This window comes from Pleurodeles waltl, chromosome 6 (assembly GCF_031143425.1).
Source record: "Pleurodeles waltl isolate 20211129_DDA chromosome 6, aPleWal1.hap1.20221129, whole genome shotgun sequence".
In the NCBI taxonomy this organism is placed as follows: domain Eukaryota; kingdom Metazoa; phylum Chordata; class Amphibia; order Caudata; family Salamandridae; genus Pleurodeles; species Pleurodeles waltl.
Window position 1 is genome coordinate 425,979,246 of NC_090445.1, and position 72,089 is coordinate 426,051,334.

Below are 72,089 nucleotides of genomic sequence, written 5' to 3' on the forward strand. Positions count from 1 at the left end.
TAAATGTGCTAAGAGGGAGGTGAGAGATAAGTTATTTTGAACAAAGGGAGGGGGAAAGATAAAGAAATAAGAGTGGCATTGGAAGCAAGAAGAGGATATGACAAGGATTGTTTGATAGCTGGAAAATGTAATGATGAAGAATGGAGTTACAGTAAAAGACACATAATGCAAGCAATAGTAAAATTAAAACTCCAATAATGGGTTTGGATAAACAAATTACATGTAGAGTAGTGTAAAAAAAGCGTAGCATAGGAACAAAAGTGCATAATAAAGCATTGTGAATTAGAGAAAAGTGAAGAAACACTTAAGAATGTGTGCATTAAAAATAAACAATAATGGATACACAATGAGTGTGGCAAAGGAATTAAAAAGCAGATAATGTCTTTGGAAACATCCAAAACCAAAGAGTAAAGCTTTTAATAAAAATGTGTGTCCAAATACAGAAAATAACTCAATAACATTAAATATTACCTTGGCAAAGTACTGAGAGAGCACAGTGAAGCTGACATAATGTGTTGTTACAAGCACAAAGGTGCGCAGTAAAGATATTACAATGCATGTTGAAAACTAACAAACTAGGAGCAAAGAAGTAAGTATGTAGGAACAGAGGAGGAACAGAAACAAAATGGAAAATGTGACTGAGGAATTGCTTGTAAAAATATGACATCACATTTCAAGAATGGAACAGAGGACCAAGGAGCACAAAAGGCAAAAAAGTTAATACATTAAAACCGGGAAGACAGAGGGTAAATAGTTTCAAAGAAAGGGTTGAGATAAGAAAAAGAAATGGGAAAAAGTGGAAACATTGAAAGGACACAAGTAGCTATGCTCCAGGAGAGGATCAAGCCAAAGAAGAGAAAGTAAAGCCCACACAAACTTAATGGATGAGAAGCAAGTAAATGAGTGACAAAAAGCCGCCCAATGGTCCGCAGCAGACGGTCTGTAATCCCACTGTATCTAACAATGTCTTTCAAAAACAGGCCACTTACACTGTCTAATAGGTGAGAACTAACATGTACACCAAAATAGTAGCCTGAGAACGACATTATTTTTCAGCAACATTAAAAGAAGAATACATAGCAAACATTTGTCTCATTTTCAGGAACCGAAGGCATGCAGGTTATGCTATTGTAATTATTACAAAAATATGTATTTGAGAAAGCTGTAAAACATATTCACAACCATACATACTGTATAACAGAGAAAATAACTGTTTTATGCAATAGTAAATATTGTAAAGAATGGCTCCTTTTTTCTCGTGACACATGTCAGAAAGTTTAAACATGGATTCTTTGTGTCTGCAGGCATGTTCTAATAATTAATTGTGCAATCTAGTACAAGACAATAACTGTGTTGTGTTAGGCAGAAAGGCTGTTACTGGTGTTTAAATGTATTTCCTTAATAGGTAGTTTGTGAATTAAAATTTGCAGAGATGGGTTTAAAGGAAAGCTATCCCTCATGGGGTATTCACATGTTACTTCTTTTCTCCTCCTTATAAACGTCATTTATATCAAGAAGGGAAGAATGCAAATGTGAAATAAACGTAAAGCCAACAATAAAGGTAAAATAATGCAAATATCAATGCATGGTCTGGGCAGTGGGCAAGAGATATGAAAGATTTATTTTTAAAAAAACTAGGATTGGATATTATGGCTCATTGTAAAAGTAATGTTTAAAAGCTGCAAAGAAATGGGGTTGGTGGGGGTGCACAAGCACATTTTTTGTAAAAAAAAAAAAAAAAAGGCAGGGAGGACAGAAAAAATGTGACTCGTGCATTGTGGAGCAAAGAGGGGGTATGAAATACAATTGGAAAGTTAGTGGCTGAGATATATTCCAAAAAGGAACATATAGGCTAGATAAAAATAAAGAAGTTGAACATTCCTACAGTAATAAATGAAGGCAGCCGAGATGGTGAGATGTAAAAAGGGAAGGAGGTCAAGATGGTCAAGAGTATGAAAAAGTGTAAGTTGCTGTTTTTTTGTTATTCTCACAGATTTAGGGGGTCATTCTGACCCTGGCGGTAAAAACCGCCAGGGCCAACGACCGCGGGAGCACCGCCAACAGGCTGGCGGTGCTCCCATGGGCATTCTGACTGCGGCGGTACAGCCGTGGTCAGAAACGGAAAACCGGCGGTGCACCGCCGGTTTCCCGCTGCCCTGGGGAATCCTCCATGGCGGCGCAGCTTGCTGCGCCGCCATGGGGATTCCGAGCCCCATACCGCCATCCTGTTCCTGGCGGTTTTGGCCGCCAGGAAGAGAATGGCGGTATGGGGTGTCGTGGGGCACTGCAGGGGCCCCCGTAACAGGGCCCCACCAAGATTTTCAGTGTCTGCCATGCAGACACTGAAAATCGCGACGGGTGCAACTGCACCCGTCGCACCCCTTCCACTCCGCCGGCTCCTTTCGGAGCCGGCATCCTCATGGAAGGGTGTTTCCCACTGGGCTGGCGGGCGGCCTTCTGGCGGTTGCCCGCCAGCCCAGCGGGAAACCCAGAATAACCGCGGCGGTCTTGTGACCGCGCAGCGGTATTCTGGCGGGCCCCGCCAGGCCGGCGGCTACTGCCGCCGGCCAGGGTCGGAATGAGGCCCTAAAATGTCAGCTTTGCACACAATGAAGGGGCAACCTATCTAATGAGGAGAGAGAAAGCAACACTCACTATTTGATTAGCTGTGAGGAAACTGTGTACACAAATTGGTGATTCTATTGGCTGCCAGAACTGAAGCTATTGTTTATTGTAGGCACACAGTCCCTTTATGTATAAGTGAGTCATGAAAAGTCATTTTTTTTCTTGTATATGTTTTTCGTCCTCTTAACTTCATCTTCATAGGAACAATACGTTATAAGACTAAATAGATGTTGCTTCTAAATAAGCTGTTAAGTGTTACCAAATAGAAATGAAGGAGAGGACAGTGTATGACATTTTAGATGGTGAATCTGGTGTCTAAAGATTTTAGCATAATCACAATGGTTAGCAAATGTGAGGTTTATAGTCATGTTACATGTAGTATTACATTGTTAGCTGTTGCTTTACAATGTATATTAGGAAACACTGTGAAACTGATATGCTTCTAAATGTGAGGAGTTTTTTTTAATGAAGGTGCTTAGTACACTAGTATATAATAATAGTTATTCACAAAAGGCTTGAAATTAAAATAAAAAATAAACAACTCAGAATGAATTTTTAAAGCAACCCTGTTGTTTACATTGCATTAAACCTACCAGTAAATTTTGTTTAATAACAATAGTTATGTGTACTGTAAAGAAGCATCACCTGCAAAATTATTATTACTACTTTAGTCAGTAGGTGGCAACATGTATCCCCAAAATTTTTCAAGTGCATCTAAGAGGAAAGGCTTGGTGCTGCCATACGTGTATCGTCAAATGCTTACATTTTATTGTATACAAGCCACCAACATCCCACTACAGAAGAGACATTTCCATAGCAAAGTCCTAAAGTGTAACAGTGAAAACACATTGGCGTTCACCAACACATAAAACCAGGTGTTACTGGTTGAGCTATTTTTCCCTATAGTTCGACCTTGTATGATGTAGGTTGTATTTCACAGCAAGGTAATTCCCTTCTGTTTAGAGTGAACTGTGATCAGAATTATTTTGAATTGTGTAAATACATATTTAAAAGTAATGTCAACATTTTTAACAGTTTTTCAACTCCTGTTTTACACATCCTTTACTTAATAAAATATTTACATCTCTTGGAAATATGTGGCACAAGAAGGGGAGATTAAAAGCATTGTATTGCTGATGGAAGATGCCTTGTGGACTGAAGAGCAACAGTAAAGGATGTGTACATGCACACTAATGCTTATATAATGCATTTTGCAACTGATCGAAAGTGTGCAGTGAATGTTAACCAATTTGTCTAGGATAGGCACAAAAGCATAGAATACAGCCTATGGTATCTTCTGTCATTTTAAGTAATATGTTATAGAACAAAATATCTTGCTATTTTGCATGTAGTAGCAAAAGATCACATTTAGATGCAGCCAATTTGGCAATGAATTACAATTATCCTTTAGCAAAGCACCAAAGGAAGATGTTTGAGACTAGTGGTACTCAGCAGCAGAGAAAAGCAACCTGAACAGTGTTAGTAGTTGTCACCTTTTTCCCACCTTTTTAGGTATAGCTTGCATTTGAAAGGCTAAGGGCCTGATTCTAACTTTGGAGGACGGTGTTAAACCGTCCCAAAAGTGGCGGATATACCACCTACCGTATTACGAGTTCCATAGGATATAATGGACTCGTAATACGGTCGGTGGTATATCCGCCACTTTTGGGACGGTTTAACACCGTCCTCCAAAGTTAGAATCAGGCCCTAAGTGTAAAAAGAAGGCAATTTCCTTACTTTTAAGTGAATTATTGGCACAATGGTACTGTAGCATGGAAGTCTCATATAAACTTGTTTATTTCATGCTGGGCTCGACTGTGTCTGAACCTTCAAACCTGAGTGCTGTACTGTTGTAAACTGCTGTAATTTAGTATATGAACTGCAGGTTTTGGACAACAAAATGCAAACGATTTGTGCTGTGTTTAAGACAGCCCTAAGTCCTTCCTGTAAAGTACACCATTCCTAAGGTTTTAATACATTGGAATGCAATCTCAAATGTTCTAGTAATGCTATTTATAGATCCATTTTAGAGTAAATAAACATGCTTTATGGAATAAAAAAAAATACATGTTAGTGTGGAGAGATTGTGGACCAGGAAAGAGAGATGAAAAGTAATATTTTTGCCGTATGAAAACAGAGTGGGAATGAAATGCTGCGAAACATGTTCTACACCCGCGAATGCCCGCGGAAGCTCAGAAGAGACCACAGTTAAGCTTTAAAAGTGTGTGGGTCAAAAACAGGAGGTCATGCAACAAAACATCTATAATGCACGAGCAAAGGAACAAAATACATTGTAAACCTGAAATAATCCCTTTTGAAAAGCACAAAGGCGCAAAGTAAATATATAATATCTCTTACAGAAAATCCACAAAGGAAAAATAAGCAGCCGGGGCAGATAAGAAAGTATGTGTAAGCCAATAGAGCAGCACGGAGATGTAGAAATTGTGAACTGTGTGTGGCATTGAATTTCAGTTACGCAATGGAGGAGAAGGGATCTCAAAATAAGCCAAAAATGTAAATAAAATGGTGTAATGGGAGGTGCTAGGCAACTGATTTTGAAGAAAGGGAGGAGAAAAGATAAACAATTAGGAACCAGAGAGTGAATTTGAAAAGTACTAATTGAGTGTGGAAAATATAATGGTGAAGCATGGAGTGTACATTAATAGAAAAAATTTGCCTAGAGAGGAAACAGGAGTGCACACAAAAGCTCGAATAGTGGATGTTAAAAAATACGTATGTTTAAAATAAGAAGGCACACAACTATGGAGTCATAAAGAGTGTAAAAAGCACAGATTAAAGTTGATGAAATGCCTTTGAAAACATCCAAATGCAAAAGGTAAAGCATTAATAATCATCAAAATGTGTATCCTATAGCTAGGAAGGCGAACAATAAAATGCAAATAACAGAAGCTCACAGTGAAAGTGAATTAATATATTGTGATAAGCACAAAGGTGCAAAGAATGGAAATGTGTGTACCAGAAAATAGAGGAGAAATGAAAATGTAATGGAAAGCGTAAACAGGAGAGTGGTTACAAAAATCTCATTGTTTATCAATAATGAAACTTGGGAGCAGGGAGCAAAAAATAAGCAACATAGTTAAGCAACAGTGGAGGCAAGGTGTAAATTATGTTGAAGAAAGGGAGGAGAAAAAAATGGCAACGCATGAACTGCAAAACCTGAACTTTCTGTTACTGAGCTATAAATATTTAAAGTCACATTTCTATCTAGTATATCAACACCCTTTATTTTGTACCCTATTTACATATAAATGGTAGGGAAGTGTGGACTGGGAATGCAAGATGATAAGCATCATATTCGTAGTCGAGAGCAGGGAATACTGAGCAGTGATAAGGAAAGAACCGACAATGTACAAGAACAAGGAAATGTGAAAAAAGGAAGAGCCATAAAGGTAAACATTGTGGACAGAGAAGCGTGGATCCAGTAACAGTGAGATGATGATAATTAATAATTTTCAAGTTGAGGATGGGAGGAGGGGGCACAGACAAACAGTATATGAAAACTAATGCTTGTCACAAAACAATAAATGTCCACGGTGAAACAAAAATGTATGGAAAAGATAGGAAGGCACACAGTGAAGCACAAACAATGTGTGTGGCAAAAGAAAAGTATTCACAGTAAAGCCGAAGTAAAGTGTGTGCCACAGCTATGTTTTTTGATTAAAGAAAAGAGTAAAAGAAAGGCAAACATCAAACAAGGACCAGGGAGGGGAATGGAAATTATTAGGTAGCACTCAAGAAAGGAATGGAGTAGTTGAAAGTAAATGCATGTTTTTAAAGCTATGCTGCAAACTTGTTATGCCCAAAGATGTTTATGAATGCAAAAATAACAGATGATAGATGGAATACTGAACAATGCAAACATTCACCCCAGTCTCAAAGATCTATGTTTAATCCATTGTTTTTTATTTGCCCACCACGCCACCCCAGTTTGGAACCAGCCATATGCAAATCAGTCTTGACCCTGCTGCCCAAGGATACAGTTGAGCCCGAACTGCCAGGCCAGGTCCTCCCTGGACTGAAATCAAGCATTCTGAGACCGGTTTCAGGGTATCAGCCCTCTTCAGCCAGGTTAGCTTGAAACCAGTGACACAGTGAGCATGGGAGCCACGTCTGGGTATACCCTTCCTAATTGGCTTGACAAATGCAAAAATAACAGATGATGGACGGAAAGCTGAACAATGCAAACATTCACCCTCAGTCACAAAGATCTGGGTTCAATTCATTGTTTTTTTTGTTCACCACACCACCCCAGTTTGCATCCAGCAACATGCAAATCAGTCTTGACCCTGCTCCCCAAGGGAACAGTCCAGCCCGAATTGCCAGGCCAGGTCCTCCCTGGACCGGAAATGAGCATCCTGGGACCGGTTCCGTGGTATCGCCACTCTTCAGCCAGGCTACCTTGAATCCAGTGGTGCAGTGAGCACAGGACCCACGTCTAGGTATAGCCATCCCACTTAGCTTTTTCTTGCCATTTGACAATAAAGCAGCCAACAAAATGCAACAAAAAGAAAATGCAAGTCCAAAATTGCCTTTGAAAATGCAAAAAAGTGTACATTAAAGCTTTAAAAAGTGCATGCGGCAAAGATAGGAAGACACACAACAAACATTCAATAAAGCACATGGCAAATTAAGAAAAAGCACATAGTAATGCTGAAGTAAGATTTCCTCAAAAGCACAAATGTGCCCAGTAATTCAATGCATGTAAAATAGTTAAGTGAAGAAACCAATTGGGGAGCAAGGAAGTAAGTTTGAGTAAGCATGTAGAGCAGGAACAAAAACTAAATTGAATGCGTCAACCGGAAATAAAAATATGATTTCCCTTTTCCAAAATGAAACGGAGGATTTTGGATCTCAACAAAAGTCACAAAGGTAAATAAATAAATGTGCTAAGAGGGAGGTGAGAGATAAGTTATTTTGAACAAAGGGAGGGGGAAAGATAAAGAAATAAGAGTGGCATTAGAAGCAAGAAGAGGATATGAAAAGGATTGTTTGATAGCTGGAAAATGTAATGATGAAGAATGGAGTTACAGTAAAAGACACATAATGCAAGCAATAGTAAAATTAAAACTCCAATAATGGGTTTGGATAAACAAATTACATGTAGAGTAGTGTAAAAAAAGCGTAGCATAGGAACAAAAGTGCATAATAAAGCATTGTGAATTAGAGAAAAGTGAAGAAACACTTAAGAATGTGTGCATTAAAAATAAACAATAATGGATACACAATGAGTGTGGCAAAGGAATTAAAAAGCAGATAATGTCTTTGGAAACATCCAAAACCAAAGAGTAAAGCTTTTAATAAAAATGTGTGTCCAAATACAGAAAATAACTCAATAACATTAAATATTACCTTGGCAAAGTACTGAGAGAGCACAGTGAAGCTGACATAATGTGTTGTCACAAGCACAAAGGTGCGCAGTAAAGATATTACAATGCATGTTGAAAACTAACAAACTAGGAGCAAAGAAGTAAGTATGTAGGAACAGAGGAGGAACAGAAACAAAATGGAAAATGTGACTGAGGAATTGCTTGTAAAAATATGACATCACATTTCAAGAATGGAACAGAGGACCAAGGAGCACAAAAGGCAAAAAAGTTAATACATTAAAACCGGGAAGACAGAGGGTAAATAGTTTCAAAGAAAGGGTTGAGATAAGAAAAAGAAATGGGAAAAAGTGGAAACATTGAAAGGACACAAGTAGCTATGCTCCAGGAGAGGATCAAGCCAAAGAAGAGAAAGTAAAGCCCACACAAACTTAATGGATGAGAAGCAAGTAAATGAGTGACAAAAAGCCGCCCAATGGTCCGCAGCAGACGGTCTGTAATCCCACTGTATCTAACAATGTCTTTCAAAAACAGGCCACTTACACTGTCTAATAGGTGAGAACTAACATGTACACCAAAATAGTAGCCTGAGAACCACATTATTTTTCAGCAACATTAAAAGAAGAATACATAGCAAACATTTGTCTCATTTTCAGGAACCGAAGGCATGCAGGTTATGCTATTGTAATTATTACAAAAATATGTATTTGAGAAAGCTGTAAAACATATTCACAACCATACATACTGTATAACAGAGAAAATAACTGTTTTATGCAATAGTAAATATTGTAAAGAATGGCTCCTTTTTTCTCGTTACACATGTCAGAAAGTTTAAACATGGATTCTTTGTGTCTGCAGGCATGTTCTAATAATTAATTGTGCAATCTAGTACAAGACAATAACTGTGTTGTGTTAGGCAGAAAGGCTGTTACTGGTGTTTAAATGTATTTCCTTAATAGGTAGTTTGTGAATTAAAATTTGCAGAGATGGGTTTAAAGGAAAGCTATCCCTCATGGGGTATTCACATGTTACTTCTTTTCTCCTCCTTATAAACGTCATTTATATTAAAATGATATTAGCAATGTGCTGTGATTAAACTTCATAAATTGTTAGTATGGAAACTATAGTGCCAGGGCATTTCTTCACAGTGGGCTTCTTGATGATGAGGTTGGTGTCCAGGGTGAATAAAAGTAATTTGGCATTCAGTGACAGCTGGTGTTTGAACTCTGTCATTGAACCAGGTTTGTACTATTTCATGATCGTTGTTCTTGGAAAATAAATGGAATTCTGTCTTGGTGGGGTTAAGCTTCAAGTCGCCCATATTTGGGTAAAGTGCAGGTAGCGTTGGAGATGTTGGGTGTCTGAAGTAGAGGAGACATTCAAATAGAGTTGATTATCTTCTTTATTTTGGTGAATTTTGATGCTGTTATCAGAGTAGAACCTCAACGGTCTCCATCTGGATGTTGAATATAACTGAACAGTATGTAACGCTGGGAGCCACAGCATGTGATAGGCATCTTTTGACAAATGGAGGTACTAATGTGAACAAACTGGATTTAGTTGGATGGTAGGAGGAGAACCAGACCAGTGAAGGACATTGAGATGAGGGTGAGGTGGTTGAGTTTGTTGAAGGCAGCTGGGAGAAGTCCAGAAAAATAAAGAGCCATGGATTATCTTCATCTGTAGTTGGGAGTGAGTGATCTACAATATGTAAGGTAGTCGTATTCCTCATGCTGCATGATGTGAAGCTAGTTTAGTAAGTGTTCAGGTGATGGGTAGCACTGATGTGATCTTAGAGTTCAGCATATACTGCTTTTTTTAATCTTGCCCAAAAAGGGTAGGCTAGTGATGGGCAGGTGGTTTGGGGAGGTCATCATGGTCTAGAGTCAATTTAGTTTACAATGGGAGAATGTACCCAGTCTTTGGAGCACCCTGGAATATGCATTCATAGTGAGATAGCTTCCCCGGATAGATCTTTGATGAAGGGCAGGAAAGACATCATCATAGAAAGAGGCTTTGGGGGAGTTGTGTACATTGGTGAGATCTGCAAGTGAAAGGGGTTCTCAGGAAGACCATTGTGAGATTCCTCAACAGGTCAGTGTCAAAGGAGACATTGGCTTGTATTGTTGATGTGCTGTTGAATCTTGTGTATTGTTCTCACTGCAGAAGCTTGATGACATTGCACTTGTCAGTGGAGAGTGTTGTATAGGATGGTCATGGAAAGAGCTGATGCAGTACATGTTTTGAAGAACCTTATGCTATTGTTGGTGACTTAATTGATGATACTGGTAGAATACTTTGCTTTGGCTGATGTGAGGAGCTGCCTGTGTTGCATGGAGGGAATCCAATTTCATTAGTGCATCAGAAGTTCCATTTTATTTCCATTTTCATTGTCTGCTGATGGAGCATTTATTGTTAATCAGAGTCTTTACAATACCACAGTGTGGAAGGTTTTGCCCTGCACTTGCATGTTTTGAAAACATTTAGGACCTTGAAAAAAGGACTACTGGGTGCTAAAAGGAGTTATTCAATCAAGTAGAGGGTTGGCAGTATTACATAAAGGGAGGAGATGATCCAGGTGGGATATAAAAATCATGAAAGGGAACAGTGTTGTGGCTCCAAAGCAATGTTTACTAAGTGCATTTTATGCCACGACGCACCATACGTTTGTTGTTAATTTTGAAAAAATCAGTACTATAACTTTAAAAACAAAAGACCAATATGAAGCAGTGTGAAACTTCTTCTGACACATTTTCCTTGATACCTTTACTGTCTGTGGAGCTCAGTTCAATTTATTGGTGTCTCATTAACCTTTGGGGAAATTACCTATTGTCAAATAACACAAAATAACAGAATGAAGAGTTCATCTTTCAAGGAGTTTAGGTAGGTACTACTAAAACTGCTATTCTAGTTAAGCGATTTGTAGCTTACATGACAGATCATTAAGCTGTCAGCACCATCTCTGTGCAGCCTTGTGCTCCAGTGTGCGCGATGCAGTACCTACACACAAATCTGAAAGAAATCCATGCAGATTCTTTATCACTTGGGTAGCCCTATTAAAACTGACATTAGGGTTTGAAATACGGTTGTTCAGTGTATATGGTAGATGACAATTCTGAGGCTCTCACTGTAGTTGGTGAATTCCTAAGCTGAACCACATTAATTAACTGTTGTTCCAGGCCCATCTCTCCCTGTGCTCCTACATTGCTCTTGTTCCTGTTTTCTCCTTGATTTTCCCCTGTTTTTCTGAGTGATTTTCCATCCTTCTCACTGCTTTCTCTTTGCTTTTGCTCCAGTTTCTTTTTGCCCCATCTTGTTGCTTTTCCCTCATTTTCACTACTTTCGTCTTGTTTTTCCCCTCTTTTTTGTGTTTCTGCTCATTACCTTTCCCTCAATTTCACTGCTTTCTCCTTGAACTTGCCCCATTTTTTGTGTGCCTTCTGCTTGCTTTTCCCTAGTTTGTACTGCTTTCTCCTTGCTTTTTAGCCTGTTTGTTGGGTGCCTTTTCCTTGCTTTTCCTTTGTTGCTTTGTCAGGGACTTTCAAGTGCATGGATGCCCTGTCTGGTGATTAGCCGTGCTTTACAAATCCTGATTGATTGATTGCTTTATTCAGAACAAATTGCCACTTAATTGTTCCTAGATTTCCAGTTTATTTTTCATTATATCTGTTCCTTCACAAAGTGGGTATCCTATTGGTTGGCAGAGTTGGGTACAAAGGTGAATATCGTACTAGTTCCCATGACATACCATTAAATTGCTCCTTATATTAAAAATAGGTTTTTGTTGAAGCATCAGTACTTAGCATGTTTGTCAAGGCAAAGCTAGTTAGCCCATATCTGTTTTTTTCTGAATTTACACTGTATGAGAAGGAAGAGTTTTTTACGAACTCTCCATCAATAGCTTTCATAGAATTATTACTTATGAAGAATAGTAACACTTTTGTAGGTGGTAGATGGTGCTTGTTCTCATTTGAGAAAGCAGATAAAAGTAAAAGTAAGAATTGACTAAAAGGTTATTTACTGCATACAGTCACTCATTCAATTATGAAAGACGTCTTTGCATTGAATCTCAGATTTCTCTTCCTCACAACAGAATGGAAAATACCTTGGCCAAGGTTTAAAAGATTAAGCAGCATGACTTGTGACTGCTATCAGGGCATAGTTTCAGACAAGAACAACCACAGAGGCTACCAAGACCTAAATTAAGTGGTATTTTAACCCCTACTTGACTTCTGCAGGTACCTGAACTGTGGAAACATGATAGCACTGTTTGTTGAACTCTGGAGCCTTTGTTCTGTTGCAAGTTCAATATTGATACTTCAGCTGAAGATAGGTAAAGCCACTTTCCCACAGTCTATAGTGTGATAACACTGGGATACATCTGGGGACTTGATGTATAAAAAGGTACCTGGGCACCGTCCTCAGTCTGTCCTCAGTACCAGCACAGTCGCCAACATGGGCAAGTTTCTTCTCCTCACTGGTGAGTACAGACTGCTGAGTAATTTGGGAATAGCTGTTTATGCCTCTGCCTTTCCCTTGGATATTATGTTATGTTATGTTATTGAAACTTTGTAGAACACACTTGCATCTCAGAATGGTGTCCTGGCTCTAAAAGCTGGTTGGACTGACAAACAATTACCCACTTACATACCCAATACCCACCCTACTCAAATAAAATATATTTTTTAAACATTCTGAACTGAAAGTGATTATACCCTTAAGGGAACAAAGAAGGATACTCCAGTTCTTTACTGCTAGTAAACTACAGGCACACCCACCACTAAACAAGAAATCACCAAATTAAGGTCAGACACAGAGCAAAGAGATCTATTGGGAATATATGTGCTCAATTTATCCTAAAGGCCAGATTTAGGTAATGCTCATTGAACTAGGAATAATGGGCCAGATGTACAAAAAAAGCAATTTGCGACTTGCAAATTGCGAGTCCCTGCGACTCGCAATTTGCAACTCGCAAATTGCTATGCAGTACGGTGTCTCAGACACCGACTGCAACTCGCAATGGGGTCGCAATGACCCACCTCATGAATATTCATGAGGTGGGTCGCAAATTGCGGCCCCATTGCGAGTATAGGCACTCGCTAACATGGAGGCCTGCTGACGTCAGCAGGCCTCCATGTTAGCGACCTGCTTGTCAATAAAGCAGGTTTTTTTTTTTTAAAGTGTAGCCCGTTTTCCCTAAGGGAAAACGAGCTGCACTTTAAAAAAATCCGAAACCTTTAGTTTCGGTTTTTCAGGGCAGGGAGTGGTCCCTTGGACCACTCCCTGCCCTGAAAAATTAATATCTGGTCCAGTCACAAAGGGGAAGGGGTCCCATGGGGACCCCTTCCCGTTTGCGACTGGGTTACCATCCACTTCAAGTGGATGGTAACTGCGAGTCCATTTGCGGCCGCTTTCGCGGCCGCAAATGGAATTGCATACCAGTGCGAGTCGCTAATAGGAAGGGAACACCCCTTCCTATTAGCGAGTCTGAAATGCATTTTGCGAGTCGGATCCGACTCGCAAAATGCATTTCTGCATAGCAAACCCACGTTTGCGAGTCGCAAACGGCGATTTTCGCCGTTTGCGACTCGCAAACGGGTTGCTACATCTGGCCCATAGTCTTGAATAACATTTTTTCCTCTAGGGCAGCCAGTGCAGCTGACACCTGTAAAGGGTGAGATGCGCTTATTAACAAAGACCACAGATCTTAAGCACAGGAACATTCTGATTAAGTTTTAGTTTAGCAGCAATCTTTTGGGGCACCAGTATAAAGACAATTGAAGTAGTCAAGTATTGAAATAATGTTGTAAAACCTGTTTGCTGTATTCTAAAGGAACAAAGAACGAGATTTTCTTTAACAGTTTCAAGAAAACTTGGATTGTCAGGGTGAGGTAATCATCAAGTTAAAAAAATATATATTTTTGACATTACAATGAATCCATTTAAGTCACTTCTGAAAGACAATTTTTAAAATCGAGTTGATTCAATTCCAATGGCACTAGCTAACAGAATGATTATGTAAGTAAAATCACCATACATCATAAAGAAATGTGGTCAAATGCTAGGATCATTTGAACTGAAAGCTCAATATAGATGTTTAATAGTATAGGGCTCAATAAGGAGCCTTGGGGGACCTAAAGTTTTAACATCAGAGTTTTAACGCATGAGAGTAAGGAGGCCCTTTGACCACTTGCATTCTATTCTGTGGATAGGTTTTCAGCCAATTGAAAGCTAAGCCTCTGACACCAGTCATATGGAGCCTTGTCTTTAGGCCTTCATGAGATGTGGTGTCAAAGGCTGTAGGGAAGTCCAAAAGAATCAGACTTACACCATCTCCTTAATCTAGATCCCAGCACAGTTCATCAACCGCTGCTACAAGTGCCAATGCTGTACTATTGTAAGATCGAAAACCAGATTGTGTCAGGTAAAGAATAGAATTCAACTCTATGAAAGTTGAGAGAATACAGTTTACTTGTTTCTCCAAAATCTTGATGGGTGTTAGTTTCTAGGAGTAGGAGAATCAGATGAGGGTTCCTTCAAAAGTGCACACATCTGTTGCTGCAAGAGTACTAGGAGTAGGAGAATCAGATGAGGGTTCCTTCAAAAGTGCTCACGTCTGCTGCTCTAAAATAAGCATTGCTTGGCATAGTGAGGGGAGAGGCACGTTTATCGGTCTCCACATGCAGGATCCTAACTGGGTTAGTGTAACACAAGAGGAACTGAATCTTATGGAAAGAGCAAGCACTTTCAAATGACCCAGGGTGAAGGGTGACAGTCAGTCAACAGGTAGATAAATGAATTAGTGGTACCTCACTAAGCTTTTTGCTTATAAACAAAGGGTCCAAGCTGGAGTTGACTAAAGCATATAAATATTCTTTCTACAGAAAGTAGTATGTTAGGTTGTTGCATGTATCTTAGGGGTTAGGAATATTATAACCATTACATTCCCACCAGACACATGAATTAATTATATTAAAAATATATTTAGTTGAGGTTGTTAAAATTGAATTTTATGAGTAAAATACTTGGATTTATCTAGTTTAATAATCTGTGGCACAGGGTGACTAGATATGACCCCTTGTTTTCTGTACTGTAGACCTGTTGCCATATACATCAAGCTTGTTACATTCTTTTTTTAAATGGAGTAAATCATCCAAACATAGAAGGGTATATTGCTGTCAAAGGGGATGATTCACTACCTCTCAGATCTACCACATGAATCCAAAAAGGCTGTTTACATTTTAAGTCAGAGACCTCAGCCTCTTAGTTCCCCACATGTATTGAAATGATAGTCATGAGTGGTGATAAATGTACTTTTAGGAATTAGGCATAGGCTTCCTCTTGTTGCTCATAGAGCAGTGGACTATAATCCCTTGAGGATGTGATGAAACAACAGAGTGCTTTTGATTATATGTTGGCTGGTGCACTACATACATGCAGTCATTCAGGTAGGTTACATACTATGTCCCTGTAATAGGCTGCTGACGGTGATAAGCATTGCTGTATGGCTGACCTTTGTAGGCAGAAGTTTGTTGGTGGCAAAAATGAATCAACAGCTATTGGTATATTATACACATTTGTAAAGCGAACTATCACCCGGGAGGTTGTCCTGGCGCCTAGTGGGTGTGATCCTAGCCAGATGTAGGGCCTAGTGGGACTACTCCTAAAACCAGGTTTACAGCTTCTTGCGGAATTCAAGAAATGAGGAAGAGGCTTTTATGTGTAGCGGCAGGTAGTTCCACACTTTAGGAGAGATGTGGGAGAAGGCTTGACCCTTGGATCTGGTTCTCTGTATGCATGGGATGTGTGCAAGTAGGAGTCCGGACAAGGAGAGGTGTCTGGACGGTTTGTGAAAGTAGATGCAAGCATTAAGCAATGCTGAGCCAGTGGTATGTAGTGCCTTGAAAGTGTGGGTGAGGATTTTGAGTTGTGTTCCTTTGTGAAATGGTGAGCCAGTGGAGGTCCTTCAGGTGTTGTGTGATGATAGTTCGTCATTGCAGTTTGAAAGTGATTCTGACCACAGAGTTTTGAGTGGCCTGCAGCCGTCTGGTGAGTTTGTTTTTGTTGATCCTTGCATAGAGGGTATTCCCGAAGTCCATCTTGCTAGTGACTTTTTCCTCAGTGCTGATTAGGAGCCATTTGAAAAGCTTCATCCGTATCTTCAGGGTATGGAAGCATGAGACTGTGACTACATTGGCTATTAGTAATGCAATTAAAATAAGCACTCCATTTTAAAGATCATAAAATAGTTCACATGCACCCATATACAGTTAATGTGGGAATAGCTAAATTAAATATATGCAGATCCTATTATTATATAAGGAAAGTCTGCTATTTAATGTATTGCTAGATTATGTCTAGTTAACTAATCCATAAATCCTCTTTCATGCAGGCACAGTTGCTACACAAGACTCAATTTTTTAACAGAATCATTTTTTAACAATACTAAAATACATTTCCTAAAGGGTGTTTAAATAAAGAATGGGTTACTCATATTAAAATCTTACAACTAAGTTACATACTGCTTGTGACAGTTATTTCCAGGCAATTATATTTTAGTGCTTATTGTGCAAACTAATGTTCATAGTGTTCTGTTTGTGATATACTTATTGACATCTTTAATCAGACAACTTCAGCATACTTTCATGAACACAAATTGTACTTGAGTTTTATGAAATGCAGGTTTCTCCACATGGCTAGTTCAGAGATATGCACTGTACAGCAAATAGAAAATGTTTAGAATCCAATCAAGTGTGAGGGAAGAACATTTGTCTGGTATTACATTGTCACCTATATGAATTGTAGAGTTTGTGGGAAGTTTTGCATATTTGCAGTAACATCAACAATATAGTTTCATTCATGATTATATCTGTCTGATTCATAATAAAGAAAATGTTGATTCTTCAGTGGAATCCTTGATTAGAGATGGGATACAAATTTGAGAATCAAAAATCCCCTTGTTTCTGGTGTTATTTGTGGAAAAATAGATCATATCAACAACATTTCATTAATACGACCTATATCTCCTGGATATACATAAATATTGTCAAATTGTCAAATTACAGCCATTTTAGACTATAATTATAAATATTTTGCAAGGATCTTTCATGTGGCATTGAGTCACTGTTAATTGAAGCCATACGCAGAACTATTCTTGATCCCTAAATGTATCCTTCTTAATATCCGAAATGCTTGTTATGTGGTGTTCATGAAATGTTAAAATTATCTTAGGCTCAGAATTCTAAATTGATGTGGCACCTGATCCCTGGTAACTGCTCAAACTGTCCACATAGCAATGGCTGGTCAGAGCATCAGTCATGGCTGACAGCCGAATGAATGAGGAAATGCCTTCTGTTCAGGTTTCTAATACTCAAGTAAAGATGACTTTTGTAGAAAGTGACTTTTCATGGTGACAGCTGAGAGAGCATCTAAAGTTACTGTAGAGAGTGATGTCCTTAAAACTTGAAGTTTCCTACATGAAGCAGATTATATTTCCTTTTGAACTCTGCTCCTATATCCTTGACTTGCTGTGACTGTTGCCCTTTTCCTATTGCTGCATTGTAACCACATGTTTTACCTCCGTGCAGGTCTGGTTCTGCTGCTCAATGCCCAGATAGGTAAGCAGCCTTCACTACTTGTTTCCTTTCCTTAGACAAATGTGTGTATAAGTGAGTTAAAAATAGCACACTCATATTAAATGTCAGTTTAGTTATGGCTGCATTCTACCCCTGCCACCTAGAGCAGTCTGAAGGTTATTGCATTAGCATGAGTATTTGTTTAATAAGGGGCCCTTAGATCAAAGCCTCTGATAAGTTCTAGTATGTGGGCCTCACCCTACAACTTTTACCTCCCTCATCAACAATCTTCCCATGTTCTCCAAAAAGCCTAATAAAGGAATTAGAATGCCATAATTGGGGACCCTTAAAGATTGTGTGGCAAGATGATGTCAATCTGCCTTGGCCATTAAGAACTGATAATAAACTAAACTAGACCTGTCTCCTGGCAGTGATAGTGTGTCAGCCCCAGTGATTGTACCTTGCAGGGTATTCCAGTAGCTGCATGCCTCCATTATATTATGTTTTCAACAGCTGGGAAGCTTGACCATGGAGTTTGGACTGGAGAAACACCGTAGGGAAAGATGTCTGTGAAAACATGGCATGCATGCAATCCACTTGATGGTGCCTGAAAGAAAATGTTAAGTGTGTGCAATAACTATCTTAACCCTGTTCACAATGCAGGTTTTGCCTACCAGCTGACATGCTACTTTACCAATTGGGCCCAGTACAGGCCAGGCCTGGGAAAATTCAAGCCAGACAACATTGACCCATGCCTGTGTACTCACCTGATCTATGCCTTTGCTGGAATGTCCAACAACCAGATCACAACAATTGAGTGGAATGACGTGACTCTCTACAGCTCCTTCCAGAACCTCAAGAACCAGTAAGTAATTGATCACAGTGGTAACTCTATACGAGTATGGACCTAAAGTGAAATTTGTGACTAAAGTGTTTCCAAGAATAAAGAAGAGGAGATAAGATGGTTATTCAAGGCCTTATCTGTTCTCTGGAGGACAACATTATGTAACACATCTATCTGATGAAGAATCAATAAATAGATATAAGTTAATCACCAGGCTAATCACATTGTTGATGCATGCATGATTTTCAGCAAGTAAATTACAGAACTAAAGCTAAGATACAAATGTGAAATCGGAGTGTCCTGGACAGGTGATGCTCAATTCTGACAGTATTATTCACTGAATGTCAGTATTTTAGTATAGTGCTAATATGTATTTCAATCATGGTTGTATTTCAGGAGCCGACTGATACAAAATATTGTACCCTCCTCTTGTTATATGTTCTAATGGGACATCATAATTTATTAAAAAGATTGCTCCCTCAAACCTTTTTTCTATCATTCTGTTCATAGGAATGGAGCACTGAAGACTCTTCTGGCGATTGGTGGCTGGAACTTCGGCACAGCACCGTGAGTTTTAAGTATTTGGTGCCTGCAATTGTATCCATTACACACTTTGCACAGTGCCAGTACTCTTCAAAATGACCCTGACCCTTTCATCTTTCTCCTTTTTAGATTCACCGCCATGGTCTCAACTCCACAGACCCGTCAGACCTTCATCACCTCTGTTATCAGCTTCTTGCGTCAGTATGGGTTTGATGGGTTGGACTTTGACTGGGAGTACCCTGGGTCCAGAGGAAGCCCACCACAGGACAAACAACTCTTCACTACTTTGGTCCAGGTAAGGAAGAAAAATCATACCCCAGGTTTACCAAAGGCATAACCTGTGGGGAAGAAAGGAACATCAGCTTGCTCAAGTAGATGGGTGCAAGCAAGAGCAGCAGTCAGCTGAATAAATAAGCATATCAGCCTGTAAGCAGGAGTATGGATACCGGAGGGATCCAGCTATCAGGGGCACATTTGGTTTGTGGACAATGGTGTAGGCCAGCCATTGAGAAGACCAGGGCAAAAAAGGAACAAACTAGCTAGTGAGGAGACAACTAAGTCATCCACACAGTCAGCCAGACATCTGCAGAGATAAGGGAGCCATGCAATGAGCAGAGGGATAAGGCAGCCAACTACCTAGCAGGTAGCAAGGTCACCAGGCAATGGTTGGGTGCACAAGGGTGTCAGATAGGTGTTGCTGTTACTAGTGCCACAGCCATCCAGCGGAGCAAAGGGTACCATTTAGCCACCCAGAGACAGTCGCACAAAGCTGCAAATAGAGACAAGGGTTCCACCTGCTATGTGAGAGACTAGGGTGCTAACTAGCAAGTAGAGTGATAGTGATCCCTATCAGACAGCTATTGGGAAGACAAACGTACTAGGCAGCCCCGACTGTAATGGTACTATTGGGACTCTAGGCCTCAGTTGTGAAGATAAGTTGGCGAGGAGACTAGGAAAGGATCCCATACAGCAGCTGCGGAGACTGGAAGAATGCCATGCAGCAGTTACGGAGAGTGAGACTCTGCCAGGCAGTCATCAAGGAGGCTGGGGGATGCCGTCTTGGGGGGTGGGGCACTAGGCAGCCAACTGGGGAAGGGTGCTCCAAGCATCTATTAAGATAACTGGGGTGAGGACAGGCTTCTTCAGGATGCTGCATAGGAGACTAGAAATGCTAACCAGCTGAGTTGTCAATAACACAAGTGATCATTGGGGCAAATAAGGGAGCCAATATGGAGATAATGGTGTCCAGAAGGCAATGGAAAGGCTAGAACATCTACCTCAGGGATAGAATGTCTTAACCTCAGGCTTGTCCATATTTGGTTAGTGGCTCTGTAGCCATTTTAAAAAATGGTGCTGTCTGCAGATAGCCTCTTAAACGTCATCTAAAAAAAAGATAGACTATTGTTTCACTCTTTATGACTTTCTACTCAACATTTTAAAAAGTCTGGAAAGAAGCTGAGTGCACATTGAAGAAAAATATATGCTCTCTAAAAATATAATTTACATTCTGACAAAAAGCTCCTACAACACTGCAAATATGAAGAAAAGTGTATTATTAATGTCTCCAAATTCATCAAAGATATATAGTTTGGCTCATCTAACTGCTGCAGGGCAAGAGTTCCTGCCTGTGGCTCTTTGAAGAACTGTGTCATCTTAATTATAGAGTTTGAAATGATTTGAAAGGTTTTTGAGTAGCTGCCACTACCCCTTCTTTGCATCTTGATTCCTCTAGTTGACTCTGTTTTCCACATTTATCGTGGGGTTCATTGTTTCCAAAGCAAAGTCCACTATATTGGTTTCTCCACTTGATCCTTGTTTAATGGCTACTGTACTGACACCATAGCCCTAATCCTCAAGGAACTTTGGACATTTTAAGGGACATGGCCCTGGTGTTTTGTTCCCTGCTTAGGTGTTGAAAGCAGGCATGAATCTACTGCTCTTGACCTATTTGGAGCTCTCTCCTCTTGCTGGAGAGGCTTGTACTCTGTAGAACAAGAAGCCCCTTCTGTGAGGGGGCTAGGAGCGATCTTTTAAATTATTAATTACCCAGGCATCTGGGGAGAGGTGTTTTTGATTAATTAACACATAAGTGCTAGAGTAGCCATTCCCTTCATTATAAACTGTTAACCATTTCTTCCTTTCTTTATAGGAAATGCGGGCAGCCTTTGAGCAGGAGGCAACTCAGAGCAACAAGCCCCGGCTCATGGTCACAGCTGCTGTGGCAGCAGGCATCTCGAACATTCAGTCCGGGTACCAGATCCCTCAGCTCTCGGCGTGAGTACAGTCTTCTTTCTGGGGATAGGTGTAGTGATGTTGTGTGCAGAGGACATCAATAATCATTACATGTTGAAATGTGAGATTTTAATGATTGGAAGGTTGGTCATAGTGCTCACAGAATGTGAGCATTCTAGCAGTAAATGAGGTGGGCAAGAAGAAGAGGCTGCCACATGGCAGGCATCTAATAGGAAAACCAAACACTTAATAAAAACTTGGTCTGCTACTGCATCAGGATGGTACAACCACAGGAAGTATAACTGTACCTGCTACTTGTCCTGTAAATTCAGTACAGTGCCCTTAAGCTATAGTACAGCAACGTATTTACGCATATGCCTTTTCCGGCAGGGCTCTGGACTACATCCATGTCATGACCTATGATTTGCACGGATCCTGGGAGGGATACACTGGGGAGAACAGCCCCCTGTATACCAACCCTGCTGCCACTGGGGCAAATGCTTACTTGAATGTCGTAAGTATAGTGACATTCCACAACTGATGAAGTTCTGTTTAGCTGCTGTCTGATATTTTCATTGAATCTTTGTCAAGTGCCAAGTTCAAGAGATTATCAAAGTATCTATGAAATTGTTATGAAACATTGTGCACCATTCGCAAAGATTTAAACAACTTTTGACTTTGTAGGATTACGTCATGAACTACTGGTTGACCAATGGTGCTCCAGCTTCTAAACTCATTGTTGGATTTCCCACGTATGGACACACTTTTATTCTGAGCAGTCCGTCCAACAATGGCATCGGGGCCCCAACATCTGGAGCTGGCCCTGCTGGCCCTTTCACCAGACAAGCTGGGTTCTGGGCCTACTATGAGGTACATATACTTTGAACCATTAATTGACTTTGGTGTTTTTCCTGGTCAGTATATTATTCCACTATAACAAAAATAAAATTAATTAACAAAACAAAACTAATCTTTGCAGATCTGCACCTTCCTGAAGAATGGAGCTACTGATAACTGGTCATCTGCTGAAGAGGTTCCCTACGCATACCAGGGCAACCAGTGGCTTGGATACGACAATGTGAAGAGTTTCACACTCAAGGTATTCAATACATATTGGTCTGTTCCATGATATTTTGCAAAGGCTGGAGGCGCCACAGGGTAACTGATGTTTAAAGCAGTACCTTAATCTGTATACATTCTATCTAATCCTTATAGGCTCAGTGGCTGATGAAGAACAACCTGGCTGGTGCAATGGTGTGGGCCATTGACCTCGACGACTTTACTGGCACATTCTGTAACCAGGGCAAGTTTCCTCTGATCACTGCGCTGAAAACTACTCTTGGAGTACAAGCTTCAGGTGAGGAATGATACATTTGAAATACATCTTCCTGTTTTCTTTCTTCTCAGTTTTCATCCATTATGAAACTAAGCGCTTAGCAAGGATTTCAGTTTATGCACATATTATATATAAAATGATAGGGCACAGTATTGTAAAAAGAATTTCCTATACGGTGGCAATAGCAGTACACGATGAAGTTGAATCTAGCCAGAGTTCACCACCAGTAGCCTTTCTCTGGTACCATGTCTCACACCCTCACCCAGTAAGGGGTGTATTCTGTTTTATTGATTTTTGGAAACCAGTGCACTTTGAACTGGACACGCCGCCACTGCCAGCAAAATGATTTTCATATTTAGGACAACTAATAGCAAATGTTGTGTTAGACAATGATATCATTGCAATAGATTTCTTTAACCAGTTAACTCACTATAGGGTTTAGAGTTTAATGAATGCAGGACTACCATCCTATTTACAATGTAGCACCACATGTACACTCTACAGCGGTGGCTCCTCCGTTATGGTGGAGGAGCGTGCCCCCCCTCCAGTAGCAGCAGCTGCAAAGCTTGAAAAATAAAACGATTATAAACCAAGCTTTATTATCGTTTCATTTTAGAGGGGGAGGGTTGTGCACTCCCTTTAGTGCACATGTTGGTTCGACCATCTCAGGATAGCCAAACCCACATGCGCACTGAGCTCTCTCCATCCTGAGCAGTGTTGCCAGGTTGGAGACAGCAGGCACAGACTCCCAGTCTGCCAGGGAGTGCAAATCGAGGGCGCACAGGCCAATCCTGACGCACCAGCACACTGACCCTACATAGCACCCTATGCATTTAGTAAAACTGAGATCATTAAAGTTTAAAGGAATAGAACCTGAACACCTATCCTAGCAGTGCCTATCATCTAGGTTCAGAACAACATGGTCACTTTACAGAACTGGGAGGATCCCTAGGTGTGTACAACCTTTTGTGCTAAAAACATTTTTGATTGGGGAATGAATGTGGTCTCAGCTTAGTTTGGACCAAGATTCCCCTTATTCCAAACAAACACGGTTTGTAAACCGTAGGTATGGTGTGAGGCAGGGACCATGGATAGTTGTCCCCTTGGGTGGTTGTTGACATTGAGACAGCAAGAGGTCACCTGACTCCTAAAGGCGCCATAAAGAAGGTCCATATGTTGTGTACGAAAGCTGGGGTTGTGAAAGTGTCTTTGGTAGCTTTATCAGTGACGAATGCATGTAACAGTTTGTCAACACTGTGGGTGGCAGCAATACAACAATTGGGTTTTAAAATGCAAGCTTGGTACGCCTGTAAGTAAAAACAAATCGAAAGGTGATGTAGCGGTAACGGCACTTCTGTCTGTGCTGCAGTAACAGGGGGCGGGGCAGACTAGATGGATATGAGGGTCCACATTGTTCGTAGTATTCTTTGTGTGTTTTAAAGTGTTTGTGTCTGGTCTCTTGGTCTGGCTGTTCTGCAGCCCCTTATTTCCTTGCCCCCCTGTGGATTCATATTGTGGCCTAATCATATATCTTTTCTCTGCCCTTTGTCGCCATTAAGACCACGTGTTCTCAAAACCTTGGAACTGTGCTGCCTCTTGCATTTCTCTGTCACAAGATGCCTGGGAATGGTCATGGCACTGGTTCACATTCTGGGCATACCATACAGAACCAATTAACTGTATTTAGAAACAAAATATTCATAATTAATGAAGGGAAAACTTAAAGAGGCAGTAACATTAGATTCTGGGGGCTAAGTAAGCAGACAATGTTTGCTAGAGTTCAATTGCAGATGATTTCCACTCATTGGCTCCTTTTGTCCACGCCCTTTTAGGTTGTACTGCCCCTGCAGTCCCAGTCACACCGGCTCCAGGCCCCAGTGGTGGAGGCAGCAGTGGAGGGAGCAGCGGTGGCAGCAGCGGGGGCAGTAGCTCTGGCGGCAGTGGATTCTGTGCTGGCAAAGCCAATGGCCTCTACCCAAACCCAGCACAGAAGAATGGCTTCTACAACTGCTTGAATGGAAATACCTATCAACAAGCTTGCCAGACTGGCCTGGTCTTTGACGCCAGCTGTTCCTGCTGTAACTGGCCATGATGCAAGTCCCACTACTGAGCCCTTCCTTCGCCGGATGGTCTTCTGTAACTGGGTGTTGCAAAAGAAACGATTTCTTATCACATCGAGAAACCTGTCTGTATGCCAAGGAAAGTGTTAATGCCTTCTGAGTACATTATTTGAATGCCCTTAATACATCATCTTCTATGAATGCCTTGTGCTTTTCTGAAGAGTTACACAATTCATCTCTGTATCAGCTACATGTTATGCGACTGAAATAAAGTATGTTCAAAATCTCTGCTTCATTTTGTGCATTGGGTTTTAAAAGCAATATTTTCGGTCTTTTCAGTATTACTACACCCATTTCCTCTTTAATAGGTGAGCCATACCACAACACTATTGCTAAAATGACCAAATATAAATAATGAATATGCAGATGAAAAACATTTTAGTGACTAACAGATTCACCCAAGGAGGATAGGCCTGGTTAAAACTTGAACAGCACCAAGTAGTGTGCCAGAGCGCGCTGCTTCTTCCCGCTGCTCGAGTAGATTTTCTAGTCAAGAGGCAGCTTTCACAGTGCAAGCGGCAGCTTTCTCAATGCGACCTGCAACCGCTGGTGTTTTAAATCACACTGGGAGACACTCTAGTGCCTGCAAAATGTGTTAGGGGATGCCAATTCCTGCTCACGCTTGCCAGCTTAACGTTGGCGAGCCACTCACAAGAAAAAACTCCGCCATGTGGCAGTTGGCGGAGTTTTGCCAGAACTCCATGCTCCAAGCAGAATGCAGAGTAGACAAAAATCCTCAAACTCCACCGGTGGAGCAGAATTGTTTTGCCCTTACCTAAAGGAGAGTTATGCCTAAAGTAAAAAACAAAATAGAAGATGGAACGCTGAGAAAACTGAGAGCTGCCTTTGTTTCCTCGTTTGCAAAGTCTAGGAGCCGCGCAAAACAAGTGAAACTCAGATATCATATAAACTTAGGATTTGTGTTCTAATCACCTTTGCAGCCAACTAATTTTGACTGATAAAGAAAGAAGGTCGAAAGAGTATATTACATTACATAGTCAGACATAGTGAGTGACTCATTCTTGAGCCAACTAGCCCATTTGATTGTTAATAATTATAGCACTATTTGACAAATGTCCACATTCTGTCCAAATAAGTCTTTTTCAACCTAAGATTGACTATAGAATATTTGGTAGATTTGCTCAAAGGGGGGGCTGGGAAAAGGGGAACTGCTATGCAAATTTGGGACACATTTGACATGTAGATAAAAGGAACTGACATGTTTGAATGAAGCAGATATTTTCACCCATAGGCATATACGTCATGAAGCAATTCCCTCAGTTTGTGAACCTGTAAGTGATACAGTTAGTCAGTTATCTCCTACCCATTTAACTTTGTCTGATTTTCAAAAATTGACATGCAAGTCTGACAATCCAACTTGTGAATCATAAAAATTACATGAAGAGTGCTCCCTGGTCCGGTGGTAGTGCCTGGAGCTAACGAACCCCTGCGGCTTTAGTCTCCTATATTTCCCCCTCAGTGGTCTTGAAATGCTGATGAGGTCAAGTAGGGGTGTTTCCCCGGGAGTGGTGGTCCGTATTGTTACTGGGAGACGGGTTTTGCAGCAGTGCTGCAACAGCACACACAATAACAAAATCAGCAGATCTACATAATCCACTGAGCGCTCACTTTCATTTCCAGCCTTCCTGTGTTTTCAAATATGTTATGGTTTTAAAAGCACCGCTGCAGAATTCCTTGCATATCCAGCACTTTTCAGCAGCAATAAAAGTGTCAAGATATCTCTGGTGCTTAACTCCTTGCTGGGTGGTTAGTCAGAGTTTTGTCTAGTGGTAGTTTTGACTGATCTAAGGTGGTGCAGAGGGTTAATATGTCTGCTGCAAAGAACGTGTCCCAGGCAGATCACAGAACTGTATTTTATGTGCATAACTCAGTGGGTCACTGCGTTTGTCACAGATATCCTTTTGTTCCTGTGCAGTTCATAATTTACAATAGTATTCTAGCACAGTTAGCTATGAATTGCCATCAAAGAACTGCGTGCAAACTGCATGGTACAGGTTAGAAAGTTATTTATTTTTTTCCAGTCTTTCATTATCCTAATTGTGATAAAAAGGATTTTTTTGGGTAGAAATAAATTCTTATAACTAAAGCCAACCCTAACCACTATGTTTTGAATCCTGAGCTTGTGCTTCTCCAGTCAAAGCACTGTTAAAAAATGCCTACCAGTATGAATGATGTGAATCATGGACCTTGTAGTCACCTTTGTCTTGTTTAACATTTTCTATACACTGATTTACACATTATTCATCGTCTCTATATGTGTGTGTGTGAGATATAAGGAGCTCCGACACCCTACACTGGAATATGAGAGGTGCAATACAACAAATTAAATTCACGGGAGTGCAGGGTTATGGAGAGATGAGGGGGACTTTTGGTGGGTGATAGTGAGGGAATCATTGAAGGGCACCAAGTCAGATGGTCGTATGGTGGTACACTGTAAGGTCATCATTTACTATGCTTTAAAAGTTAAAACAATTGAATATATAATGAACAATGTGTTGTCGAATGCACCATTTTTGCCATTTTTCCCAACATGTTCTTGGGGGGAGAATACTGCCAAGGCCCCTTTGTAGTGGTCAGGGTTGCTCACTGCACTAACTCTCTACAAAACTCACAGTGGCTGGTCTGACAACATTTTCCAGGGCGGCTTTGGATTGCCAAACTGGCCCTGCTAGAAAGGGTTGTATGCTGTTTCGTGGCATGGTCCTGGGCCAGGGTGTACAACTCCTTTAGTAGGAACCCCACTATTTTACAGCTAGACTGCCTTGCTCAAAAGTTGTGAAGAAAACTTTCTACCCTCCCTGATAACAGCTACTTCATTGCCCCCAACATTATTGGAAGGGCCCTGGGTAGGTCTGAACAGCTGACATCTTTATTTCTCTCCTCCTGCCACAAAGGAGACGAATGTAAATGCTCTAGAAGGCTCTTCTCACCCAGCAGCTAAATAGAAAGTATATTTTCAGTCCTAGCCCCTTTGTGAGATAAAGTTCTCGTGGACAGTGGGCACTGCCCAACCCACAAAGGACAGAAAGAAAAAGTGAGTGATTTTCCCTTCCCTTCCAACTTTGACAAACATGTAGGCTTATGTATTGCAGGAAAATATCTAAAATTGTATTGCAGTGTTCAGCCTTTCATTAGTGTGACTGACTAAAAACATCTCAAATCCTTGGAAAAATGTGTGGGTAACTGTGGAAACTATAATACATTTCAGGGAAACAGTTCAGATCTGTGAAAAAATGTAAGAAATTTGGACAACTGATAGTGAAAATGTATTTTAAGTTAATGACAAGACAAAATGAAACGAGCAGCTCTCAACAGTCTGTTGTTTAAAATACAAAGTAGTTGAAATGTGTCGCTCTTGAACATCTCTTTTCAACCATTCATAAAGTAATGTGCATTTGTAAAGCACACCGCCACCTCAAGTAGTTTATTGGCGCTATATAACAGATGTTTATTATACCTAGCCTAATGGTACTGGTTTGATTAACCTTGCGAAATGAAATTTGGAGTTGGACCTCCGAGATTCGAACATTTGACTAACAGGACAAACACATATTCCTGCAGTGTACACATGAACACATGAATGCAATGAGCCTCTGTATTCATCAGTGCACCTTTTCCCATTCCACACGATTTTCATCTCACCTCTGCATGTGTGCTCCTAATAGCACACATTTTACTGCCACCTCCAGTCATAATCTGTAGTGTAGAGCCGGGATCGGCTGAATAAAGCACACTCATGCTCAGCCCATCCTGCAACGCGGCTGAAGTGCCAGTACAATGGACCAGCACCTCTCTGGGCGCCAGTTGTCGCACTAACCTCTGTTGAAGTCAGCCATTGCAGTATGGCTCTGCAATTCCATCTTACTCTTTTGATGCTTCTGCACGCTTTGTCCGACCATGGAGTTCGAAGTGAGATAGGAAATACATAAGAAGGTGTTAAAACATTTAAAATCTGTAGGGAACTAAGAAATCTGTGTTTTCAGCAGTGAATGTTGCCTTGAACAGTTAGACTGTATGTGTGTATGTGTGTAGGAGGCTGGCCTGGCTTGTAGTGGGTACCCAGAGGTACTTACACTCTGTACCGGGTCCTGTTATCCCTTATTAGTGTAGAAGAGGTGTTTCTAGCAGCTTAGGCTGATAGAAGGTAGCTATAGCAGAGCAGCTTAGGCTGAACTAGGAGACATGCAAATCTCCTACTATACCACTGGTGTCATATGCACAATATCATAAGAAAACACAATACACAGATATACTAAAAATAAAGGTACTTTATTTTTATGACAATATGCCAAAAGAATCTCAGTGAGTACCCTCAGTATGAGGATGCCAAATATACACAAGATATATGTACACAATACCAAAAATATGCAGTAATAGCAAAAGGAAGTAATGCAAGCAATGTAAAGTTACAGTATATTGCAATAGGAGCACATAGGTATAGGGGCAACACAAACCATATACTCCAAAAGTGGAATGCGAACCACGAATTGACCCCAAACCTATGTGAGCTTGTAGAGGGTCGCTGGGACTGTAAGAAAACAGTGAGGGTTAGAAAAATAGCCCACCCCAAGACCATGTAAGGTAGGTGTAAAGTGCACCTACAACCCCAGAGAGCAGAGAAGTCGTGATAGGGGGATTCTGCAAGGAAGACCAACACCAGCAAAGCAACAACAGTGGATTTCCAGACCTGAGTACCTGTAAGACAAGGGGACCAAGTCCAAGAGTTTCGACAGTGTCGAGAGTGGGCAGATGCCCAGGAAATGCCAGATGAGGATGCAAAGAAGCTGCCACCGGATGGAAGAAGATTGGGGTTCTGCAAGAACGAAGAGGACTAGGAACTTCCCCTTTGGAGGCCAGTAAAAACCTTCAGGCCGGCCAAGAGCTCCAAAAGCAATGGCATGACTGGAAGGCTGTTCTGATTCAGTACCAACCAGGACAGAAGGTGTGGGTATTGGAGCCTGTGGCCCCAAGAGCACTCCAAGACAAATGGAGTGGACCCCATCTCATTGTTGAAAAGAAGGGCGAGGTCACCTACTTGGTTGACCTGGGCACTGCCAGGAGTCCCCTTACGGTGCTCCATGTCAATCGCCTGAAACCCTACTATGACAGAGCTGATCTCACCCTGCTCATGGCAACATATGAGGGACAGGAAGAAGAGAGTGGCCCTCTCCCTGATCTCTTCTCTTCCACAGAAGAGGATGCTCTAGTGGAAGGTGTAGTTTTGGCAGACTGTCTTACTGCTGAGCAAAAAGATAACTGCATAAATCTCCTAGGTCAGTTTTCTGAACTCTTTTCAACTGTGACAGGCACCACATCTTGGTGTGAGCACATAATAGATACTGGAGACAGCATGCCTGTCAAAAGTAAAATCTATAGGCAGCCTGACCATGTCAGGGACTGCATAAAACAAGAAGTTCAGAAAATGCTTGAACTAGGAGTGGTTGAACACTCTCAACCAGGTAACAAAAACTGATGCTCACCCTATATCCAGGGCAGATGAGCTCATAGATACACTGGCATCTGCCAAGTATCTAAGCACCTTTGATTTGACTGCACGGTATTGGCAGATCAAGTTATCAGAGGATGCTAAAGCAAAAACTGCATTTTCGACTATTGGAGGGCACTACCAATTCACAGTAATGCCCTTTTGTTTGAAAAATGCACCTGCCACATTTCAGAGGTTAGTGAATACAGTCCTGCAAGGGTTGGAGGCTTTTAGTGCAGCATATCTGGACGATATAGCTGTCTCTAGCTCCACCTGGGATGATCACCTGGTCCACCTGTGGAAAGTTTTGGAGGCCCTGCAAAAAGCAGGCCTCACTATCAAGGCTTCAAAGTGCCAGATAGGGCAGGGGAAAGTGGTTTATCTGGGACACCTGGTAGGTGGAGAACAGATTGCACCACTAAAGGGGAAAATCCAAACTATCATAGATTGGGTTCCCTCTACAACACAGACCCAGGTGAGAGCCTTCCTAGGCCTCACTGGGTATTACGGGAGATTTATTAAGACTTATGGCTCCATTGCAGCCCCACTTAATGATCTCACTTCCAAGAAAATGCCTAAAAAGGTATTGTGGACAGCTAGCTGTCAGAAAGCTTTTAAGGAGCTGAAACAGGCCATGCGCACTGAACCTGTCCTAAAAAGCCCATGTTACTCCAAGAAATTCATTGTTCAAACATATGCATATGAATTAGGGGTAGGAGCAGTCTTATCACAACTCAATTCGGAGGGCCAGGATCAACCTGTTGCTTTTATCAGCAGGAGGTAGACCCCAAGAGAAAAGTGTTGGTCTGCCATAAAGAGGGAGGCCTTTGCTGTGGTCTGGGCACTGAAGAAGTTGAGGCCATACCTGTTTGGCACTCACTTCATTGTTCAGACAGACCACAAACCTCTACTTTGGCTAAAACAAATGAAAGGTGAAAACCCTAAGTTGTTGAGGTGGTCCATATCTCTACAGGGGAGGGAGCCCTCACAGAAGCAGGCAGCACCCACAGAAGTACTGGAACAGGCACTTGGAAGAGGAGTGAACTGGGGACTACCTGAAGTCAGAAAAGGGAGTCCCACGACGCCGGAGGACAACTCAGAAGGTTGTGCACCACAGATTAGAGTGTCGGGGACCCAGGCTTGGCTGTGCACGAAGGAAATCCTGGAAGAGTGCACAGGAGCCCGAGCAGCTGCAAATCACGCGGTACCCAGCAATGCAGTCTAGCGTGGGGAAGCAAGGACTTACCTCCACCAAACTTGGACTGAAGAGTCACTGGACTGTGGGAGTCACTTGGACAGAGTTGCTGAGCTCCAGGGGCCACGCTTGTCATGCTGAGAGGGGACCCAGAGGACCGGTGATGCAGTCTTTTGTTGCCTGCGGTTGCAGGGGGAAGATTCCGTCGACCCACGGGAGATTTCTTTAGAGCTCCTGGTGCAAGAAGGAGGCAGGTTACCCCCAGAGCATGCACCACCAGGAAACAGGCGAGAAAGCCATCAGGATGAAGCGATACAAGGTTGCAGTAGTCGTCTTTGCTACTTTGTTGCGGTTTTACAGGCGTCCTGAGCAGTCAGCCGTCGATCCTTTGGCAGAAGGTGAAGAGGGAGATGCAGAGGAACTCTGGTGAGCTCTTGCATTCGGTATCGGAAGAAGTCCCCAAAGCAGAGACCCTAAATAGCCAGAAAAGGAGGTTTGGCTACCTAGGAAGGAGGATAGGCTAGTAAGAAAGGTAAGAGCCTATCAGAAGGAGTCTCTGACGTCACCTGCTTGCCCTGGCCACTCAGAGCAGTCCTGTGTGCCAGCACACCTCTGAATCCAAGATGGCAGAGGTCTAGGGCACGCTGGAGGAGCTCTGGTCACTCCCCTTTCCTTTGTCCAGTTTCGTGCCAGAGCAGGGCTGGGGGATCCCTGAACCGGTGTAGACTGGCTTATGCAGAGATGGGCACCATCTGTGCCCATGAAAGCATTTCCAGAGGCTGGGGGAGGCTACTCCTCCCCAGCCCTGACACCTATTTCCAAAGGGAGAGGGTGTAACACCCTCTCTCTGAGGAAGTCCTTTGTTCTGCCTTCCTGGGCCAGGCCTGGCTGGACCCCAGTAGGGCAGAAACCTGTCTGAGGGGTTGGCAGCAGCAGCAGCTGCAGTGAAACCCCGGGAAAGGCAGTTTGGCAGTACCCGGGATCTGTGCTAAGACCCGGGGAATCATGGAATTGTCACCCCAATGCCAGAATGGCATTGGGGTGACAATTCCATGATCCTAGACATATTACATGGCCATGTTCAGAGTTACCATTGTGACGCTGTACATAGGTAGAGACCTATTTACAGTGCACACGTGTAATGGTGTCCCCGCACTAACAAAGTCTGGGGAATTTGCTCTGAACGATGTGGGGGCACCTTGGCTAGTGCCAGGGTGCCCACACACTAAGTAACTTTGCACCCAACCTTCACCAGGTGAAGGTTAGACATATAGGTGACTTATAAGTTACTTAAGTGCAGTGGTAAATGGCTGTGAAATAACATGGACGTTATTTCACTCAGGCTGCACTGGCAGGCCTGTGTAAGAATTGTCAGATCTCCCTATGGGTGGCAAAAGAAATGCGGCAGCCCATAAGGATCTCCTGGAACCCCAATACCCTGGGTACCTCAGTACCATATACTAGGGAATTCTAAGGGTGTTCCAGTATACCAATGTGAATTGGTGAAATTGGTCACTAGCCTGTTAGTGACAATTTGGAAAGCAGAGAGAACATAATCACTGAGGTTCTGGTTAGCAGAGCCTCAGTGAGACAGTTACTCATCACACAGGGAACACATACAGGGCACACTTATGAGCACTGGAGCCCTGGCTGGCAGGGTCCCAGTGACACATACACTAAAACAACATATATACAGTGAAATATGGGGGTAACATGCCAGGCAAGATAGTACTTTCCTACAATGTGGATACGAATTTCTTGTGTCATTGCAGCAGCCTTTATTATTATCTAAATAGACAGTTAACACCAGAAATGATATGGATGACACAGCGGCGTAACAAAAGTTTAAGGGCCCCCCTGCAAAGTACCTGTAGGGGGCCCCTTTCCCCCTGGGCCCAGTCAAGGACCTGCCGCCCCTGCACAGTGTACAGTGCTGGGGGGGGGGGCCTGGAGCTGCGGGGGGGGGGTCTTTGTTACGCCCCTGGGATGATGTCATTAGTGAGGCATCATCCATATAATTCGGCCATTCCATGGCACTGAGGCAACTTTAGTGGCCGTCTCTGACCATATAAGATGCTCCTTATATGCTAATAGCTTCATCATGTTAGTACTCCTTGATTTGTCAGCAGCATTTGGCACTATATAGTGTTCTTACTTTCTTCAAAGACTAAGGGAATGTGGTGTTTTTGGCTCAGCCCTACAATGGTTTGAGAACTTCCTTACCAGTAGAATGCACACCACCTCCCTAGGCTCTTTCAGATCTTGTACTGTACTACTCAACAAAGGGGTCCCCCAAGGCTCTTTCCTTAGCCATACGTTATTTAATGTCTACCTGGCACCCCAGGCAAAGATAGTAAAATTACGTGGGTTGGCACTGTACTCCTATGGAGATGACACACAGCTACTGCTTTCCTTTGACTGTGAGTCGAAGATAGTGAAAGCAAGCTTTGGAACTGGCTTGACAGCCATCGTTGCTTGGATGACTGAGATCTGTCTCCAGCTTAATGCTAGCAAAACAGAGAACATGCTATTGGGAAGGGCCCCCAATATATGGGATCCCGATTAGTCAAGCTCCCCACCAAAAAATAATTGCCGAAAAACCTAGGGATGTATTTGTACCAATCCCTCACCATGAAAGAACAGGTTTGCCACACCACTGGGTTGTGCTTTCATTTATTACACTTGCAAAGTTTTTTTTTTTTTCTTATTTCGCTTTCAACAAGGAAAACCTTAGTCTAAGCCTTAGTTGTGAGTCACCTGGACTACACCAATGCTATACTCACCTCCATCAATGAGTCCTTGCTAACTAAATTACAGGTGTTGCAAAATACAGAAGTTCACCTCATTTGTAATGGCCCTGCTGGATCGTCATTGGCCCCCCTTTTAAGTTCTCTTCATTGGTTACCTGTCCGTCCATCTACCCCCCCTCGCAAGACCTCTGCGACTCCCTTGCCACCTTTTTTACCGCAAGACCATGGACATCCTCATCAGCTTTGCCTCCCCAATCCCCACGACTACCGCAGCCACCACTAAACCCAACGCACCCAGCCACACCAACCTCCTGAGCACCTGGACGCAAACCAATGAAGAGGACACCACCAAGACCATGAGCACCATCCACTCCGGATCACCCGCCGACCCCTGCCAAGAAGTTCATTGTTCAAACGTATGCATATGAATTAGGGGTAGGAGCAGTCTTATCACAACTCAATTCTAAGGGCCAGGATCAACCTGTTTCTTTTATCAGCAGGAGGTTGACCCCAAGAGAAAAGCGTTGGTCTGCCATAGAGAGGGAGGCCTTTGCTGTGGTCTGGGCACTGAAGAAGTTGTGGCCATACCTGTTTGGCACTCACTTCATTGTTCAGACAGACCACAAACCTCTACTTTGGCTAAAACAAATGAAAGGTAAAAACCCTAAATTGTTGAGGTGGTCCATATCTCTACAGGGGAGGGAGCCCTCACAGAAGCAGGCAGCACCCACAGAAGTACTGGAACAGGCACTTGGAAGAGGAGTGAACTGGAGACTACCCGAAGTCAGAAAAGGGAGTCCCACGACGCCGGAGGACAACTCAGAAGGTTGTGCACCACAGATCAGAGTGTCGGGGAAACAGGCTTGGCTGTGCACGAAGGAAATCCTGGAAGAGTGCACAGGAGCCGGAGCAGCTGCAAATCACGCGGTACCCAGCAATGCAGTCTAGCGTGGGGAAGCAAGGACTTACCTCCACCAAACTTGGACTGAAGAGTCACTGGACTGTGGGAGTCACTTGGACAGAGTTGCTGAGTTCCAGGGGCCACACTTGTCATGCTGAGAGAAGACCCAGAGGACCGGTGATGCAGTCTTTTGTTGCCTGCGGTTGCAGGGGGACGATTCCGTCGACCCACAGGAGATTTCTTTAGAGCTCCTGGTGCAAGTAGGAGGCAGGTTACCCCCAGAGCATGCACCACCAGGAAACAGGCGAGAAAGCCATCAGGATGAAGCGATACAAGGTTGCAGTAGTCGTCTTTGCTACTTTGTTGCGGTTTTGCAGGTGTCCTGAGCAGTCAGCCATCGATCCTTTGGCAGAAGGTGAAGAGGGAGATGCAGAGGAACTCTGGTGAGCTCTTGCATTCGGTATCGGAAGAAGTCCCCAAAGCAGAGACCCTAAATAGCCAGAAAAGGAGGTTTGGCTACCAAGGAAGGAGGATAGGCTAGTAAGAAAGGTAAGAGCCTATCAGAAGGAGTCTCTGATGTCACCTGCTTGCCCTGGCCACTCAGAGCAGTCCTGTGTGCCAGCACACCTCTGAATCCAAGATGGCAGAGGTCTAGGGCATGCTGGAGGAGCTCTGGGCACCTCCCCTGGGAGGTGCAGGTCAGGGGAGTGGTCACTCCCCTTTCCTTTGTCCAGTTTCATGCCAGAGCAGGGCTGGGGGATCCCTGAACCGGTGTAGACTGGCTTATGCAGAGATGGGCACCATCTGTGCCCGTGAAAGCATTTCCAGAGGCTGGGGGAGGCTACTCCTCCCCAGCCCTGACACCTATTTCCAAAGGGAGAGGGTGTAACACCCTCTCTCTGAGGAAGTCCTTTGTTCTGCCTTCCTGGGCCAGGCCTGGCTGGACCCCAGGAGGGCAGAAACCTGTCTGAGGGGTTGGCAGCAGCTGCAGTGAAACCCCGGGAAAGGCAGTTTGGCAGTACCCGGGATCTGTGCTAGAGACCCGGGGGATCATGGAATTGTCACCCCAATGCCAAAATGGCATTGGTGTGACAATTCCATGATCGTAGACATATTACATGGCCATGTTTAGAGTTACCATTGTGACCCTGTACATAGGTAGAGACCTATTTACAGTGCACACGTGTAATGGTGTCCCTGCACTAACAAAGTCTGGGGAATTTGCCCTGAACGATGTGGGGGCACCTTGGCTAGTGCCAGGGTGCCCACACACTAAGTAACTTTGCACCCAACCTTCACCAGCTGAAGGTTAGACATATAGGTGACTTATAAGTTACTTAAGTGCAGTGGTAAATGGCTGTGAAATAACATGGACGTTATTTCACTCAGGCTGCACTGGCAGGCCTGTGTAAGAATTGTCAGATCTCCCTATGGGTGGCAAAAGAAATGCAGCAGCCCATAAGGATCTCCTGGAACCCCAATACCCTGGGTACCTCAGTACCATATACTAGGGAATTCTAAGGGTGTTCCAGTATGCCAATGTGAATTGGTGAAATTGGTCACTAGCCTGTTAGTGACAATTTGGAAAGCAGAGAGAGCATAATCACTGAGGTTCTGGTTAGCAGAGCCTCAGTGAGACAGTTACTCATAACACAGGGAACACATACAGGGCACACTTATGAGCACTGGAGCCCTGGCTGGCAGGGTCCCAGTGACACATACACTAAAACAACATATATACAGTGAAATATGGGGGTAACGTGCCAGGCAAGATAGTACTTTCCTACAATGTGGATAAGAATTTCTTGTGTCATTGCAGCAGCCTTTATTATTATCTAAATAGACAGTTAACACCAGAAATGATATGGATGACACAGCGGCGTAACAAAAGTTTAAGGGCCCCCCTGCAAAGTACCTGTAGGGGGCCCCTTTCCACCTGGGCCCAGTCAAGGACCTGCCGCCCCTGCACAGTGTACAGTGCTGGGGGGGGGGGGCCTGGAGCTGCGGGGGGGTCTTTGTTACGCCCCTGGGATGATGTCATTAGTGAGGCATCATCCATATAATTCGGCCATTCCATGGCACTGAGGCAACTTTAGTGGCCGTCTCTGACCATATAAGATGCTCCTTATATGCTAATAGCTTCATCATGTTAGTACTCCTTGATTTGTCAGCAGCATTTGGCACTATATAGTGTTCTTACTTTCTTCAAAGACTAAGGGAAAGTGGTGTTTTTGGCTCAGCCCTACAATGGTTTGAGGACTTCCTTACCAGTAGAATGCACACCACCTCCCTAGGCTCTTTCAGATCTTGTACTGTACTACTCAACAAAGGGGTCCCCCAAGGCTCTTCCCTTAGCCATACGTTATTTAATGTCTACCTGGCACCCCAGGCAAAGATAGTAAAATTACGTGGGTTGGAACTGTACTCCTATGGAGATGACACACAGCTACTGCTTTCCTTTGACTGTGAGTCGAAGATAGTGAAAGCAAGCTTTGGAACTGGCTTGACAGCCATCGTTGCTTGGATGACTGAGATCTGTCTCCAGCTTAATGCTAGCAAAACAGAGAACATGCTATTGGGAAGGGCCCCCAATATATGGGATCCCGATTGGTCAAGCTCCCCACCAAAAAATAATTGCCGAAAAACCTAGGGATGTATTTGTACCAATTCCTCACTATGAAAGAATAGGTTTGCCACACCACTGGGTTGTGCTTTCATTTATTACACTTGCTAAGTTTTTTTTTTTTTTCTTATTTCGCTTTCAACAAGGAAAACCTTAGTCTAAGCCTTAGTTGTGAGTCACCTGGACTACACCAATGCTATACTCACCTCCATCAATGAGTCCTTGCTAACTAAATTACAGGTGTTGCAAAATACAGAAGTTCACCTCATTTGTAATGGCCCTGCTGGATCGTCATTGGCCCCCCTTTTAAGTTCTCTTCATTGGTTACCTGTCCGTCCATCTACCCCCCTCGCAAGACCTCTGCGACTCCCTTGCCACCTTTTTTACCGCAAGACCATGGACATCCTCAGCAGCTTTGCCTCCACAATCCCCACGACTACCGCAGCCAACACTAAACTCAACGCACCCAGCCACACCAACCTCCTGAGCACCTGGATGCAAACCAATGAAGAGGACACCACCAAGACCATGAACACCATCCACTCCGGATCACCCGCCGACCCCTGCCAAGAAGTTCATTGTTCAAACGTATGCATATGAATTAGGGGTAGGAGCAGTCTTATCACAACTCAATTCTAAGGGCCAGGATCAACCTGTTTCTTTTATCAGCAGGAGGTTAACCCCAAGAGAAAAGCGTTGGTCTGCCATAGAGAGGGAGGCCTTTGCTGTGGTCTGGGCACTGAAGAAGTTGTGGCCATACCTGTTTGGCACTCACTTCATTGTTCAGACAGACCACAAACCTCTACTTTGGCTAAAACAAATGAAAGGTAAAAACCCTAAATTGTTGAGGTGGTCCATATCTCTACAGGGGAGGGAGCCCTCACAGAAGCAGGCAGCACCCACAGAAGTACTGGAACAGGCACTTGGAAGAGGAGTCAACTGGAGACTACCCGAAGTCAGAAAAGGGAGTCCCACGACGCCGGAGGACAACTCAGAAGGTTGTGCACCACAGATTAGAGTGTCGGGGACCCAGGCTTGGCTGTGCACGAAGGAAATCCTGGAAGAGTGCACAGGAGCCGGAGCAGCTGCAAATCACGCGGTACCCAGCAATGCAGTCTAGCGTGGGGAAGCAAGGACTTACCTCCACCAAACTTGGACTGAAGAGTCACTGGACTGTGGGAGTCACTTGGACAGAGTTGCTGAGTTCCAGGTGCCACACTTGTCATGCTGAGAGAAGACCCAGAGGACCGGTGATGCAGTCTTTTGTTGCCTGCGGTTGCAGGGGGACGATTCCGTCGACCCACAGGAGATTTCTTTAGAGCTCCTGGTGCAAGTAGGAGGCAGGTTACCCCCAGAGCATGCACCACCAGGAAACAGGCGAGAAAGCCATCAGGATGAAGCGATACAAGGTTGCAGTAGTCGTCTTTGCTACTTTGTTGAGGTTTTGCAGGCGTCCTGAGCAGTCAGCCATTGATCCTTTGGCAGAAGGTGAAGAGGGAGATGCAGAGGAACTCTGGTGAGCTCTTGCATTCGGTATCGGAAGAAGTCCCCAAAGCAGAGACCCTAAATAGCCAGAAAAGGAGGTTTGGCTACCTAGGAAGGAGGATAGGCTAGTAAGAAAGGTAAGAGCCTATCAGAAGGAGTCTCTGATGTCACCTGCTTGCCCTGGCCACTCAGAGCAGTCCTGTGTGCCAGCACACCTCTGAATCCAAGATGGCAGAGGTCTAGGGCATGCTGGAGGAGCTCTGGGCACCTCCCCTGGGAGGTGTAGGTCAGGGGAGTCAGGGGAGTGGTCACTCCCCTTTCCTTTGTCCAGTTTCGTGCCAGAGCAGGGCTGGGGGATCCCTGAACCGGTGTAGACTGGCTTATGCAGAGATGGGCACCATCTGTGCCCGTGAAAGCATTTCCAGAGGTTGAGGGAGGCTACTCCTCCCCAGCCCTGACACCTATTTCCAAAGGGAGAGGGTGTAACACCCTCTCTCTGAGGAAGTCCTTTGTTCTGCCTTCCTGGGCCAGGCCTGGCTGGACCCCAGGAGGGCTGAAACCTGTCTGAGGGGTTGGCAGCAGCAGCAGCTGCAGTGAAACCCCGGGAAAGGCAGTTTGGCAGTACCCGGGATCTGTGCTAGAGACCCGGGGGATCATGGAATTGTCACCCCAATGCCAGAATGGCATTGGGGTGACAATTCCATGATCCTAGACATATTACATGGCCATGTTTAGAGTTACCATTGTGACGCTGTACATAGGTAGAGACCTATTTACAGTGCACACGTGTAATGGTGTCCCCGCACTAACAAAGTCTGGGGAATTTGCTCTGAACGATGTGGGGGCACCTTGGCTAGTGCCAGGGTGCCCACACACTAAGTAACTTTGCACCCAACCTTCACCAGGTGAAGGTTAGACATATAGGTGACTTATAAGTTACTTAAGTGCAGTGGTAAATGGCTGTGAAATAACATGGACGTTATTTCACTCAGGCTGCACTGGCAGGCCTGTGTAAGAATTGTCAGATCTCCCTATGGGTGGCAAAAGAAATGCGGCAGCCCATAAGGATCTCCTGGAACCCCAATACCCTGGGTACCTCAGTACCATATACTAGGGAATTCTAAGGGTGTTCCAGTATACCAATGTGAATTGGTGAAATTGGTCACTAGCCTGTTAGTGACAATTTGGAAAGCAGAGAGAGCATAATCACTGAGGTTCTGGTTAGCAGAGCCTCAGTGAGACAGTTACTCATCACACAGGGAACACATACAGGGCACACTTATGAGCACTGGGGCCCTGGCTGGCAGGGTCCCAGTGACACATACACTAAAACAACATATATACAGTGAAATATGGGGGTAACATGCCAGGCAAGATAGTACTTTCCTACAATGTGGATACAAATTTCTTGTGTCATTGCAGCAGCCTTTATTATTATCTAAATAGACAGTTAACACCAGAAATGATATGGATGACACAGCGGCGTAACAAAAGTTTAAGGGCCCCCCTGCAAAGTACCTGTAGGGGGCCCCTTTCCCCCTGGGCCCAGTCAAGGACCTGCCGCCCCTGCATAGTGTACAGTGCTGGGGGGGGCCTGGAGCTGCGGGGGGGGCCTTTGTTACGCCCCTGGGATGATGTCATTAGTGAGGCATCATCCATATAATTCGGCCATTCCATGGCACTGAGGCAACTTTAGTGGCCGTCTCTGACCATATAAGATGCTCCTTATATGCTAATAGCTTCATCATGTTAGTACTCCTTGATTTGTCAGCAGCATTTGGCACTATATAGTGTTCTTACTTTCTTCAAAGACTAAGGGAATGTGGTGTTTTTGGCTCAGCCCTACAATGGTTTGAGGACTTCCTTACCAGTAGAATGCACACCACCTCCCTAGGCTCTTTCAGATCTTGTACTGTACTACTCAACAAAGGGGTCCCCCAAGGCTCTTCCCTTAGCCATACGTTATTTAATGTCTACCTGGCACCCCAGGCAAAGATAGTAAAATTACATGGGTTGGATCTGTACTCCTATGGAGATGACACACAGCTACTGCTTTCCTTTGACTGTGAGTCGAAGATAGTGAAAGCAAGCTTTGGAACTGGTTTGAAAGCCATCGTTGGTTGGATGACTGAGATCTGTCTCCAGCTTAATGCTAGCAAAACAGAGAACATGCTATTGGGAAGGGCCCCCAATATATGGGATCCCGATTGGTCAAGCTCCCCACCAAAAAATAATTGCCGAAAAACCTAGGGATGTATTTGTACCAATCCCTCACTATGAAAGAACAGGTTTGCCACACCACTGGGTTGTGCTTTCATTTATTACACTTGCTAAGTTTTTTTTTTTTTTCTTATTTCGCTTTCAACAAGGAAAACCTTAGTCTAAGCCTTAGTTGTGAGTCACCTGGACTACACCAATGCTATACTCACCTCCATCAATGAGTCCTTGCTAACTAAATTACAGGTGTTGCAAAATACAGAAGTTCACCTCATTTGTAATGGCCCTGCTGGATCGTCATTGGCCCCCCCTTTTAAGTTCTCTTCATTGGTTACCTGTCAGTCCATCTACCCCCCCTCGCAAGACCTCTGCGACTCCCTTGCCACCTTTTTTACCGCAAGACCATGGACATCCTCAGCAGCTTTGCCTCCCCAATCCCCACGACTACCGCAGCCACCACTAAACCCAACGCACCCAGCCACACCAACCTCCTGAGCACCTGGATGCAAACCAATGAAGAGGACACCACCAAGACCATGAGCACCATCCACTCCGGATCACCCGCCGACCCCTGCCAAGAAGTTCATTGTTCAAACGTATGCATATGAATTAGGGGTAGGAGCAGTCTTATCACAACTCAATTCTAAGGGCCAGGATCAACCTGTTTCTTTTATCACCAGGAGGTTGACCCCAAGAGAAAAGCGTTGGTCTGCCATAGAGAGGGAGGCCTTTGCTGTGGTCTGGGCACTGAAGAAGTTGTGGCCATACCTGTTTGGCACTCACTTCATTGTTCAGACAGACCACAAACCTCTACTTTGGCTAAAACAAATGAAAGGTAAAAACCCTAAATTGTTGAGGTGGTCCATATCTCTACAGGGGAGGGAGCCCTCACAGAAGCAGGCAGCACCCACAGAAGTACTGGAACAGGCACTTGGAAGAGGAGTGAACTGGAGACTACCCGAAGTCAGAAAAGGGAGTCCCACGACGCCGGAGGACAACTCAGAAGGTTGTGCACCACAGATTAGAGTGTCGGGGACCCAGGCTTGGCTGTGCACGAAGGAAATCCTGGAAGAGTGCACAGGAGCCGGAGCAGCTGCAAATCACGCGGTACCCAGCAATGCAGTCTAGCGTGGGGAAGCAAGGACTTACCTCCACCAAACTTGGACTGAAGAGTCACTGGACTGTGGGAGTCACTTGGACAGAGTTGCTGAGTTCCAGGTGCCACACTTGTCATGCTGAGAGAAGACCCAGAGGACCGGTGATGCAGTCTTTTGTTGCCTGCGGTTGCAGGGGGACGATTCCGTCGACCCACAGGAGATTTCTTTAGAGCTCCTGGTGCAAGTAGGAGGCAGGTTACCCCCAGAGCATGCACCACCAGGAAACAGGCGAGAAAGCCATCAGGATGAAGCGATACAAGGTTGCAGTAGTCGTCTTTGCTACTTTGTTGCGGTTTTGCAGGCGTCCTGAGCAGTCAGCCATCGATCCTTTGGCAGAAGGTGAAGAGGGAGATGCAGAGGAACTCTGGTGAGCTCTTGCATTCGGTATCGGAAGAAGTCCCCAAAGCAGAGACCCTAAAAAGCCAGAAAAGGAGGTTTGGCTACCTAGGAAGGAGGATAGGCTAGTAAGAAAGGTAAGAGCCTATCAGAAGGAGTCTCTGATGTCACCTGCTTGCCCTGGCCACTCAGAGCAGTCCTGTGTGCCAGCACACCTCTGAATCCAAGATAGCAGAGGTCTAGGGCATGCTGGAGGAGCTCTGGGCACCTCCCCTGGGAGGTGCAGGTCAGGGGAGTGGTCACTCCCCTTTCCTTTGTCCAGTTTCGTGCCAGAGCAGGGCTGGGGGATCCCTGAACCGGTGTAGACTGGCTTATGCAGAGATGGGCACCATCTGTGCCCGTGAAAGCATTTCCAGAGGCTGAGGGAGGCTACTCCTCCCCAGCCCTGACACCTATTTCCAAAGGGAGAGGGTGTAACACCCTCTCTCTGAGGAAGTCCTTTGTTGTGCCTTCCTGGGCCAGGCCTGGCTGGACCCCAGGAGGGCTGAAACCTGTCTGAGGGGTTGGCAGCAGCAGCAGCTGCAGTGAAACCCCGGGAAAGGCAGTTTGGCAGTACCCGGGATCTGTGCTAGAGACCCGGGGGATCATGGAATTGTCACCCCAATGCCAGAATGGCATTGGGGTGACAATTCCATGATCCTAGACATATTACATGGCCATGTTTAGAGTTACCATTGTGACGCTGTACATAGGTAGAGACCTATTTACAGTGCACACGTGTAATGGTGTCCCCGCACTAACAAAGTCTGGGGAATTTGCCCTGAACGATGTGGGGGCACCTTGGCTAGTGCCAGGGTGCCCACACACTAAGTAACTTTGCACCCAACCTTCACCAGGTGAAGGTTAGACATATAGGTGACTTATAAGTTACTTAAGTGCAGTGGTAAATGGCTGTGAAATAACATGGACGTTATTTCACTCAGGCTGCACTGGCAGGCCTGTGTAAGAATTGTCAGATCTCCCTATGGGTGGCAAAAGAAATGCGGCAGCCCATAAGGATCTCCTGGAACCCCAATACCCTGGGTACCTCAGTACCATATACTAGGGAATTCTAAGGGTGTTCTAGTATGCCAATGTGAATTGGTGAAATTGGTCACTAGCCTGTTAGTGACAATTTGGAAAGCAGAGAGAACATAATCACTGAGGTTCTGGTTAGCAGAGCCTCAGTGAGACAGTTACTCATCACACAGGGAACACATACAGGGCACACTTATGAGCACTGGAGCCCTGGCTGGCAGGGTCCCAGTGACACATACACTAAAACAACATATATACAGTGAAATATGGGGGTAACATGCCAGGCAAGATAGTACTTTCCTACAATGTGGATACGAATTTCTTGTGTCATTGCAGCAGCCTTTATTATTATCTAAATAGACAGTTAACACCAGAAATGATATGGATGACACAGCGGCGTAACAAAAGTTTAAGGGCCCCCCTGCAAAGTACCTGTAGGGGGCCCCTTTCCCCCTGGGCCCAGTCAAGGACCTGCCGCCCCTGCATAGTGTACAGTGCTGGGGGGGGCCTGGAGCTGCGGGGGGCCTTTGTTACGCCCCTGGGATGATGTCATTAGTGAGGCATCATCCATATAATTCGGCCATTCCATGGCACTGAGGCAACTTTAGTGGCCGTCTCTGACCATATAAGATGCTCCTTATATGCTAATAGCTTCATCATGTTAGTACTCCTTGATTTGTCAGCAGCATTTTGCACTATATAGTGTTCTTACTTTCTTCAAAGACTAAGGGAATGTGGTGTTTTTGGCTCAGCCCTACAATGGTTTGAGGACTTCCTTACCAGTAGAATGCACACCACCTCCCTAGGCTCTTTCAGATCTTGTACTGTACTACTCAACAAAGGGGTCCCCCAAGGCTCTTCCCTTAGCCATACGTTATTTAATGTCTACCTGGCACCCCAGGCAAAGATAGTAAAATTACATGGGTTGGATCTGTACTCCTATGGAGATGACACACAGCTACTGCTTTCCTTTGACTGTGAGTCGAAGATAGTGAAAGAAAGCTTTGGAACTGGCTTGACAGCCATCGTTGCTTGGATGACTGAGATCTGTCTCCAGCTTAATGCTAGCAAAACAGAGAACATGCTATTGGGAAGGGCCCCCAATATATGGGATCCCGATTGGTCAAGCTCCCCACCAAAAAATAATTGCCGAAAAACCTAGGGATGTATTTGTACCAATCCCTCACTATGAAAGAACAGGTTTGCCACACCACTGGGTTGTGCTTTCATTTATTACACTTGCTAAGTTTTTTTTATTTTCTTATTTCGCTTTCAACAAGGGAAACCTTAGTCTAAGCCTTAGTTGTGAGTCACCTGGACTACACCAATGCTATACTCACCTCCATCAATGAGTCCTTGCTAACTAAATTACAGGTGTTGCAAAATACAGAAGTTCACTTCATTTGTAATGGCCCTGCTGGATCGTCATTGGCCCCCCTTTTAAGTTCTCTTCATTGGTTACCTGTCCGTCCATCTACCCCCCCTCGCAAGACCTCTGCGACTCCCTTGCCACCTTTTTTACCACAAGACCATGGACATCCTCAGCAGCTTTGCCTCCCCAATCCCCACGACTACCGCAGCCACCACTAAACCCAACGCACCCAGCCACACCAACCTCCTGAGCACCTGGATGCAAACCAATGAAGAGGACACCACCAAGACCATGAGCACCATCCACTCCGGATCACCCGCCGACCCCTCCCCTCACTATGTCTTCAACAAAACAAGCCAAATCATCGCCCCCACAACTCTAGGCTTTCATCAACAGCTCCTTCGAGACTGCCACCTTCCAGGAGAGCTGGAAACATGCCGAAGTCAACACCCTGCTCAAAAAACCCAAGGCAGACCACGAAGACCTCAAGAACTACCGGCCCATCTCCCTCCTTCCCTTTCCAGCGAAGGTCATCGAGAAGATAGTCAACAGCCAACCGACCCACTTCCTGGAGGACAATAGCACGCTAGACATCTCCCAATCCGGCTTCCGCAAGAACCACAGCACCGAGACCCCTCTCTTCACCGCAACTGATGACATCAGGATCATGCTCGACAAAGGTGAAACCGCGGCCCTCATCCTCCTTGATCTATCGGCAGCCTTCGACACCATCTGTCACCACACCCTCCGTGCACGCCTACACGACGCTGGGACCTGCCACAAGGTCCTGGACTGGATCACATCCTTCCTCTCTGGTAGAACTCAGAGAGTCTGCCTCACTCCGCTCCTGTCGAAAGCCACCAAGACCATCTGCACCCTTTTTAACATCTACATGGTGCTGCTGGCCAACATCGTCCGATCTCACAGCCTCAACATTGTCTCCTATGCAGACAACACCCAACTGATCCTCTCACTCACCAAGGACCCCGCCACCGCTAAGATCAATCTCCACAATGGACTGCATGCCATAGCCAACTGGATGGAGATGAGCCGCCTCAAACAGAACTCGGATAAGACTGAGATCCTCATCCTCGGCTCCAACTGCTCTGCATGGGACGATTCCTGGTGGCCAGCCAACCTAGGAACCGCACCAACTCCCACCACCCATGCACTTAACCTTGGCTTCTTCCTAGACTCATCGCTCACCATGACCCAGCAAGTCAACGCCGTCTCATCCTCATGTTTCAACACCCTCTGTATGCCTCGCAAGACCTTCAGATGGATCCCCATTGAAACCAGAAGAATGGTCACCCATGCCCTGCTGGACTATGGCAACGCACTCTACGCGGGAACAACGGCCAAGCTCCAGAGGAAACTTCAACGTATTCAGAACGCCTCAGCATGCCTCATCCTCAACATCCCACGCCACAAACACATCTCAGCCCACGTCAGAGACCTACACTGGCTCCCGTCAACAAGAGGATCACCTTCAAACTCCTCATCCATGCTCACACGGCTTTCCACGACGCAGACCCTGCCTACCTCAACGAGCGTCTCAGCTACCACATACCCACCTGCCAGCTCCGCCAACCTCGCCCTCGCCACCGTCTCCGGCATCCATTGTACCACAGCCCGCGGCAGATCCTTCTCCCACCTCGCAACCAAAAAAACCTGGAACTCCCTCCCCGTTGACCTACGCCTGACCCAGGACCTCCTGAACTTCAGGAAACGACTCAAGACCTGGCCATTCGAGCAATAGCAACCCTCCGCCCACCCCCACCCCAGCGCCTTGAGACCCTAACGGGTGAGTAGCACGCTTAACAAATGATTGATTACAAAATCTATTGTATCACTCAAAAAGCACTCCTGATAAAATGTTATTCACAGTTCCTCAGATTAAAAAGTGTTGATCGGGGTAGGTTTTTCTCCTGCCTGGTCCCCACTTTTTCAATGCCCTTCCTCTTCATATGAGCCACTGCCTTGATCATTTTAAATTCAGGAAGTTACTTACAGCTGAGCTATTTTGGTGGATTTAGTGGATTGTTTGTGACTGCTGCCTAATTGTTTATATGCACTTGCACCAAGATAACCCTCTCGGGATGACTTGAGCACAATTCAAATATTAGTAACATAACATTACATATCTGATGACCATTAGCTATCTCAGTGATGGCAAGCAATCCAGAAATCACTGCTTTCATCCATCCATGTTTGCTAAAATTGGAAATCTAGCCATGGTTTCAAGGTACACTGGGAACAGCTGCATACAATTACCAAGTGGGGTTTAGCATTAGGAGACTTATTGCAGGACATGCTAAAGGTCATGCCCTATACCCAGAGGCAGCTGGGTATTTCAAGTGAGCTCCGAAGGCCGCAGGGCTAGGTGCAGTGCACTTTTGCCAACAACGCATTGGGCATAGCTGAAAGCTGTGCCATGCGGCCTCTGAACTTGAGGGAGGGTGAGGGTGAGGGAAGTTCCTATTTTGAGGCCTGGCTTTTTAGGCCTGTTGACCTCTTTCTCTACCATCTGATGGATTCTTCAGTATCGTGTGATAACTGCATACTACCATATGGCGTGAGGGAAGGTTTCTCAAGTGTTTTTATAATGTAGTTAATAGGTTTCTGCCCCTTGCCCATCTGTCTTAGACTTGCTGGTTATAGTAAATCCAGCTGAAATACTTGAACCATATAAGCCTGAGTAATGAGGGAATACCCAGTGTGCATGTGGCCATCTTTTCTTCCGGCCACTCTTCTACTTCCATTTGTCCAATTCCCTTTCCATCTATCCTATAAATCTTTCCGGGGATATGGCGTGTTTATTACGAGAGATCTGTAAATTCCCTTTTTTCTACAGGTATGCTATTGTCAAATTGCGTTCTAAAGTGTTAAATTCGGGAACTGCTTCTTATTTTCCCTGCGAGTATTGAAAAAAATGTTTTTCAGGAAATGAAAATTTTGCAGTCAACTGTTTGAAATATTGATAGGACTGAATACCAATATATCGCCTAGCTTCTATACGCCTATAACGTTCCTCAATCTAAATCATTTCAATTTTGAGTGAGAGAGGTATGTACCCTGCAACAGGGCAGTTTTATTTTTTAGTGTTCCTCGCCATGCAATGCACATTAGGGCACTGTGCAACACAGAAGAGGTGTCCTAGCATTGGATGCGATTGTGTGAGGAATAGCTGTTCTCTAAATTGTGGTGTACAGGTTGGGATTTATTTAGATGGCTTAGCTGGGAGGCCCAATAATACAAACAGATGTCTGCTATTCTCAGTCCTCCCTAATGGGGAATATAAATACATTTTTGAAAATAAATGTTTGGGAGGCCACAGGACAATAACAAATTATTGATCCAAGATTGCAGGTCAGCAAAGATCTAAGGCCAGGATAGCAATGTGAAGTTTTGCAGGGTAAAAAGGAAACATGGTAAATCATGTTCAAAAAGGTGTCACACCAAAAAGAAAGGGTCCAAAACAAGATGACTTCCTGTGTTAAATGCCAGTTCATAACAAGATAGCAAAAGAGAACTATATAGTTGTGCTGGTTAATGTTGTGCAAAAAGATAAATAACAGCCACTAGTGTGGCAGATTATTACAACATATCACGTTATTTTAAGTATGTTTCTTCAGGCAAACTGCCTATATATCATAGGGATGCTTTTCTCCTCCACCACCAGGTAGCACACTTTACAGAAAAACAGCGTCAACAAAGGATAAAACGTGCAATAATGTTAGAACAAAGAAAATAATAATACGAAGTGAGTAATAAGACTGATAATAGAGGTCTAACATCTAATATTAACTGAAGGACAAGAGAAACATAAACATACATCAGTATTTTATATCTAGCTCGATGAAGTTCCTTAAAACAAAATATGAGTTCTCCTTTTATAATGCCAAATTAATTGGAAAAAGTGCCTGACTGGCACTTCACATCAGCCAATAATGCCAATTCTGCCCCCCCTTGGGGACAGATCAGCCCATTTTAATTAGGCCGATCTGCCCCCGGGGGCGCAGAAACCACTTAGGCACATTGGATTGGTGTATGTGTGTGTGTTTTGTTTGGGGGGCAGCCCCTTGGGCAAGGGTCGCTCCCCATGGGGGAACATTACTTTTGGCCATTTCTGCCCTCCTTGGCCTATTTTTGGAAGACTCATCTGCCCCCAAGGGGGGCAGAAAGACCAGGGAAGAATTGTTTTAAAACAAAAGAGGGTAGAAGTATGGGCACACCCCCACCCCAAATAAATGGAGACAAAGTTATTCTGCCAACCGGTGGGCAGATGGGGCAATTACCCATGATCCACTCCCGGGGGCGGGGGGCAGAAAGCCTACTAGATGCCAGGGAATAAAAAAAAAAATAGTGGGGTGGTGGCTAACAACCGGTATGGGCATGGTTATGTCCACACCCCAACTGAGAGGGTAATAGTCTTTCAGCTACCATCCCCGCACACTAAACAATCATATCCCAATGGCAAGCAAGAGGACCTTTGATTATTTTGGGTTTTGGTTTTATATTTGGGCCATGAGAGCTTGTCTAACTCTCAAAATCGTCCCACTTGGAATGATGAGGGAAGCGCTTTTTGGACTTTGGGACGCTGCCATCTAGAAAAATCTACGAGGCCTAGACACATCTGAAAACTAAACATCTAGGTGAGTCCTGGGTGATGTGCTTTACATGCACCCTTACACCATTTTCTTACCCAAAATGCCTTGCAAACCTCAAACTTTGCTTGAAATCACAAATTTGTCCCACATTTTTGTGATGGAACCTTCCGGAATCTACAAAATTCCAGCCACCCAGCATTGTTGATTCTATTCTGATAAAAATTCTGCCCCACTTGTCAGCCTAAAAACGTTTTGTTTCAAACTGCCCTTTTGGACCCGCTTTGGTTCCCCCACAATTTCGACATGTTTTTGGCTCTTTCCTGTCACAGGCACTTGTGAGGTATGATTTTTATCAGGAGACTGAGGGGACTGTTGGGTGGTCAGAGATTTATGCCGGTGCAGTGATCCCACAATGAAGTTTGGGAAAAATTGGATTTTTTTTAGCTTACTTTGAGGTTTGCTGAGGATTCTGGGTAAGAAAACACTGAGGGAGCCATGCAAATCACAACTCCCTGGACTCCCTCGGGTGTCTCATTTTCAGAAATGTCTGGGTTTGGTCGGTTTCCCTAGATGGCTGCTGAGCCCAGAACCATAAATGCAGGTGCCCCCGCAAAAACAGGTAGTTTTGTATTTGATCATTTTGATGTGTTTTAGGGCATTTCCTGTGCGGGCACTAGGCCTACCCACACAACTTAGGTACCATTTTTATCGGGAGACTTAGGGGAATGCTACGTGGAAGGAAATGTGTGACTCCTCTTAGGTTCCAGAACTTTCTGTCACCGCAACTTGAGGAACAAGTGTTCTTTTTGCCAAATTTTGAGATTTGCAAAGGTTTCTGGGTGAGTGCCCCACAAGTCAATAAATTCCCCTAGGTGTCTAGTTTTCAAAAATGCACAGGTCTGCTAGGTTTCCCTATGTGTTGGCTTAGCTAGAGGCCAAAATCCACAACTAGGCACTTTGCAAAAAACAGGTCAGTTTTCTTTGGGAAAATGTGATGTGTCCACAGTGTATTTTGGGTCATTTCCTGTCGCAGGCACTAGGCCTACCCACACAAGTGAGGTACTGTTTTTATCGGGAGACTTGGGGGAATGCTGGGTGGAAGGAAATTTATGGCTCCTCTCAGATTCCAGAATTTCTGTCACTGAAATGTGAGGAAAACGTGTTTTTTTGCCAAATTGTGAGGTTTGCAAAGGATTCTGGGTAACAGAACCTGGTGAGAGTGCCACAAGTTACCCCATCCTGGGTTCCCCTAGGTGTCTATTTTTAAAAAATATATAGGTTTGGTAGGTTTTCCTAGGTGCTGGCTGAGCTAGAGACCAAAATCCACAGCTAGGCACTTTCCAAAAAGCACGTCAGTTGTCAATGGAAAAATGTGATGTGTCCATGTTGCGTTTTGGGGTGTTTCCTTTCGCAGGCAGTAGGCCTACCCACACAAGTGAGGTACCATTTTTATCTGGAGACTTGGGGGAACACAGAATAGCAGAACAAGTGTTATTGCCCCTCGTCTTTCTCTACATTTGTTCCTTCCAAATGTAACACAGTGTGTAAAAAAGACATCTATTTGAGAAATGCCCTGTACTTCACATGCTAGTATGGGGACCCCATAATTCAGAGATGTGCAAATAACCACTGCAACTCAACACCTTATCTTGTGCCCATTTTGGAAATACAAAGGTTTCCTTGATACCTATTTTTCACCAAATTAATTTCTGTAAACCCGATATAAAATGAAAGCCCATTGCAAGGTGCAGCTCATTTATTGGCTCTGGGTACCTAGGGTTCTTGATGAACCTACAAGCCCTATATATCCCCGCAACTAGGAGAGTCCATCAAATGTAACGGTATATTGCTTTTGAAAATCTGACATCGCAGGAAAAAGTTACAGAGTAAAACGTGGAGAAAAATAGCTGTTTTGTTCCCCTCAATTTTTTTTATTTTTATTTCATCTGTTATTTTCTGTAGGAACCTCTACACAAATGACACCTTGCTGAATTCAGAGTTTTGGCTTCTTTTTAGAAATTTTTAGCTGTCCAGAATCCAGCAGTGGTTTCACACCCATTTCTGTCACTAACTGAATGAGGCTAAAGGCACAAAAAATAGTAAAAATGGGTTATGTCCCAGTAAAATGCCAAAATTGTGTTGAAAAATGTGGTTTTCTGATTCATGTCTGCCTGTTCCTGAAAGGTGGGAAGATGGCAATTTTAGCATTGCAAACTCTTTGTTGATGCCATTTTCAGAGAAAAAAACACACAATCTTTCTTCTGCAGCCCTTTTTTGCCATTTGTTTTAAAAAATGAAAATGTTGCTGTACAGACGAGCAGCATCTCCGGCGGAGGAGAACTTAAGGCAGGAAGCAGCCAACATCCTGCCCTCCATATTCCGAGTAACCACTCCACCATGATATCCGGTGGGGCCTTACCACCATGAAAAACCTGGCGGAAACAGAAAGTGTAAATGGAAACACCCACCTCCAGGCACAGAGACGCCGCCGCAGCCGCCATGGCAAATGAACTGCTAGTCTTCCCAGCGTTGTATCTCGCCATACACCTCCAGGACCACCAACGACAACGAAGACGACCACCATAAGTAAACCTAGCACAGAGGGGAGGGAAATGGCAGTGATAAACTCCCACACAGACCACACACACCCCACACACACAGTGAAGGCCACACACATGCACACACAACATATGTCAATGCCAAATACCTAATACACACACAAAGCCATGCAGATACGTGCCAGATTTACAGAACAACGAACAACAACCCCACCAATGCATCCCATAATCACACAGCAACAACTACCCCACAAACACCTCAACATTGGAATAGATAGGCAAGTTGTGAGACTCCACACATACACACACCATGAACTCCATGTAGCAATGGCACACAATCAATAGCTGTGAACACTCATCCAAACAATCATACAGGTGACATAACACGTACAACCAACAATCAAGAAAATACACACATCCAGCACTAGACATATGGATGCACACAACACCCCATACAAACACACAAGCAAGCAGACACACACATCACAACATCCCCATGGCCCAAACCATCTACCAAGCGCATGCAATAACACAGAGACAATCCACACTGACCCCACACACCTTTGCACACAGATGTCACACCACCATGTAGAAGGAAACAAGGACAATCATCTTATCTTGCAAACCAAAGCAATGAGCTTAAACTATATATAGAAAGTGCCAATGGCAAGTCCAAATGTCCAGATTCAGCAGGACACATTGTCCCTCAATATGGGCCCAACTTGACTCCTGATTGAAGCTAGACCTCCACTTCATAGGGGCAGCAATTGGACAGGCAGGCACCTCAAGGGTGTGGGGGTTGTGGAGGAGGCTTGAATTTAGAAGGGGCACGTTTTGGCTTGGGCTTGGGTGGGGTGACGTTGGCACTGGGAGGGGTAGATTTTTTGCTGGGTGGAGGAGCAGGGCAAACACCAGAGGGGGAACCCAAGGAATGGGAGGTGGAAGGGCTTGAGAAGGGCAGGGGGACACACTGTTTACGGGGAAGATAGGGTGGGAGTGGAGTAGGGAAGAGGTCAAGGGCGGCAGGGAAAACACTCCTAGGTACCTGGGGCAGTCACATGATTGAGGGTGAGGAGTGGAGTTAGAGGGAGTGCTCGTCTGACGTGTCTGTGTGCTGTACGTGGATGCTGGTGTGCGCAGTGTCTGGATGTGTGTGGTGGCTGAATGTTGGGTGGGTGAGTGGGTACGTATGCATTTCTTCAGACGGGGCAGAGATGCAGGGAGAGGGAATGGGTGATGTGTGATTGAATGTTGAGGTGGTGTTTGCAAGTGAGGTGGATGTGCTGCAGGTGGCAGAGATGGTAGTAGTGGTGAGTGCAGATGTGGTGTGTGGGGTGTGTGACTGCAAGGCTGCTGTTGTAGTGATTGAGGGGATGACAGGAATGACAGCAGGACCAGTGTGTGATGATGCTGTGCTGGCAGGTATGAGTGGAGATGTGACTGTATGGGAGGAGGTAGTAGGAGAAGTGTCGGTTGTTATGTCTGCAGATGTTTGTTGTGTGTGTGCATGCCTGTGTGAACATTTGTGACGCCCATGTCTGTCTTTGCGCACCTTTTCTGTTGTAGTGGGTTTATGCGTGTGTGTTGGTGTGCCATGGACGGGTGTAGGGAGAGGGCTTTCGGATTAGGAACAGGTAGCTGGAGGGGGGGCGGAAGAGGAAGGGACACTGGCTGCCATCAGCGAGGAGGCCAGAGCCTGAAACGATCTCTGGAGGCCAGACAAGGCAGCGTGAATGCCTTCCAGGAACACATTGGTCTGCTGTATCTGGGATGCCAGTCCCTGGGTGGCATTCACGATCGTTGTCTGCCCCACAGATATTGACCTCAGGAGGTCATTGAGGGCAGCAGGGCTGACTGGAGAAGGGGCAGAGGAGCCTGCGGCGAAGGAGACGCCCACCCTCCTGGGTGAGCGGGCATGAGCAACTGGGTGGGGTGCTACAGGGAGGGCGGTGCTGGAAAGGATGGTGGCAGACAAAAATAGTGTTGGTGTGGTACCAAAAGGGTCCGCCCCTGCCAGGGAGCCGCCATCGGAGGAGGAATCTGACTCAGATGTTGTGGTAGCTCCAGTCTCCCCCATGGTGCTCCCCTCACCCTCCTTCCCACTGGTCCCACTGGTCCCCTCGGCTTCGCTGCTGGCCGCTTCCTGTGTCCCGTGGGCTGCAGCATCCCCACTCACCGGTGCCATTCCTCCCTCGCCAGATGATGCTCATGCACACATAGACAGAGGAGGAGAGAGAAAAGGAGGGGGCAGAAACAGAAAGGGAGGAAAATATTAGAACCCACACATCCACTTCACATGCAAACAATGCAGAGAACAACCCTTGTGTGAAATTGATGTAAAAAAAATCCCTGATGTCTTGTGGTTTCTACCCCCCTTGAAAAGAAAAATAGGCAGATCTGCCCCCAAGGAGAGCAGAAATGGCCTGAAAAGAATTTGCCCCCGAGTGGGGCGACCCTTGCCTAAGCGGTCGCTCCTCATCTGTGAATAAAAATTAAAAAATCCCTGGTGCCTAGTGGTTTCTGCCCCCCCTAATTAAAATAGGCCGATCTGCCCCCAGGGGGTGCAGAAATGGCCTAATAAAAAATTGCCCCCCAGGGGAGTGACCCTTGCTCAAGGGGTCATTCCTCTTCATTGTTTACATGAATACAAAAAAACTCCCTAGCGTCAAGTGGCTTCTGCGCCCCCCACCGGGGCAGATCGGACTAATTAAAATAGGCTGATCTGCCCACAGGGGGCTCAGAAAAGGCCTTATAAAAAAGCCCCCCCCCCCCGGAGCGATCCTTACTCAAGGGGTCGCTCCTGATGACGCAGAAAAAGAAGGACCAACATATATTCATATATCATGGAACCAAAATCGTATAATGTAGTGTGATTTTAGTAAAGAAAATAATGTACGTGGGAAATTGTGCCCTCAGAGTAGTTCGCCATTATTATAAATGGGCTTAATTAATCATGAAGAATTGACAAATGTAGTAATCCGTCATAATTGCAAATGTGTTCTATGGTTTTCTTGTTGCAACTGTTTTATGATTAGCTTAAATTTAGTAGAGGCTTTGGCCTAGTCGCCTGGTCTCAAATTTAACTGCGTGGTTTTCACTTTGATTAACAAAAGACATTATTCTGTATTTTTTTAGTAGCAATGACTAATACACTTATCTCCAAGGTTTCGTGCTAGGCCGGTTTCATCCCCTTTGATACAAGGTCAGCTCCTGCAGGTGCGTACAATAAAGGCTTTAAGATAAAATTAATTGGCAAACTTTGTTGCAACTTGTGTTCCAAAGCTCCAAGGACAATGTATGCTTAAATGAGTACTAGGAGAAAGACAATATTCATTGGTCAAATTGAAACCACCCTATGAACCCTCCAATGGAAGACCCTGCTACATTTGGAATGTTTCTAACTTAAACCCACTGGACAAAGAGAAGTCAGCCATTTCCTTGATGCCATCTTTGAAGCCAAATGCCAGACGCCATCTCAGACGACATCTTGATGCCCCTTTCTCTATTTTAGAGAAAGAGACTTTAACATTCTCACCCTAGAGACTTTAACTTTAATTTGCCCCGTCTTGCCCATGCAGTAACTTTGCCACTTTCTCCTTGCTGCCGCAAGGAAACTTGCCCTTAACTTTGCCCCTTTAAATCTGCCCCATGCTGATCGAACCGGTACATGAAGGACGAAGACTTTCTTGAATGCTGATTGTATTTGGTAATTATGAAAGGATAATTGTATTATGCATTGTGTTTTCCTTTTAGGTACCAACTGCTATTTTGATAGGGCCCAAGCTAGAAGTTTTCCAAATTTGTGTTGACTAAATTCATTTTGCATGAAGCCCCACATGCCAATGCTAATTAGAGGCTAGTCGAGGTATTCATCTGATGCACCATGCTAAATTGAAATCTTGTTCTGCTGGCCTATGTATGAAATTAGTCAAATTCAGTTGCTTATATTAGTGATTTGTATTGCTATAACTGAGTGCATTATAATTCAGATTTTGCGTAGATTGCGTTTCTTCCGCCGCTATGGACAGCTAGTAATGTTCGTATACATATATCATTTGGTTTTGAGACTTATATACATTGTGCTAGCTTTGTTAATACTGTATAGGGAAATAAATTCACTAACTTTTAATAAACTGGTGTGGTTATTCAAGACTGAAAGGTCATGGTGCGTCGAAATACCAACTGTTATTGATTCCTAATGTGTTATTTTGATCTATTAATTGAGTATTGGCTATCAATTACACAGGCATTGATTATTGATTTAAGTGATCCGACTATTCTAGGATGAGGAGAGCCCAACTCGGCTAAAAGGTTCACCGACCTCCAACGTGTCCAGGTACAGGGAAATTTATAAGGGCTGGACGCGTTATCAGTAGATGGTAGCAGAGATTGATGGTTTCGCCCTTTGGGACCCCAGCCGAACAATAGACGGAGTCAAGTTAGAATTTTCTTTGATAAAACAAGTTGGAGAGATGATGATGCCCTAAATCCCCAATGACTTTCCCGGAATCTCGGAGCTTGTGAATGGAGGAGATGGAGGTGTGAGAATGTTTTCGGCGTTTCTAGTGACGGTATGAGAGAAGTTAGGGTTTTGCGCTTGCACAGCTTATTGCCGCAGATTGATTGAGAAGTTGTGAGGATTTTAGGGGGTTACGGATTCCAATTAAAAGATTTTAGAGGAGTGTTACTCCAAAGTGTGAGAGTAGGGAAGTCGTCGAACTTCACATGTGTGTAGCGCTTTGTGCAGGAAAAAATTGTCCACGTGGTTGTTGATGTCGAGACGGGCCCAGCGAGGTAAAGAGACTCCGGAGTATGTTGAAAAGTGTATGAGACACTTGATTGATGTTGTAATCTGTTCGGTTTAATAGGTTGATCGGGCGTGGTCAACGAGTCAGTATGAATATTGAGGAATGAAAGAAAAATTTTCGACTTTGAGATTTGACGAATTCTAAGGTGCACTAGAATAGTTCATTGATCAGTTGAGAGTAAAGTTTGCAGGTCAAATTTTGCTTGTGAAAGCGGGAAACCAAGAAAGATGGAATAACTGCTGAGGCTAGTGAAAAATCCCTAGGGTTTCTGAAGCGATTTTATTACCCTACCTGTAGTAGACCAACAGTTTTTTTTCTTCTTTTTGGTTAGTGCTCGCGATATATTACGGAAATTAGTTTTGAGTGAAGCTGAATGAAGGAGGACAAGCCGCGGGACTTTGTCAGCCGCAGTGTGTGAGTGTGACGTCACTAGGAGCCGCGCTGGGATAGGTTGGTTGGTGAGAAGGGTCGCGCACGGATTGGACGCAGTCCGTGAAGCGCAATTGGAGGCGGGAAAGGCAAGCGAAGAGTATTCCGGGAATTAAAGTCACTTATTGATTACATATTTTAGAAAAATAAAAGACGGAAAGATAAAAATTTTCAAAGCATTTAAGAGTGCCTTGAGGGGAGATGTATATATAAAAGCAAATGTAGGAGAAGAAACACCGCCTGAGGGTACACCAGCTTACATCGTGATTGAAGAAAAGGGTGTCGCACCATGTCTTTGGCTAAAGCAATGGTGCAAATTAACAGAAAAGCACGGAAGTGTAGCGTTCCCTATCCATGGGTCGTTTAATCTAAGAGTTTTGGAGAATCTAAGATTCGCGCTATACGACATGAAAGTACCTCCAAGACCAGCACAGTTTGAGGCATTAGCAATTTGGGAGCTAATAGCTAGAAACCAACAACAAAAGAAATTTGAGACAAGAATAAGAAAAGTAGAAAAGACACTAGCAGATGCTAGATGGAATAGCACACAAAAGGTTTGGAGATCAGACGTATTGCACGGAATTAAATTGTTTCCAGCAATCACTGATGAAGCAGAGACGGAAGGAAGAAAAGCTACCTATAAAACAAACAGGAGTCAGTCCAGAGATAGAGAAAACAACAGAAATTCGAAAAGATCAGACGAGTCAGACGATGAGGAGTTCATTATACAATTGCTAAATGATCGCCCGCCACCATATGTGGAAAGCGAAAAAGGCTCAAGCATTAGTACTGCCCCTCCAGAACCAATACAATGTAATGTGACACCGAATTTTAGAATATCACAGAGGCAGAGCAGTTCCGATATGCCCTTTGCACCATAAATACCACAAATTCAGAGAATATATCCTGACATGCCTAAATTGAATCCTGTCGATAATTATCGGGCGCAGGTTCAAAGGCGCTGCTGTGATGAGCATGATCTGGGAATGACTTCTGATTTAATGGTGCATGGAGGACAGCATTATCAGACCGACATTGATTCAAGCCGAATCAACACAAATGTTGATGCCTCAAAAGCAGGTACAAGAAGTGCCGAGGTACACTCGAGTAACAGAGAGCCAGCTAGGTATGCCAGAAATGATGAACCATAACGTGGGGATTAACATGCCACAGAATTCGGGGAACAGACAGAATCCAGATGCAACATCTCTGCCTATCACTGTAGGTCCGCCAGTGCCACTGTATATACAGTCAAACCCAAACGTATGCGATCAAGGGGTAATGACACAAAATGAGACAGGGAGAAGATGCATAGAAAACACTCCAGAAACGACTCTGGTAGGAACACTGCCAAATGGATCTGGGTCTTTGTCGGAATTTAGCCCAATTCCAATTTGTGCTCCGTCAACTGTGGTAAGGTCAAATCCACCACTAATAGTACCGTTAACTTCAAAAACTGAAACGTTGCAGCAACCATCAGTAGCAGTTGACGTAAGTGCTACATTGATGGGACTGAAAGCACAACAGCTAACACAATGGTTCAACAGTCTGAACTCCCCACAGAGTACACCCAGCGGGAAGGGAGAAGAATACCTGAATAAAATAAGATTGGGCATGGAAGCAGATGAACTAGTAGAGGGAACGATGGGTCTAAACAGGTTAGAATCATACACAGAAGACGAGCTGAGATACATGTGCCCTAGGATTACAAGAGAAGTGAGCAACATACATAAGAAGTTACAAGAAATTGCAGACAGAAACGGGATCGATATAGGTAAGACTAAACACTTGAGCAGAAGTTACAGGCTAGACTTTGAGACAAAAGACTTTGAGCACATGATATATGCAGGGATGAAAACACACCTTAAGGCGATACTGCAGAGCGCGCAGGTCTAGAGATGTTTAGACAAGTGGGAAAGTAGATGGGTTAAGAAAAAGGACAAAAAGAAAGAAAGTACCCCAGATCGGAATGAAAAAGCACAACAGAATGACGACCTGATAGCCATGTTGCCAATGAGAGAAACAGCAGGGGGAAAACTTGTACATGTACCGTGGCACAGATGCGATATTCAATCCTTTACGGATGATTTCCCTAAATTAAGAGAGAAACTGATCGAATGGTATCAACAAACAGATAGATTTGTGAAACTTGCAAAATGTCTTTGGGAAGACCTGAATACTTTATTTGAAATTGTAGTTCCGGCAGATTTGTGGGAAGATTGTAAGAGGGCTGTAGGTTGGACAACAAGTGAACCAGAAAGAGATAGGGACACAGGAGCACCATCACCTACGGTAATGAGTTTATACCATAAGGTGATCGAGCACTTGAAGACAAAGGTTGCGTCGAAAAATGTGGATTGGCAGAGGATTGACAGAACAGCACAAGAAGTTAAAGAGTCGATACATGCGTAGTATGAGAGATTGTTGAAAGCGTTTAAAAATTATAGCGGTACGGAAACGATTGAGGCAAAGGACATGCTCCATTTTGTGTTCAGTTTTGTGGAAGGGTTGAGACCGAGATCAGTCGGATGATTAAAATGCATTTGATTTGTTGGCAGTCAAAATCGATCGACGAAGTGTTGAACTACGCAAAATACTGCAGTGATGAGATCGAGACAAAGCAGAAAAGGTTGAAAGAAAAAGTGATGGTGATGCAGCTTAGAGCAGCTCAGACAGGTTTGCAAGGTTTACAAGGTTTTCAAAAACAGTTGCCGCAGCAGCAACAGCAGGGAAATGCTATGTTTCAGCCACAAATGAGAGGCAGAGGCAGAGGAGGTTTTGTGAATAATGGTCCTGATTTAAATAAAGTTATGATTCCGAATGGTATATAGGCAATGAAGAAGGTGATGCCATGTCACACGTGTGGAATCGTCGGGCATTGGAAACGGGAGTGCCCAATGATGGTGCAGGAAGGTGTAGGTCAGCAAAACAATGATGTCAATGCATTTCAGAATATGAGAGGACCGAAATTGAGAGGTCCAAATCCAAATTTTCAAAATAATGTAAATCAAATGCAGGGTTTACAACCCATACAACCGCAGCAGGTGCAAATGCCCCGTGCACAAATGCACAGATGCAGCCAATGCAACAGCAGATTCCTATGGTACCTAATCAGCAAATGCAAATACCCTTAGCACCAATGAATCAGCAACAGGTAATGCTTCCTCAACAGGTCGTGGGTCAAGGAATGAACCAAAATGACACAGTACACCAATTCCTGTTACACAGTGAGAATGGAATAAACGATGTATGGGAGAGTGAAAGTTCAGATGAGGAGGGAAATTGTATGCTTGCAGCATCCTTGGAAGTTGATCAAAACGGGCCCGTATGTGGAAGGAAGAGTTATGGGTCACCGCGTTTCGTTCTTGGTTGACACCGGAGCTACACGCTCTACAGTAAGAAGCATCGAAGTACCACATTTGCTACTTTCAGGGAGAACGGTTCAAGTAGTGGGAGTAGCCAATAGGTACCTGACAAACCAAATCACAGATACAGTGCAAGTCAGAATTGGTAACTATCAAGGGTCACATAAATTTGTGGTGTGTAACTCAAGCCCAATATCATTATTAGGGAGAGACTTATTGTGTAAATTGGGATGCTTGATTATGTGTTCAAATTATGGAATTAAAATCCAGACAAACAGTGATGAGGAAGAAGAGCACAGTTTAGGAGGAGACGAAGTGGAAACTGTTGATGAAGCGTATCCCCTGATTACTCTTTATCCAATGCTCACTGAAGCAGATATTCCTGCTGAGTTACAGGAAACAGTTGGAAAGGAAGTGTGGGATATGACAGGGAAAGAAGTAGGATTGGTCAAAGGAGTAGAACCAGTGAAAGTGACTGTGAAACCCAATGTAAATTTTCCTCAGACCCCACAATACCATATGGAGCAAGACACCCTCATGAAAGTCGCCCAACTCATTGATGAGTTTGTAAAATAGGGAGTACTGAAAGAAGTGTTAAGCAGTCCATGTAATTCTCCAATCATGGGACTAATAAAACCGAGTGGAAAGGTCCGGATTGTTCAGGATTTGAGGAAAATTAATGACTTTATAGTCAAATGTTGTCCCGTAGTACCAAATCCAGCTGTGACAATGTTTCAAGTTCCCTGTGATGCTGAGTGGTTCTCAGACATCAACTTGTCACAAGCATTCTTTTCCGTGCCTCTTCATGAGGACAGCCAATTTCTCTTTTGTTTCAAATTCCTAGACAGAGTCTACAGTTGGTGTCGAATTCCTCAAGGGTTTTCGGAGTCACCATCAATTTTCAATCAGATTCTAAAGAAAGATTTGGAATCATTGGAATTACCATTTGAATCAACCTTGGTACAGTACATTGACGATTTGCTGATCCCATCTAAGACAGAAAATGACTGTACAGCTGACACCATTGCCCTATTGAACCATTTGGGAAGGAACGGACACAAAGGGGGTCATTCTGACCCCGGCGGGCGGCGGGAGCCGCCCGTCTGGAGGGAACCGCCAGAATACCGCTGCGCGGTCAAAAGACCGCCGCAGTTATTCTGGGTTTCCCACTGGGCTGGCGGGCGACCGCCAAAAGGCCGCCCGCCAGCCCAGTGGGAAACAGCCCTCCATGAGGATGCCGGCTCCGAATGGAGCCGGCGGAGTGGAGGATGTGCTATGGGTGCAGTAGCACCCGTCGTGAATTTCAGTGTCTGCTGAGCAGACACTGAAATTCAAAGTGGGGCCCTCTTACGGGGGCCCCTGTAGTGCCCATGCCATTGGCATGGGCACTGCAGGGGCCCCCAGGGGCCCCACGACACCCCTCACCACCATCCTGTTCCTGGCGGGCGGAACCGCCAGGAACAGGATGGCGGTGAGGGGGTCGGAATCCCCATGGCGGCGCAGCTGCGGATTCCCATGGGCAGCGGAAAGTCGGCGGTACACCGGCGACTTTCCGTTTCTGGCCGCGGCTGTACCGCCGCGGTCAGAATGCCCGGCGGAGCACCGCCAGCCTGTTGGCGGTGCTACCGCCGACCCCGGCCCCGGCGGTCCTTGACCGCCAGGGTCAGAATGACCCCCAAAGTGTCCCCTTCAAAATTACAGTTCTGCCAGAAGAATGTGAAATATTTGGGTCACCAAATAGAGAACGTGTCGAGAAGAATTATGAAAGAGAGAATAACAAGCGTACTTCAAATGAGTCCACCGAAGATGAGAAGAGAGGTGAGGAAGTTTTTGGGAATGGTGAGCTACTGTCGCCAATGGATTCCCAATTTCTCAACTCTAGCAAAACCATTACTGAAACTGACCCAGAAAGATGCGCTTGATGAAATAGTGCTGAAAAGGGATGAGATGGATGCTTTTATTGAATTAAAGGAATGCATGTGCAGGGCTCCAGCTTTAGGTATGCCTGATTACACAAAGCCTTTTACATTGTTTTGTCATGAACGTGATGCATGTTCCTTGTCTTTCTTGACTCAAGCCCATGGTGGCGTGAACAGACCAGTAGCATATTTTTCAGCTACTCTGGATCCGGTCGCAGCAGCACTGCCAGGGTGCTTGCGTGCCGTAGCAGCAGTTGGTAGCAGCCTAAATCAGAGTGAAGGAATAGTGATGGGACATCCTTTAACAGTCATAGTCCCTCACTCAGTCGAGATACTTTTGACACGTTCCCGAACACAGCACATGACCGGTGCTAGGCTTACAAGGTACGAGACAATAATTTTGGGTTCACCTAATGTGCAGCTGAAGAGGTGCACTACGTTGAATCCAGCAACTTTGTTTCCCAGTGAAAATGTCGAAATTGAAAACGCTGAAGACATCGAGCACGACTGTCTTCAGGTGACTGAATTTTGTACAAAACCAAGACCTGACATCAAAGACACCAGATTGGAAGAAAACGATCAAGTTATTTTTGTTGATGGTTCATGTTTAAGGGATGCACTAGGAATATTGAAAGCAGGATATGCTGTATGTACAATAACCGGTGTTCTGGAAGCATCTTGGCTTCAAGGAGTTTACTCTGCACAAGTAGCGGAACTGGTAGCACTTACTAGAGCTTGCCAACTTTCCGCATTAATGAAAGTCACCATTTACACTGACAGTCAGTACGGATTTGGAATAGTGCATGATTTTGGAAAGTTGTGGTCACAAAGAGGCTTCATGACCTCTTCAGGATCACCAGTGAAAAATGGCGAAAGAATAAGAGAATTGTTACATGCCATCCAGTTACCAGGAGAAGTTGCAGTGGTAAAATGCAGTGCACACTCAAAATCACAAGACTATGGGGGTCATTACAACCCTGGCGGACGGTGTTAAAGGTGCGGTAATACTGCAAACAGGCCGGCGGACAAAAAAAGGGAATTATGACCCTGACAGAAACCACCAACAAAGACAGCCACTTTAACACACCACCTGCCACGGCAGTACAGACAAGCAGCGCGGCGGTCACCACCAACAGACAGGCGGAAGACAATGTACCGCCCATAGTATCACAACCCGCCAATCTGCCACCTTTTCCGGGGCGGATTCACCGTGGATAAAAACATGGCAGAAACAGTTTCTGCAATGGGAAAACACTCACCTGAACACATCCCACGAGGAAGAAGGACTTCATGGACCCGGAATTACAAATCCTACCGGCCCTTGTATTCCTACTCATCTACGAAGACCAACGCCTGCGCCGGTGAAGACAACAGTGAGTACTGCACCTACGACATAAGGGAGGGGGGAGGCAAAAGTTAGGGGGACACACACACAACACCCCCACCCTCACCCCCACCCTTGCATAGTACAACACACACACCAATGCATTCACAAAAATCTCAGGAACAACCCACAACCCCCCCGGAAGAATGCAAAGACAAAACGAAATCAGTTCAAACATTGTAATGTATCAATATACATGTCTCAAAAATTTACAGATATATCATTAAATCAGTCAAAAGTATATACATTACGAGAAGTAGTGCAGATATGCACATATCAATGTCCGTGCACCACTAGTCCAAAAATGCATGGGTGAGGCCCACAAAAGATACCTGCCCACAAACGGAGAGAACACTGCCGGGGCATCAGATAGAAATACTACAGGCACCTCAGGGGGAATGGAAGAGGGGGCACCTCAGCCGGATGAGTGCAAAGCCAGATCCACGATGGGGCTCCATGCCCATTGATGTATCCTGAGGAGTGCAAAGCCACAGTCTCACAAGTCTCTACAGTGGGTGGGTTGCCCACTGGACCATCCTGGGGAGTGCAAAGCCACAGTCTCTCAAGTCTCTACAGTGGGTGGCTTGCCCACTGGACCATCCTGGGGAGTGCAAAGCCACAGTCTCTCAAGTCTCTACAGTGGGTGGCTTGCCCAATGGACCATCCTGGGGAGTGCAAAGCCACAGTCTCTCAAGTCTCTACAGTGGGTGGCTTGCCCACTGGACCATCCTGGGGAGTTCAAAGCCACAGTCTCTCAAGTCTCTACAGTGGGTGGCTTGCCCACTGGACCATCCTGGGGAGTGCAAAGCCACAGTCTCTCAAGTAGATAACAGCCTCCACTGGTTCTGGAGGGGGACTGGTGCCCAGACGGGATTAGACTCCCCGTGACAGTTCCTGTCCCGTAACTGTCCCAGCTGCAGATGAGATAACGATGCGTGATGTGGCGGCCTTTTCATTCTTCCCCGGTGCATGCCCTGTTCAGCTGTGCTTTGCCATGGCGGTCCCTGGACTGTTCAGTGGTGCTTTGCATGGTGGTTCTGGACTGTTCAGCGGTGCTTTGCCATGGCGGTTCTGGACTGTTCAGCGGTGCTTTGCCATGGCGGTTCTGGACTGTTCAGCGGTGGTTTGCCATGGCGGTCTCTGGACTGTTCAGCGGTGCTTTGCCATGGCAGTCTCTGGACTGGGCATTGGTGTGTGGCATGATGTTCTCTGGACTGGGCATTGGTGTGTGGCATGACGTTCTGTGAACTGGGCATTGGTGTGTGGCATGACGTTCCCTCATTGCCCAGCGGGGCTGTGGCAGCCGGGTCCCTCCTGGGCACTGACTCCGGCGGTGGTCTCCTGACCAGTGACGATACTTGGGCCCTCCTGGTCACTGACTCCGGCGGTGGTCTCCTGACCAGTGACGATACTTGGGTCCCTCCTGGGCACTGACTCCGGCGGTGGTCTCTTGACCAGTGACGATACTTGGGGCCTCCTGGGCACTGACTCCGGCGGTGGTCTCCTGACCAGTGACGATACTTGGGCCCTCTGGGGCACTGATTCCGGCGGTGGTCTCCCCGACCAGTGACGATACTTGGGCCCTCCTGGGCACTGACTCCGGCGGTGGTCTCCTGACCAGTGACGATACTTGGGCCCTCCTGGGCACTGACTCCAGCGGGGGTCTCCTGACCAGTGACAATACTTGGGCCCTCCTGGACACTGACTCCGGCGGTGGTCTCCTGACCAGTGACGATACTTGGGCCCTCCTGGGCTATGACTCTGGCGTGGTCTCCGGACCAGTAACGATGGTGCTGGCGGTGGCGTCCTGACTGCCAGGAAGGATGCCGCCCTTCTCCGCCGTGATGCTCACACCAGGCTGTGCAGACTTCCTCTGGCCCTTCCCCACCTTTGGAGGAGTCACAACTGCCTCTGCAATCCCCCTGGAACCCCTGTGAGTTGTTTTGCCTCCAGGAGTCTTCACCCGGTCCCGTCGGCCACTTTCCAATTTCAGAGCCTTTACAGGGGGTGGGCTGCCAGTGCCTTGGCTCCGGGTCACACTGCCTGCCCTGGTGGCCAGTGCACTCCACACACCTTGAACAGGCACCACTGGTACTGGAGGCTTTTTGGCTGAGGCGCTACGAGGGGAATTGGAGGGGGGGTGGGGGCAAAGGGGTCAATTTTGCAGACGGACAGTTTCTGATGAACACTGGGATGGGTAGTTTGAGGGGGTCTAGGAGTGGAGGAATAGGAGGTGGTTGTAGGAGGCTGTCGTGAGGTGGATGGATGTTGGGTGTGTGGTTGCCGGCGTTTGTGTACTTTGGGTGGGGGCGTCACAGACACACTGGGAGAGGACACAGGGGACGTGTAAATGTAATTGGAGGTGGTGAGTGCAGGTGAGCAGGTTGTGGTGCTGGTGTCCTGGTGCGATTCCTGGTGCCTGTAGATGTAGTGCATGCAGGTGAGAGTGTAGACGACACTGGGAGGACACATGTGGGTGATGCTTGTTTGAGTGCTGTGGGTTGTGTGGTGCCTATGTTTGCCAGAGCTTCCCTTGGGTGTTGACGTGTGTGCATGCTGGTCTGTAGGTGTGCTTGGGATGGGCTGGGGTACAGGGGATTGGGTCTGGGTGGAGGAGGTTGGAGGGGGGAGGCTAGACACAGGGACAATGGCTGCCATCAGTGCTGAGGCCAGAGATTGCAGGGTTCGCTGAAGGGCAGCCTGACCAGAAGAATGCCCTCCAGGAATGCATTACCGTGTTGCAACTCTCTTTCTACACCCTGGATGGCATTCACAATGGTAGACTGCCCAACAGTGAGTGACCTGAGGAGGTCAAAGGCCTCCTCACTGAGGGCAGCAGGGGTGACCGGGACAGGGCCTGAGGTGCCTGGGACGAAGGTGATGCCCACCCTCCTGGGTGAGCGGGCACGGGGCGAATGCTGAGGGGCTGCTGGGAGGGTAGTGCTGGTAGGTGAGGTGGCGGCTGTACCTGTAGAAGTGGGGCGCACAGATGGTGCCGCCACCACAAGGGAGCTCGCATCGGCGGACGAGACTGTGTCGCTGGTTGGTGATCCGGTGGCCGACGTGAAGCTCCCCTCGCCCTCCGTCCCACTGGTGCATTCTGAGTCTGTGGTGTGGCCCTTCATGGCCATGTGGGATGCAGCTCCCTCGTGCTCCGGTGCCACTGTGCCACTGTACCTCCGCCTGATGATGCTGATGCACAAAAGAACATGGAAAGCACAAAAAGGGTGGGGGGAAGACAGAAGAAGAACAGGTTGAGTGCATGGCATATCGCTACTGTTGGCGGACAATACAGACACAGCTGCCCCCTGCACTACGCCGTGCTCCTGGCCTCTGCAGATGCAATTCCTGGGATGTGGCCTACATGGCTACGGTGGACATCTGCACACATGGATGTCACAGGGGCATCTATACCTGTACTTGGCACTATACTGCGGTGGGGTAGAGTGCCACATGGCCTGCATTACAGAGGGGCCTAGTGTAGGAAGTTGGCTCTGTATGCACTATTTCAAAGTGAGGAATAGTATGCACAGAGTCCAAGGGTTCCCCTTAGAGGTAAGATAGTGGCAAAAAGAGATAATACTAATGCTCTATTTTGTGGTAGTGTGGTCGAGCAGTAGGCTTATCCAAGGAGTAGTGTTAAGCATTTGTTGTACATACACATAGACAATAAATGAGGTACACACACTCAGAGACAAATCCAGCCAATAGGTTTTTGTATAGAAAAATATATTTTCTTAGTTTATTTTAAGAACCACAGGTTCAAATTCTACATGTAATATCTCATTCGAAAGGTATTGCAGGTAAGTACTTTAGGAACTTCAAATCATCAAAATTGCATGTATACTTTTCAAGTTATTCACAAATAGCTGTTTTAAAAGTGGACACAGTGCAATTTTCACAGTTCCTAGGGGAGGTAAGTATTTGTTAGGTTAACCAGGTAAGTAAGACACTTACAGGGCTTAGTTCTTGGTCCAAGGTAGCCCACCGTTGGGGGTTCAGAGCAACCCCAAAGTCACCACACCAGCAGCTCAGGGCCGGTCAGGTGCAGAGTTCAAAGTGGTGCCCAAAACACATAGGCTAGAATGGAGAGAAGGGGGTGCCCCGGTTCCGGTCTGCTTGCAGGTAAGTACCCGCGTCTTCGGAGGGCAGACCAGGGGGGTTTTGTAGGGCACCGGGGGGGACACAAGTCCACACAGAAATTTCACCCTCAGCAGCGCGGGGGCGGCCGGGTGCAGTGTCGAAACAAGCGTCGGGTTCGCAATGTTAGTCTATGAGAGATCTCGGGATCTCTTCAGCGCTGCAGGCAGGCAAGGGGGGGGTTCCTCGGGGAAACCTCCACTTGGGCAAGGGAGAGGGACTCCTGGGGGTCACTTCTCCAGTGAAAGTCCGGTCCTTCAGGTCCTGGGGGCTGCGGGTGCAGGGTCTCTCCCAGGCGTCGGGACTTTGGATTCAAAGAGTCGCGGTCAGGGGAAGCCTCGGGATTCCCTCTGCAGGCGGCGCTGTGGGGGCTCAGGGGGGACAGGTTTTGGTACTCACAGTATCAGAGTAGTCCTGGGGTCCCTCCTGAGGTGTCGGGTCTCCACCAGCCGAGTCGGGGTCGCCGGGTGCAGTGTTGCAAGTCTCACGCTTCTTGCGGGGAGCTTGCAGGGTTCTTTAAAGCTGCTGGAAACAAAGTTGCAGCCTTTCTTGGAGCAGGTCCGCTGTCCTCGGGAGTTTCTTGTCTTTTCGAAGCAGGGGCAGTCCTCAGAGGATGTCGAGGTCGCTGGTCCCTTCGGAAGGCGTCGCTGGAGCAGGATCTTTGGTAGGCAGGAGACAGGCCGGTGAGTTTCTGGAGCCAAGGCAGTTGTCGTCTTCTGGTCTTCCGCTGCAGGGGTTTTCAACTGGGCAGTCCTTCTTCTTGTAGTTGCAGGAATCTAATTTTCTAGGGTTCAGGGTAGCCCTTAAATACTAAATTTAAGGGCGTGTTTAGGTCTGGGGGGTTAGTAGCCAATGGCTACTAGCCCTGAGGGTGGGTACACCCTCTTTGTGCCTCCTCCCAAGGGGAGGGGGTCACAATCCTAACCCTATTGGGGGAATCCTCCATCTGCAAGATGGAGGATTTCTAAAAGTTAGAGTCACCTCAGCTCAGGACACCTTAGGGGCTGTCCTGACTGGTCAGTGACTCCTCCTTGTTTTTCTCATTATCTTCTCCGGCCTTGCCGCCAAAAGTGGGGCCTGGCCGGAGGGGGCGGGCAACTCCACTAGCTGGAGTGTCCTGCCGGGTTGGCACAAAGGAGGTGAGCCTTTGAGGCTCACCGCCAGGTGTGACAATTCCTGCCTGGGGGAGGTGTTAGCATCTCCACCCAGTGCAGGCTTTGTTACTGGCCTCAGAGTGACAAAGGCACTCTCCCCATGGGGCCAGCAACATGTCTCGGTTTGTGGCAGGCTGCTAAAACTAGTCAGCCTACACAGATAGTCGGTTAAGTTTCAGGGGGCACCTCTAAGGTGCCCTCTGGGGTGTATTTTATAATAAAATGTACACTGGCATCAGTGTGCATTTATTGTGCTGAGAAGTTTGATACCAAACTTCCCAGTTTTCAGTGTAGCCATTATGGTGCTGTGGAGTTCGTGTTTGACAAACTCCCAGACCATATACTCTTATGGCTACCCTGCACTTACAATGTCTAAGGTTTTGTTTAGACACTGTAGGGGTACCATGCTCATGCACTGGTACCCTCACCTATGGTATAGTGCACCCTGCCTTAGGGCTGTAAGGCCTGCTAGAGGGGTGTCTTACCTATACTGCATAGGCAGTGAGAGGCTGGCATGGCACCCTGAGGGGAGTGCCATGTCGACTTACTCGTTTTGTCCTCACTAGCACACACAAGCTGGTAAGCAGTGTGTCTGTGCTGAGTGAGAGGTCTCCAGGGTGGCATAAGACATGCTGCAGCCCTTAGAGACCTTCCTTGGCATCAGGGCCCTTGGTACTAGAAGTACCAGTTACAAGGGACTTATCTGGATGCCAGGGTCTGCCAATTGTGGATACAAAAGTACAGGTTAGGGAAAGAACACTGGTGCTGGGGCCTGGTTAGCAGGCCTCAGCACACTTTCAATTGTAAACATAGCATCAGCAAAGGCAAAAAGTCAGGGGGCAACCATGCCAAGGAGGCATTTCCTTACACAACCCCCCCCCAAACGAAAGAGGATGAGACTAACCTTTCCCAAGAGAGTCTTCATTTTCTAAGTGGAAGAACCTGGAAAGGCCATCTGCATTGGCATGGGCAGTCCCAGGTCTGTGTTCCACTATAAAGTCCATTCCCTGTAGGGAGATGGACCACCTCAACAGTTTAGGATTTTCACCTTTCATTTGCATCAGCCATTTGAGAGGTCTGTGGTCAGTTTGAACTAGGAAGTGAGTCCCAAAGAGGTATGGTCTCAGCTTCTTCAGGGACCAAACCACAGCAAAGGCCTCCCTCTCAATGGCACTCCAACGCTGCTCCCTGGGGAGTAACCTCCTGCTAATGAAAGCAACAGGCTGGTCAAGGCCATCATCATTTGTTTGGGACAAAACTGCCCCTATCCCATGTTCAGAGGCATCAGTCTGCACAATGAACTGCTTAGAATAATCTGGAGCTTTTAGAACTGGTGCTGAGCACATTGCTTGTTTCAGGGTGTCAAAGGCCTGTTGGCATTCCACAGTCCAGTTCACTTTCTTGGGCATTTTCTTGGAGGTGAGTTCAGTGAGGGCTGTCACAATGGATCCATATCCCTTCACAAACCTCCTGTAATACCCAGTCAAGCCAAGGAATGCCCTGACTTGAGTCTGGGTTTTTGGAGCTACCCAGTCCAGAATAGTCTGGATCTTGGGTTGGAGTGGCTGAACTTGGCCTCCACCTACAAGGTGGCCCAAGTAAACCACAGTTCCCTGCCCTATCTGGCATTTGGATGCCTTGATAGAGAGGCCTGCAGATTGCAGAGCCTTCAAAACCTTCTTCAGGTGGACCAGGTGATCCTGCCAGGTGGAGCTAAAGACAGCAATATCATCAAGATAAGCTGTGCTAAAGGACTCCAAGCCAGCAAGGACTTGATTCACCAACCTTTGGAAGGTGGCAGGGGCATTCTTTAAACCAAAGGGCATAACAGTAAACTGATAATGCCCATCAGGGGTGGAGAATGCTGTTTTCTCTTTTGCTCCAGGCGCCATTTTTATTTGCCAGTACCCTGCTGTCAAGTCAAAGGTACTTAAGAATTTGGCAGCACCTAATTTATCTATGAGCTCATCAGCTCTTGGAATTGGATGAGCATCTGTCTTGGTGACAGAATTGAGCCCTCTGTAGTCCACACAAAACCTCATCTCTTTCTTTCCATCTTTGGTGTGAGGTTTGGGGACTAAGACCACTGGGCTAGCCCAGGGGCTGTCAGAGCGCTCAATTACTCCAAATTCCAGCATCTTGTGGACTTCCACCTTGATGCTTTCCTTAACATGGTCAGACTGTCTAAAGATTTTGTTTTTGACAGGCATGCTGTCTCCTGTGTCCACATCATGGGTACACAGGTGTGTCTGACCAGGGGTTAAGGAGAAGAGTTCAGGAAACTGTTGTAGGATTCTCCTACAATCAGCTTGCTGTTGGCCAGAGAGGGTGTCTGAGTAGATCACTCCATCTACTGTGCCATCTTTTGGGTCTGATGACAGAAGATCAGGGAGAGGTTCACTCTCTGCCTCCTGATCCTCATCTGTTACCATCAACAGATTCACATCAGCCCTGTCATGGAAGAGCTTAAGGCGGTTCACATG

At 45.4% G+C, this 72,089-nt stretch overlaps 1 protein-coding gene across 1 annotated transcript; it reads left to right on the plus strand.

Annotated features, from left to right (window-relative positions):
- The first annotated feature begins 12,425 nt into the window (after positions 1–12,425).
- On the plus strand, positions 12,426–24,592 carry LOC138301963 (acidic mammalian chitinase-like). The gene is made up of 11 exons (XM_069242406.1): positions 12,426–12,450; positions 17,558–17,587; positions 18,209–18,410; positions 18,900–18,956; positions 19,062–19,227; positions 21,082–21,206; positions 21,555–21,678; positions 21,849–22,034; positions 22,144–22,263; positions 22,380–22,521; positions 24,333–24,592. The coding sequence occupies exons 1-11, from the start codon at positions 12,426–12,428 to the stop codon at positions 24,590–24,592; spliced, it is 1,437 nt and encodes a 478-aa protein (XP_069098507.1).
- The last annotated feature ends 47,497 nt before the right edge of the window (positions 24,593–72,089 follow it).

Coding starts and splice junctions, on each gene's coding strand:
- LOC138301963 (XM_069242406.1), top strand. CDS start 12,426: ATGGGCAAGTTTCTTCTCCTCACTG. Junction 18,411..18,899: donor TTCCAGAACCTCAAGAACCA/GTAAGTAATTGA, acceptor TTCTGTTCATAG/GAATGGAGCACTGAAGACTC. Junction 19,228..21,081: donor TCTTCACTACTTTGGTCCAG/GTAAGGAAGAAA, acceptor CTTTCTTTATAG/GAAATGCGGGCAGCCTTTGA.